The sequence below is a fragment of the Leucoraja erinacea genome, chromosome 30 (assembly GCF_028641065.1).
Source record: "Leucoraja erinacea ecotype New England chromosome 30, Leri_hhj_1, whole genome shotgun sequence".
NCBI lineage: Eukaryota > Metazoa > Chordata > Chondrichthyes > Rajiformes > Rajidae > Leucoraja > Leucoraja erinaceus.
In genome coordinates this window covers 2,032,953-2,105,041 of record NC_073406.1, presented here as the reverse complement: position 1 = coordinate 2,105,041, position 72,089 = coordinate 2,032,953, and the positions used below count along the sequence as shown (strand labels likewise).

At 44.7% G+C, this 72,089-nt stretch overlaps 1 protein-coding gene across 1 annotated transcript; it reads right to left on the bottom strand.

The window, feature by feature from the left end:
- Positions 1-21,990: 21,990 nt before the first annotated feature.
- Positions 21,991-68,594, bottom strand: LOC129711463 (PR domain zinc finger protein 2-like). The gene is made up of 3 exons (XM_055659078.1): positions 68,473-68,594; positions 28,956-32,920; positions 21,991-22,991 (listed from the first exon to the last, which is right to left on the bottom strand). Exons 2-3 carry the CDS (start codon positions 32,808-32,810, stop codon positions 22,965-22,967), a joined length of 3,882 nt encoding a protein of 1,293 aa, XP_055515053.1. The 5' UTR covers positions 32,811-32,920; positions 68,473-68,594; the 3' UTR covers positions 21,991-22,964.
- Positions 68,595-72,089: the final 3,495 nt, after the last annotated feature.

Here is a 72,089-nt window from a genome sequence, read left to right as displayed (position 1 = left end):
GTTTCGGCCCGAAACGTTGCCTATTTCCTTTGGGTTTCGGCCCGAAACGTTGCCTATTTCCTTCGCTCCATAGATGGTGCTGCACCCGCTGAGTTTCTCCAGCACTTTTGTCTAAGGCAAAGTTGGCTACCTGGAATAGAGCAACAGTGAGCAGTAGTGGACACAGCAGGGCGATTATCTATGTGTAAGAAAAGGTAGACAAAAATGCTGGAGAAACTCAGCGGGACAGGCAGCATCTATGGAGCGAAGGAAGGGGTGACGTTTTGGGTCGAGACCCTTCTTCAGACTGATTGATATGTGTAAGAAAGAACTGCAGATGCTGGTTAAAATCGAAGATAGATACAAAATGCTGGAGTAACTCAGCGGGTGAGGCAGCATCTCGGGGGAGAAGGGATGGGTGACGTTTCCAGTCTAATAGGAAAAGGGGAGATGCAGCGAGACCTGGGTGTCATGGTACACCAGTCATTGAAGGTAGGCACGCAGGTGCAGCAGGCAGTAAAGAAAGCGAATGGTATGTTAGCTTTCATAGCAAAAGGATTTGAGTATAGGAGCAGGGAGGTTCTACTGCAGTTGTACAGGGTCTTGGTGAGACCACACCTGGAGTATTGCGTACAGTTTTGGTCTCCAAATCTGAGGAAGGACATTATTGCCATAGAGGGAGTGCAGAGAAGGTTCACCAGACTGATTCCTGGGATGTCAGGACTATCTTATGAAGAAAGACTGGATAGACTTGGTTTATACTCTCTAGAATTTAGGAGATTGAGAGGGGATCTTATAGAAACTTACAAAATTCTTAAGGGGTTGGACAGGCTAGATCCAGGAAGATTGCTCCCGATGTTGGGGAAGTCCAGGACAAGGGGTCACAGCTTAAGGATAAGGGGGAAATCCTTTAAAACCGAGATGAGAAGAACTTTTTTCACACAGAGAGTGGTGAATCTCTGGAACTCTCTGCCGCAGAGGGTAGTTGAGGCCAGTTCATTGGCTATCTTTAAGAGGGAGTTAGATGTTGCCCTTGTGGCTATGGGGATCAGGGGGTATGGAGAGAAGGCAGGTACAGGATACTGGGTTGGATGATCAGCCATGATCATATTGAATGGCGGTGCAGGCTCGAAGGGCCGAATGGCCTCTACTCCTGCACCTAATTTCTATGTTTCTTTGTATCTACCGCATTTATTTACACTGAAGCACAGTTCATGGTATTTTGATCAAATGATTTGATATTGAATTTAGTTTAAACGTTAAACATTTTCCAATAATTCTCACTTTTAATGCGATTACAGGAAGAATAATAGACAATAGACAATAGGTGCAGGCGTAGGCCATTCGGCCCTTCGAGCCAGCACCGCCATTCAATGTGATCATGGCTGATCATCCATGATCATGGAAGAATCTTAGTATGTAATCTGCATCAGAAATCTGAACATATAAACAATTATTTGTAAATTATACTAAATTCTATTAAATTTGGGGAAAAGTTACTGATTTTATTTATTTAAATGTTTTAATGGTTATAAAATGATAAAATAAATTTGCTTGATTTATCAAATAAACATTAAGCGTTTTATAATATGAATATGGATGGATAATTGCACGCTTCAGGCAAAGTTTACTGATGAATTTTTATATGCCTGGCATCAAAGGTCAACTCAAAAGGTTTCAAGAGAGATTTAGCACTCGGGGCTAAGGGAATCAAGAGATATGGAGAGAAATCAGGAATGGGGTACTGATTGTGGATGGTACACAAAATTGCTGGAGAAACTCAGCGGGTGCAGCAGCATCTATGGAGCGAAGGAAATAGGCAACGTTTCGGGCCGAAACCCTTCTTCAGACTGATGGGGGTGGGGGGGGAGAAGGGAGGAAAAGTGGAGGAGGAGGGGCCCGAGGGCGGGCGGATGGGAGGGTGGGAGGAGACAGCTCGAGGGTTAAGGAAGGGGAGGAGACAGCAAGGGCTAGCAAAATTGGGAGAATTCAATGTTAATACCATCCGGACGCAAGCAACCCAGGCGGAATATGAGGTGCTGTTCCTCCAATTTCCGCTGTTGCTCACTCTGGCAATGGAGGAGACCCAGGACAGAGAGGTCGGATTGGGAATGGGAGGGGGAGTTGAAGTGCTGAGCCACCGGGAGGTCAGGTTGGTTATTGCGGACTGAGCGGAGGTGTTCGGCGAAACGATCGCCCAACCTCCGCTTGGTCTCCCCGATGTAGATCAGCTGACATCTAGAGCAGCGGATGCAGTAGATGAGGTTGGAGGAGATGCAGGTGAACCTTTGTCGCACCTGGAACGACTGCTTGGGTCCTTGAATGGAGTCGAGGTGAAGGGACAGGTGTTGCATTTCTTGCGGTTGCGGATGATCAGCCATGATCATATTGAATGGCGGTGCAGGTTTGAAGGGCCGAATGGCCTTCTCCTGCACCTATTTTCTATGTTTCTATTTTCTATGCCCCACAGGTTCCTATTAAACCTATTGGTTCTTGATTCCCCTATCATGGGTAAATGTCTCTGTTCATTTACCGGATCGATCTATTCCTCTCACAGCCTCTATAAAAACACCCCTCATCCTCCTGCACCCTAAAGAATCTTCTTCTCCTTGCGTGTGGCGTGCACAGCCTAAAGTTGTCGGACAACTCGTTCTATTTGATCTTCTTTGATTGTGACTGTAAAGAATAAATAAAGTACTGAGCATATATGTTCCAAAGACGCGCAGGTTTGTAGGTTAATTGGCTTCGGTAAAAATTGTAAATTATCCCAAGTATGCTTGTGTACGTGGATCGCTGGCCGGCGTGGCCACAATGTGCTGGAACGCCTGTTTCCTGTTTATCTCTAAACTAAAAAAAAAGGTCCCGAGAAGATCTGTTGTTTAAAACCAAGGTGTGTGGACAGGAAATGCCGTTCCATCGGCAGGGGTGTCTCGGAGACCGGGGGAGAACGGAATTGGCAGCAGAACCAAGGAGTAAGATTCAGACAAGAGACACAACACAGGAGTAGGTCAGTCTGAAGAAGGATCTCGACCTGAAACGACACCCATTCCTTCAGGCCGGACTGAGGGGGGCATCTTATAGAAACTTACAGAATTCTTAAGGGTACACAAAATTGCTGGAGAAACTCAGCGGGTGCAGCAGCATCTATGGAGCGAAGGAAATAGGCGACGTTTCGGGCCGATACCCAAGTTTTTTGGCCCGAAACATTGCCTATTTCCTTCGCTCCATAGATGCTGCTGCACCCGCTGAGTTTCTCCAGCAATTTTGTGTACCTTGGATCTTCCAGCATCTGCAGTTCCTTCTTGAACAGAATTCTTAAGGGGTTGGATAGGCTAGATGCAGGAAGATTGTTCCCGATGTTGGGGAAGTCCAGAACAAGGGGTCACAGTTTAAGGATAAGGGGGAAATTTTTTAGGACCGAGATGAGAAAAACATTTTTCACACAGAGAGTGGTGAATCTGTGGAATTCTCTGCCACAGAAGGTAGTTGAGGCCAGTTCAGTTCATTGGCTATATTTAAGAGGGAGTTAGATGTGGCCCTTGTGGCTAAGGGGATCAGGGGGTATGGAGAGAAGGCAGGTACAGGATACTGAGTTGGATGATCAGCCATGATCATATTGAATGGCGGTGCAGGCTCGAAGGGCCGAATGGCCTATACTCCTGCACCTAATTTCTATGTTTGTATGTTTCTCTAGAGATGCTCCCTGTCGCACTGAGTTTCTCCAGCATTTTGTGTCTGCCTTCGATTTTTCCAGCATCTGCAGTTTTATCTTAAACATTTCCACATTACGTCATTTGTCCTTGAATTGGCTCATTGAGAGTGCACCGCCATCTTGTGGTAGAGACTTTAGACTTTACTTTGAGAGATACAGAGCAGGAAAAGAGGCCCCTCGGCCCATCTGACCAGCGATCGCCCCGTACACCAGCACCATCAATAGACAACAGACAATAGGTGCAGGAGTAGAGGCCATTTGGCCCTTCGAGCCAGCACCGCCATTCAATGTGATCATGGCTGATCATCCCCAATCAGTACCCCGTTCCTGCCTTCTCCCCATATCCCCTGACTCCGCTATCTTTAAGAGCCCTATCTAGCTCTCTCTTGAAAGCATCCACAGAACTGGCCTCCATCGCCCTCTGAGGCAGAGAATTCCACAGACTCACCACTCTCTGTGAGAAAAAGTGTTTCCTCTTCTCCGTTCTAAATGGCTTACTCCTACACACACACACCAAGGACAATTTACAATTTTACCGAAGCCAATTAACTAAAAAAACCTGATCTTTACTTTGGAGATCAGATCTCTGGAGTTTAGAAGGATGAGAGGGTATCTTATTGAAACATATAAAGTTATTAAGGGTTTGGACACGCTAGAGGCAGGAAACATGTTCCCGATGTTGGGAGAGACCAGAACCAGGGGCCACAGTTTAAGAATAAGGAGTAAGCCATTTAGAAAGGAGATGAGGAAACACTTTTCCTCACAGAGGGTTGTGAGTGTGGAATTCTCTGCCTCAGAGGGCGGTGGAGGCAGGTTCTCTGGATACTTTTAAGAGTGAGCTAGATAGGGCTCTTAAAAATAGCGGAGTCAGGGGATATGGGGAGAAGGCAGGAACGGGGTACTGATTGGGGATTATCAGCCATGATCCCATTGAATGGTGCTGCTGGCTCGAAGGGCTGAATGGCCTACTCCTGCACCTATTTGTCTATTGGCTCAGGTGGGCCCACCTCAGAACCATCACCTGGCCTTTACTGAGGATGTCACCAGGATATTGGACTGGGATATTGAAGGGGACAGGCATGTGTTATCAGCTAAACATGGATGTGAAACTGCGTGCTTTGTCGATTGATTGAAAGATACAGCATGGAAACAGGCCATTCAGCCCACCCTATACTATCCCACTCTCTCAACCATTCCCTACCCACTAGGGCAGGGGTTCAAATTGTAACATACAAGGGATGTTGGGGATATGTCACCATCTGGTGGCTGGAGGCATCGCTGAAACATAATGAGTACTCTATACCTAAAGATCATTGAAGGCCCTTGATCGAGTTTCTTGGCTCGAGACTCAGCTTGTAGACATCACTGGAAACATTTGTCACTCAAATCTAAGTGTCCCCAAACTGAAGAGAGAGAACTGAGTGGGAGAGTCTAGGATTAGAGGTCATAATCTCAGAATTAAAGGACGTTCCTTTGGGAAGGAGATGAGGAGGAATTTCTTCAGCCAGTGAACCTGTGGAATTCACTGCCACAGACGGCGGTGGAGGCCAAGTCAGTGGATATTTTTAAGGCAGAGGTAAATAGATTATTGATTAGGGGTTATGGGGAGAAGGCAGGAGAATGGGGTTAGGAGGGAGAGATAGATCAGCCATGATTGAATGGCAGTGTAGGTGTGATGGGCCGAATGGTCTCATTCCGCTCCTATCACTTAGGAACTATTTATCCCTCATCATCAGTGCAATCTCCATGGAGATAAGGATGGAGTGGATGAGAAAGTGGGACTAGGGTGGACTCGATGGGCCGAAGGGCCTGTTTCCCCGCTGTATCTCTAAAGTCTGAAACTAAAGTCTGAAACCTTTGGTGTGATTCAGTCAAATTCAAGATGAGAAAAGTTTTATTGCCATCATTGGCCAATTGTACGTTCTCCCCGTGACCTGCGTGGGTTTTCTCCGAGATCTTCGGTTTCCTCCCACACTCCAAAGTAAGTTAATTGGCCTTGGTATAAATGTAAATTGTCCTTAATGTGTGTAGAATGGTGTTGATGTACGGGGATCGCTGTTTGGCCAAAGGGCCTGCTTCTGCGCTGTATCTCTAAACTAAATAGCAGCATCTGCAGTTCCTTCCTTCATGAGTATTTGCAGAGTCTTGATTGATCATTGACAATAGACAATAGGTGCAGGAGTAGACCATTCGGCCCATCAAGCCAGCATGACCAGTATCTTGCCTCTCCCAGTTTCCTGAAGGCATTTTCAGGTTTAAGAAAGATTAGCAACAATTTCAGCCAATTTTAGCTCAGTCACATGGGGCATCTCCGTACAAACAGCACTCATATTTAGGATCGAACCTGGGTCTCTGGCGCTGTGAGGCAGCAACTCTACCGCTGTGCTGCCTTTATTGGTCTATAGGAGTCATTAATAGGGGCTCGTCAGCCTGGGAAGGCAGTCCATCTAGGAGAGGGAAAACTCTGATTTAAAACCTCCACTGCCTTGTGGCCGTATCCAGTCATGGAAAAGGCTCCAGGAATAAACCTCAAGAAAACCCGGAGTCGGATCCCCTAAGGCAGTTTGTGGTTGTCTGCAAACTCGCTCTGGCATCTCCTGCAACAGTGCTGTTGCCAAACTGTAACGGCCCTGCTGTTCCTTTGGATCGATCAGCGACGTGGAGAGGGGGGGACGTGGAGAGGCCAAATCTGGAGTATGGTGTACAATTTTGGTCGCCTAATTATAGGAAGGATGTCAACAAAATAGAGAGAGTACAGAGGGGATTTACTAGAATGTTGCGAACAACTTTTTTCAACTAAGTTACAGAGAAAGGTTGAACAAAGTTAGGGCTTTATTCTTTGGAGCGCAGAAGGTTAAGGGGGGACTTGATAGAGGTTTTTAAAATGATGAGAGGGATAGACAGAGTTGACGTGGAAAAGCTTTTCCCACTGAGAGTAGGGAAGATTCAAACAAGGGGACATGACATGAGAATTAAGGGACTGAAGTTTAGGGGTAACATGAGGGGGAACTTCTTTACTCAGAGAGTGGTAGCTGTGTGGAATGAGCTTCCAGTGTGGAGGCAGGTTCGTTTTTATCATTTAAAAATAAATTGGATAGTTATATGGATGGGAAGGGAATGGAGGGTTATGGTCTGAGCGCAGGTATATGGGACTAGGGGAGATTATGTGTTCGGCACAGACTAGAAGGGCCGAGATGGCCTGTTTCCGTGCTGTAATCTATTTTGTATGGTTATATGGTGGAGAGGGGGGGACGTGGAGAGGGGGGGGGGGGGGGGGGGGGGGGGGGCGTGCTGCATGGGCAACAGCCTGTCCTCCATACGACATCGATCGCCCAGGCTTGCATCCGACCAGGTGCATCACCCATGGTCAGTCATGGCCGAGAGGGGTCGACTACTAATGTAACAATAAAGAGTTAGCAACTACTGTGCTGTTACCCAGCCAGCGTTAAACATGCAGGTCACAGTGAGAATGTCTTATTCTTCCCCCAAGGAGCAACAATCCACTACAATTCACGGGAAGAGATGGGAAGCAGATGTTTCCAGTGCAAGTGCCAGACATTACAAGTTCAGTGACCGGAGCAAGAGAGGGTTTCTGCTCAGTCCAATCACCCAGCAACAGAATCAGACCATTCAGCCCAAATGACATCCGACCTAGCCCCCTCCCTTCATCAGGGAGTCAGTCAGGAGTGTTTTATTGTCATGTGCATGACACTGGAACTAGGAAACTCCGAGTTGTAGATGGAGTAACTCAGCGGGACAGGCAGCATTTCTGGAGAGAAGGAATGGGTGACGTTTCGGGCCGAGACCCTTCGTCAGACCCTTAGTTGCAGCAGTGTAACAAGCTGCAAACACAATAACTCATAGATAACATATAACAAACAAAAGTTCAAATTAATAATCAAGACTTCGAGCAGCGGTAGAGTTGCTGCCTGACACCGCCAGAGATCCGGGTTCGATCCTGACTACGGGTGCTGTCTGTATGGAGTTTGCAAGTTCTCCCAGTGACCACATGGGTTGTCCTCTGGTGCTCCGGTTTCCTCCCACATCCCAACAATGTGCAGTTTTTTAGGTTAATTGGCTTGGGTAAAAACTCGTAAATTGTCCCTGGTGTGTAGGATAGTGCTAGTGTACGGGGTGGTCACAAACTTGGTGTGTGGAGGGGCCTAAACTCCACTGAACCAAACATTGTATAGAAGTTACTAAGCCAACTCTAGGTTTAGCTTAGAGATAGAGCATGGAAACAGGCCCTTCGGCCCACCGAGTCCGCACCGACCAACAATCCCCCACATTAATACTATCCTACACACACTAGGGACAATTTTATTTTTTACATTTATACCAAAGCCAATTAACCTACAAACCTGCACGCCTTTGGAGCGTGGGAGGAAACCGAAGATCTCGGAGTAAACCCACGCAGGTCACGGGGAGAACGTGCAAACTCCGTACAGACAGTAGTCAGGATTGAACCCGGGTCTCTGTCGCTGTAAGTGCTGTAAGGCAGCAACTCTACCGCTGCGCCATCGTGCTGCCAATATTATCTCTCCTGGGACTTAATAATTTAAAGATAAGAGTTCAAATCCTACCAAGTCTGCCTCCAGGAATTCAAATCTTACACTTGCATGTAACTAACCATCTACATATAAAGCCCTCAATTAGATTGCAGCCTGGAGCTAACATGTGTAGTGTGTGGGTGCATCAGCTAGCAGTGTTTATAGATTACATTCACTGTCTTCAGGAGAGCGGCTAGGAAGTGGAAAAATTATTCGCAAAGTCCCAGGTGGAATGAAATCCTCTGGTAATCCGGTGCTCAGCTGAACAAGCAACACTTTGCAGACTGTGGCAACAAATGAAATATTAAACCGATTCCTCGCTTGTAGATATCAACTCTCCCGAGCGGTGTTGATGCATGAAGAAACGTGGATGGAGTCACGCAGATCTTTACACAGCTCCACGGTGGTGCAGCGGTAGAGTTGCTGCCTTACAGCACTTGCAGCGACAGAGACCCGGGTTCGATCCTGACTACGGGCGCTGCCTGTACGGAGTTTGTACCTTCTCCCCGTGACCCGCGTGGGTTTTCTCCAAGATCTTCGATCTACGGTTTCCTCCCACACTCTAAAAGACGTGCAAGGTTTGTAGGTTAATTGGCTTGGATCCTCCAGTGCTTCTACGCAGCGGCGGTGGAAAGCATCTTGTCCGGGAACATTACCATCTGGTTTGGGAATTGCTCTGCCAAGGATAAGAAGGCTCTGCAGAGAGTAGTGCGTTCGGCCGAACAAACGCACTATGGGAACTTCACTCGCCCCCCTGCAGGAACTATACAACAGGAGGTGCAACTCCAGAGCCAATAAAATCATGGGAGACCCCTTCCACCCCTGCAACGGACTGTTCCAGCTGCTACGGTCAGGCAAACGCCTCAGTTGCCATGCGGTGAGAACGGAGAGGTTGAGAAGGAGTTTCTTCCCAGAGGCAATTCGGACTGTAAACGCCTATCTCACCAGGGACTAACTCTACTGAACGTTTTTTCCTTCCATTATTTATTATGTAAAAGAATATGTGTGTTATGATTGTGTTTATAATTTGTTTGGTTGTTTTATTGTTTGTCTTTTGCACAAAAGTCCACGAGCATTGCCACTTTCATTTCACTGCACATCTCGTATGTGTATGTGACAAATAAACTTGACTTGACTTGGCGTAAATGTAAATTATCCCTAGTGTGTGCAGGATGGATTTAGTGTGCGGGGATCGCTGGTCGGTGCGGACTCGGTGGGCCGAAGGGCCTATTTCTGTGCTGTATCTCGAAACTAAACTAAACTTCCTTTAATCCGGACAGAATTACGAGAGCACACTTGAAATTGCCCCCACCCCATCCTCGGTAGTTCCACCCCCGACAATGTGGCCCCTGGGCCTGGTGAGGTGGCCGATCTCGACCTCATTGGGACTTCCGTGGCCGATCGGGAGGGTCCAATTTGCCCCTCTGGTAGATCCATTCCCATAGTCAACTTCCTAGGCAATAGACAATAGGCAATAGGTGCAGGAGTAGGCCATTCAGCCCTTCGGCCCTTCGAGCCAGCACCGCCATTCAATGTGATCATGGCTGATCATATTGGGGCCCCTCAGCGGCCTCGGTGGAACGTTCCGGTATTGTTGGACTCCTTGCGGAGGCCGTGACTGTCGGCACGGCAACACGGACAATCCGGCAAGGCTCTGGAACTACCTGTATACAGGTATCCACAGGTAAATATGAAGACAGGTGTTCAGGAGCATCTTGCCTGAGTGAATGATGGAGTCAGGCACTCTCAGCACGATGGGCCACCTGTATCACCATGGCTACCAGCTCGGTACATCTGGTGAATATAACCTATGATGGTGAAGGGAGCTATTCTGCTTGGCAGAGTAGTCTGCAGGGCCAGTTTCTGTGCTATTTGGCTCCAGGAATATTGGAGGATAAATAGACTCTAGACTTTAGAGATACAGTGTGGAAACAGGTACTTGTAACAACTAAATCATTATTGAACCATTTGGCCCACTGTGTCTACTCCGACCAGCGATCTCCCCAAACTCTAGCACTATCCTACACATACTAAGTAAGTAAGTTTATTGGCCAAGTATTCACATACAAGGAATTTGCCTTGGTGCTCCGTCCACAAGTAACAACATGACATACAGTGACCGTTACGAATGACTCAGAAAACACTGAATATTAATAATAATAAAACATTAATGATAAAACACCATTGATCAAGCATGTGAACCGACAAAATACCAGATCAAAGGGAGGCTACAGATTTTTGGCTGTTGAGTAGAGCAACTACTGATGGATAAAAACTGTTTTTATGTCTGACTGTGGCAGCTTTGACAGTCCGGAGTCGCCTTCCAGAGGGAAGTGATTCAAAGAGTGATTCAAAGGGACAATTTACAACTTTTAACAAAGCCAATTAACTTACAAACCTGTACGTGTTTGTAGTGTGGGAGGAAACGAGAAAACCCACACAGGTCAAGGGGAAAATGTACAAACTGCGTACAGACAGCACCCGTAGTCAGGATCGAACCCGGGTCTGTAAGGCAGTAACTTTACCACTGCGCCACTCTAAATATATCCCCCTAGGTTTCGCTCTACTGCAGTTTTTACAGGGTTGCTAATGAGTCTGGTCTCGCTGAAGAGTCAGGAAGAGAGCTGCAACATTTAATCCACAGTGGAGCACGGATCAATGAAGTGGAGCGCTTTCCATCTGACGTCTCATGTGGATGACAAGCCGCTGTGTTTTGTGGAGAAATAAACCAGCTGTGTCCCCGGGAACGGGTGGCGGTAATAAGCTAACGCCCGCTGCAACTCTTGGACAGGAGTCATCAAGAATTTGCTCAAGACAAGGCCTGAGAGACAAGCCAGTCTCTCACTCTAACTCTCACTCTCACCCTCACTCTCATTCCCACTCTCACTCTAACTCTAAACTCTGGAACTTTGGAACAGGAGTGGACAGCTCAGCTTAGTTTATTGTCCCGTGTACCGAGGTACAGTGAAAAGCTTTTGTTGCGTGCTAACCAGTCAGCGGTAAGACAGTACATGATTACAATCGAGCCGTTTACAGTGTACAGATACAGGATAAGGGAATGACGTTTAGTGCAAGGTAAAGTCCCAGAGCAGTATCGTTGCTTAAACCACAACTAAATACAGCTCATCAACACAAAATGCTGGAGCAACTCAGCGGGTCAGGCAGCATCTATGGGATGAAGAGCAACAGGTGACGTTTTGGTGTCTGAAGAAGAATCTCGACCTGAAACATCGCCTGTTCCTTCTCTCCAGAGACGCTGCCTGTCCCGCTGAGTTACTCCAGCATTTTGTGTCTGTCTACAGTTCCTTCCTGCACATAAACACAGGCCAGACAGTTTTTTCCTCTGCATCATTTCTTATAATCCAACAACCAACCACTTAAAAAAAACAAAAAACAAAACTGACTTGAAAGCTCTTTGGTCCGGATGTGATGAAAGATCGACACAGAATGCTGGAGCAACTCAGCGGGACAGGCGGCAGGCAGCATCTCTAATTAAAAACATCCATCGCAATAAAGCTTCAATCCTTTCCTTTGAGCTGCCGATGGCCTTTATTTATGGGCCATCAAAACTTACCAAAGCAACTTGAGGGGCCGACACCAAGAGGTTTTTACAACTAACAGTCTTTTAATTCTCTAACTGTTTTTAGCTGAAGCTCTGAATTGGATTTGATCTTCAAATTGTTCCCTTGTGACCATTGTTGCGAATCGAGACTCTTTTGAGAGATTTTTTCCTTCGGATTTATAAAATCCTTGGCTCATCGTGCTTCGATATGATTTGGGAAGCTGGAAACAGCTGGAAACAGCTGCCCAAATCATTTCCAAGCATGCTGAGCCACTGAGGCCAGATGCACCAATGTTACATGGTGTCAGACAGACACAAAAAGCTGGAGTGACTCAGCGGGACAGGCAGCATCTCTGGAGAGAAGGAATAGGTGACGTTTCGGGTCGAGACCCTTCTTCAGACTGAGAGTCAAGGGGGGGGGAGGGAAAACTAGAGGTTCAGAACAAATCGGAGGCAGTGCCGATGACCATGGAAATGTGGAGCCCACAATGGTCCATTGTTGGCTGTGGAAGAGATGCTAACGAAAGGATACGAACAGTGAAACTAGCAGGATGACTGGGGTGGGGGCGGAGAGAGAGGGGGAATGCAAGGGTTACTTGAAATTAGAAAAATCAATACTCACACCGCAGTCTAGCTGGGTGGGCTTCAGTAAAATACTAAGTGCTGGAAGAACTCAGTGGGTCAGGCAGCATCAGTGGAGGGAATGGACAGGTGACATGTTGGGTCAGAATTGTTGTAACATCCAAGTGGTGGTTAGAATGTAGTTCTACAGCCTGTTCAGGACTTTGTGAAACTCACATGGTAGTTCGATATCATTTCAGCGCCATGCTCCAGCTCCCAACCTAACTTCATCCAAGGATACTCGTGAAACCTAATTACTCCCGACTGGTAAACTGAATCAGAACAGAACAATGAACTGACACAGGTTCCATCTTACAAGACAGGCTGACCAGTTTCTCTCCGGGGATGAGTCAAGTCTCATTGCATCGTATCATAAGATGCTCTGTCATGTTAGAATGGGAGTTAGTGTTAGCTAACAAAAATTAATTAGTATTCACTATCATCTGTTGTCCCTGATGTGCCTTCATTTGCTGTTCACTAGTGAGGTTTCACCACAAACTGGTTCTGAACCAATTGCACAAATCATGGACTTTTTTATTTTAACTTTAAAAAAAAGACATTTAGAGATACAGGCCCTTTGGCCCATCGAGTCCACCCCGTACACTCATACTATCCTACACACTAAGGGCACTTTACAATTTACAGAAGCCAATTAGCCTACAAACCTGTACCGGAGCACCCGGAGAAAACCCACGAAGGTCACGGGGAGAACGTGCAAACTCCACGCAGAAAGCACCTGCGGTCAGGATCGAACCCGGATCTCTGGCGCTGTGAGGCAGCAACTTTGGACTTGGGAATAATTGACAAGTCTTGTTCTTTGGACCTTGTTCATTAGTTAATAACAACAACCTTTGCAGGGATCGCTGTGACATAGAAGCTGGCATTACAGGTTGATTTCACACTCACACTTAAACCCCTGTCCAACTGTACGAGGTAATTCAAGAGTTCTCCCGAGTTTTCCCCAGATTCGAACTCGGAGAATGTCCATAGCGGGTCCGTAGATGTCTCGTAGCGGCTCGTACGAGAAAAAGTAACACTTTATTTCATCACGGGTATTTTTTTTACCAGTGGACATTTTTCACAGTGTTGCAAAAACGTCACGAGTTTACCGGATTTTTACCATTAGCATTACGAGCCGCTACGGGACATCCACGAACTCCTACGGACCCGCTACGGACATTCTCCCGAGTTCGAATCAGGGGAAAACTTGGGAGAACTCTTGAATTACCTCGTACAGTGGGACAGGCCCTTTATTCACCAAAACTTTATTCAACTCCCGTAGCAGTTTTGAGACTATTTGGTCAAGACCCCAGGACAACCCAAACCCTCCCCAAGTGACCCAATATGTCATATTGCTGCCGCTGGGAGTGAACTGGCAGGCACACACACACACACACACACACACACATACATATTGTGTAAATCATGTTCCTGGATGCTGCAACAAACTGGTCTATACTGAGAGTAAATAAACACGGCTGTTTGCAAAGGGAAGGGTTAGAGGAAAGGTCAATAAAACGTTCTCTGGCAAACTACAGCGGCGCCACGGGCATTGTTGGTTTAAAACAAAACAACAGGTCAAACAGAAACAATACACCGTTCAGGGAAGTGTTTTAGTTAAAGATTAGTTTAGAGACACAGCACGGCAACAGGCCCTTCAGCCCACCGAGTCCGCGCCGACCAGCGATCCCCGCACACCAACACTATCCTACACACACAAGGGACAATTTACATTAACATCAAGCCAATTTACCTACAAACCTGCACGTCTTTGGCGTGTCGAAGGAAACCGGAGATCCCGGAGAAAACGCACGCAGGTCGCGGAGAGAACGTACAAACTCCATACAGACAGCGCCCGATGGAACCCGGGTCTCTGGCGTCGTGAGGCAGCAACTCTACCGCTGCGCCACGAGTCTCTGTGTCTATCATTGTTATAAACCAGCATCTGCAGTTCCTTCCTGCCCCTTCATCCACACATTACGGGCTTTGAGAACAGCAGGGCCAGTGTTACAGTGTAGACAGGGCCAGTGTTACAGTGTAGACGGGGCCAGTGTTAGTGTAGATAGGACCAGTGTTACAGTGTAGACAGGGCCAGTGTTACAGTGTAGACGGGGCCAGTGTTACAGTGTAGACAGGGCCAGTGTTAGTGTAGACAGGGCCGGTGTTACAGTGTAGACAGGGCCAGTGTTAGTGTAGACAGGGCCAGTGTTACAGTGTAGACAGGGCCAGTGTTACAGTGTAGACGGGGCCAGTACAGTGTAGACGGGGCCAGTGTTACAGTGTAGACGGGGCCAGTGTTACAGTGTAGACGGGGCCAGTGTTACAGTGTAGACGGGGCCAGTGTTACAGTGTAGACAGTGTAGACGGGACAGGGCCAGTGTTACAGTGTAGACGGGGCCAGTGTTACAGTGTAGACGGGGCCAGTGTTACAGTGTAGACGGGGCCAGTGTTACAGTGTAGACGGGGCCAGAGTTACAGTGTAGACAGGGCCAGTGTCACAGTGTAGAGTGGGATCGAGTTACCCATCACATCAGGAGCGTGTGGGTCTGGGATTATTGGGAGGCAGGAAGAGGCATCGTGTGAAATCGAAGGGCGAGGGTTGGTTGAGAGACAGCTGGCCGTTCCATGACCAGTGACCATCACTTTACGAGACAGAGGAGGCAATTTTAATCTTCCATTACTTGCTGAAAGCTGACAGTCCACCCCCCTCCCACTCCCCTCCTCTCTGGGTGAGAACGCTTTTCCTCATCTCAGTCCTAAATGGCCCACCCCTTATTCTTAAACTGTGTGACCTCTGGTTCTGGACTCCCCCAACATGGGGAACATATTTCCTGCATCTAGCCTGTCCAATCCTATAAGAGTTTTTAGTTTTTATAAGATCCCCTCTCATCCTTCTAAACACCAGTGAATACAAGCCCAGTCAACCTATTCTTTCAGCCATCACATTGAATGGCAGTGCTGGCTCGAAGGGCCGAATGGCCTACTCCTGCACCTATTGTCTATTGTCATTTGCCGGAATACATGGTCAGCATTGTGATTCACGGAGGGAAGATTTTAACTCTGAATCTGTATTGATGAGGAGATGTTGGTCTTGTGATAGAGATGAGATTAAAATATTTCACAGATAATGACTCACTCATGCTTTTTAAATCATCGACTTTGTCAATTTTCAAAAGCTGGTGCTGTCAGTACCATGGACATTTTGGTCTCCTCTCCTTGCATTGCGATAAATGGAGAGGAGACCATGCAGTCTAGCCTTTGGCAATGAGATCGATTGAAAGGAAATTCAACCATGATCATATTGAATGGCGGTGCAGGCTCGAAGGGCCGAATGGCCTACTCCTGCACCTATTTTCTATGTTTTCTATGTTATTTCAATGCGACTTCAATCAGTAATCAGACTCAGGGGTCACTGTGAACAGACCAGTAATATACACGCTCTGGGCCCAACTTGCCCACAATTGGAATGAAGTGTTTGATCTAGGAGGTGATCAAGTGGAAGGGAGTTTTTAATTGATGAAGTGGGTAAAGGTATGTTCTTTAACCACATTTTTTAACCTCTCGCATCATCCAATGTTCTCCCCCCTTTCCCCACTGGAACATTGTGCGTATCAATAAACAAAATAAACAATAAGCCCACTCATCAGGGAGCAGAGGGTGAACCCGAATGTCTGTCTGACCTTCTGCCCTGCTGCAAATCTCTCTGATGCCTTTCTAGTTAGCATGACTTTGTTACTCACTGGGTAACTGCCTGACCCGCCCAGGGCGTTACATCTGAAATGACTTTACTAAAGGTTTATGCACTCTGTGTATTTTTCCATGCAACGTAATCCCTCTCGGGTCAACAGCATGACACAAGGTACGAGGGAGACATCTGCTGCTGAGCAGAGGTACAGCACTGGTTAAAAGATGTGTCTGGGGGTTTCATATTAAGATAGCTTCTTTAAACCGTTTATACTTTGGAAATATTTCTTCCACTTTACTCTCTCTCCTCTGCTCCCGAGGCCACCGACATGGAACAAGGAACACAGAACATAAAATAGCACTGGGCCCCACAATGTTTGAACAGGGACTATTTACATTTATACCACCAACACAATTAACCTACAAACCCGTACATCTTTGGAGTGGGTGAGGAAGAGAAAACCCACGCCGGCGGTCACAGGAAGGGCGCGCAAACTTCCGTACAGGCAGCACCAGGAGGTGGGATTGAAGCTGGGTCTCTGGCGCTGTGAGGCAGCAACTCTACCACTGCGCCACTGTGTTAATGGGTCAAGGTGTTGTACAACCAGTGGATTCAAGCTTAAAGGGACAAACATAATTACATGACGTCTCACAACAATTAAAGAAAGGACTATTTCATTTTCTGCTTTGAGTATTTCTTTAGTGACAGATCTTGGGCTTGTCTTTGTAAAGTTAAATTGTCTGTGTTCAACAGAACATGACGAATAGGCCTCTGAAGAATATCTCACAACCGACAGGAGACAAAGAACACAACACACTGGGAGCAACAAACAGCAGAAGGCTGGGACAGCGGGAAGGGAAATGTGCATTGATGAGTGAATGGCCTCAAAACATTATTTTGAATTCAGTTGACATATTTACACTGACAGAACGGTGCCCATATCCTAGAATCACCTATATTCCATCCTGCACACGAAGGGGCATTTATACAAGCCAATTAAACTTTCAGAAAGCATTTTACCAGGATGCATCACAGCATGGTTTGGGAACAGCTCCATCCAAGACTACAAGAAACTGCACATTGTGGAAACAGCCCAGAACATCACGCAAACCAACCTCCCTTCCATTGAAGAAGGGTCTCACCCGAAACATAGCCTTTTCCTTCTCTCCGTAGATGCTGCCTCACCCGCTGAGTATCTCCGGCATTTTTGTCTACCTTGAATTTTTCCAGCAACTATAGTTTTTCTTAAACCCACCTTTGACTTTTTCTGCAGCAAGGTCAGCAGTAATCAAGGACCACTCCCTTTCTCCCCTCTCCCATCAAAACCCAGATTCAGGGACAGTTTCTTCCCATGTTATCAGGCAACTGACCATCCCATCAACTCTACTACTATCTGCCTCATTGGAGACTCATAGGACCTCTCTGATCAACTTGATGTTGCACTAGCGCTATTCACTTTAACCTATACTGTACATTACTGGCTTTGTACATTATTGCCATAGAGGGAGTGCAGAGAAGGTTCGCCAGACTGATTCCTGGGATGTCAGGCCTGTCTTATGAAGAAAGACTGGATCTTCTTTATACTCTCCAGAATTTAGAAGATACTTATAGAAATACAAAATTCTTAAGGGGTTGAAAGATGCAGGAACCTCCGAGATTCAGGGACAAGGGGTTTAAGGATAAAGGGGAAATCTTTCCCGAGCTGTTTTTTCAGGCAACTAGTGAACCAACTCCTGCAGAGGGTCAGGCCAGTTCATTGGCTATAGAGTGAGTGATGTGGCCTTGTGAGCTACTATCTACCTCTCAGCGGGGTGCAGAGGACTATTGGACTATCTCTGATCAGACGTTATTTTCACCCGAAACGTTAACCTATTTCTGTTTCGGCATTTGAAGCTGTAGGCCAGTTCATTGGCGAGGGAGTTAATGTGGCCCTGTAAGGGGATCAGGGGGTATAGAGAAGGCAGGTACGGGATACTGAGTTGGATAATCAGCCATGATCATATTGAATGGCGGTGCAGGCTCGAAGGGCCGAATGGCCTACTCCTGCACCTAATTTCTATGTTTCTATGTACACTGTAGACGGCCTAATTGTAATCATGTATAGTCTTTCCCTTGACACTGAAACATCTCACTGTACCTTGGGCCACATGACACACAAATTACAAACCTGCATGTCTTTGAGGAAACTAGTGCACCCGGAGAAAACCCACACAGTCACGGGGAGAACCAGCAGCATCCGCTGTCAGGATTGAAACTGGGCCCCGTAGAGTGTAATGTACCAGCTCTACCGCTGCTCCACCATGCCTGCAGTGGGTCCACACACATAAGAGAAAGTGAGATCCAGTGGACAAAAATCAAACGGGGGCACCATTTTGGGTCTGCTGGTTCCTACCGATTCTAACACAAAGCAGGTTGGGGTTTTTTTAAGTAGCAAGAACAAATATGGTGTATGGAACATCATGGTTGTATTGGAAAGAAGTCTGGAAGAAGGGTCTCGATCCAAACCATCACCCAATTCCTTTTCTCCAGAGACGCTGCCTATCCCGCTGAGTTACTCCAGCATTTTGTGTCCATCTTCGGTTTAAACCATCCGCAGTTCCTTCCTACACAATTAATGGAGCACTATAGTCACAAGTTCTGAGGAAAGGGTGAGAAAAGCAAGCCGGCATTATCTATGTGCATCACCAAATGTTTGTAAAACCGCAGACATAGTTACAGTGGCTGTGGGCTAAATTGTACAGTCTCGTGATGTGGAATATCTTAAGTTTACTTGTAAAGTCTAGAAAAGCTGTTTTGTTTAATGCATGCCTGTCCCAGTTGACATGGTTCAATAGGGGTTTACTTGTCACATGTGTAACTGCACAGTGGAATGCTTGTTACATATTTACACACGCGGGCACCGCCATGTTTCGGCAGCTTTTCCAAAGTCCGGTTGGCCTGAACGCTCAGTTTACTGGAGCAGTTCCCGATGTTGGCGACGGTTTAATAAGATCTAATAGAACCCCAGAGGCAATGTTTTCACCCAGATGGCAGTGGGTATGTGGAATAAACTGCCAGAGGTGATAGTGAAGGATGTACCGATACAGCATTTAACAGAAATGGACAGATACACGGATGGGGAAGGTTTAGAAGGATAAGGGCCAACGGAGGGGACATGTGACAAGCGTAGATGGGGCATCTTGGTTGACATGGACATCCCACCCATCACAAAACCATACACAGTGCTTAAACTAAGTGATGTGATGTAAACTTCAAAACAAATCAGTGACCGATCCTGTACTTGGTGAACTAGTGGCCACTGCAACGTGTCAGCTAGATAAAAATTCATCGTCATCTCAGCGTGGCACTTGTAAGGGAGAGAATAGTGAGGGCTAATGACTAGTAAATAGGGACGAAGATTGTGCTAATGTGGTGACAGCGAACCGCAGACAAAGCCTCACAGTAGACATGGAAATGGAAAGCAGCAGAGATGACACCCAAGTTTCAGGAACTTTATTGTTTATGTTATAGCGTGCACCAATCCTTGTAACAGAAAATTGAATCCAATGCCAACTAAGTTAGACTTGTGGATAATCATTTTATTCTGTAATTAAAACCCAGTTTGGTTGCTAGGTCTTACTGTCCCCTCTGTTCTGTCATCGAGACCTGGTTTTACAGTTAACCAGGTTTTTGTACAATCTTGATGTCTGAGAATGTGAAGCCGGGCTCAGGAGATCAGCTTCGACTAGGCACCAGTTTGAATAAATCACACGTTACTTCAAACACCAACTCCACGTGACCTTTCCATTTGGGCCATCAGTGGCCAATAACTCATTCTGTTAGATGCATGGTTACCAAGAGGCATGTTATTATATACTTCCTGTTAAAAGTAAAATCCGTGAAGAGATTGCGTGCAGATCAATGAAACTATTAAATGGTTCTGTCCTGCTTTAATGTCATTGTTTAATCGTGCGTGTTCCTTTGGCTGGTGTGTTAATAACATTTCACTGCACTGCCAATGTTAAATTGAGGGGATTTTTCTTCACATTTCTTACACTGTCAGTATTACTTGTATATTTTAGACTTTCTCAGTGGAAACGTGAAGCCAAAGCAAATTGCATAATTTCCCAACTGGCCTTAAAATGTAAACTTACCTCTACTGCTTCACCACAGTACTCTGTGGGCTCTCCGTCAGATCCTCTGCATATTCCATGGTGGGTCAGTGTCAAATTATACATTTCGCAACTGTGCCACCTATTTCCCATGCCACCAGTTATTTACTGAGATTATGGGAACACTGGATGAAGCACATACAATTTTGTTCAGACTGAAATGTCTGAATGACAATAAAGGATACTTTTTTTCTTTTATTACCCATTTGGGAAAGGCTGCCAGTTATTCTCACTCTCGTGTGCCCCTGCCAAAGGTTGAAGTACCAAGGAAGAGCACTTGGGTTGGTAGAATGATGGAGAGCTGTCCGAAGAAGGTTCTCGACGTGAAATGTCACCCATTCCTTCTATCCAGAGATGCTGCCTGTCCTGCTAAATTTCTTTAGCATTTTGTGTCTACTGCATCTACTGTGGATGGTGTCTGCAGAGCACGGAGGAATGTACCTACTCTTACACTCAGGAAAAGGACAAGTGATTCATTCAATCTCGCAGGCTTAACCTATCTTCCAATTAGACCAAGGCTGATCTGTGTCTCACATACCTACTCCCACTTACCCAACATCAGGTGATTTTTCTAAGCATCCAGTTTTTGTCAGAAGAGCAGGTTCACGACTTCTACTAAACCACATGTTTATTAATCGCATAATTTCATCGACTTCCTTCTCTCCTGTACACAATCTGTCACATCCCAAAGAACAAAACCTCTATTCGGTCTCTTTATTCAGACTAGTTTGAAAGTGAAACAGCTCCTCATATTCCATTTGGGTCGGGTCGGGGGGGGGGGGGGGGGGGGGGGGGGGGGGGGGAGAAATATCCATTTGGGTAGCCTCCAGCCCAATGGTACCAAAAAATGAATGCTCCAATTTCAGGTAACCCACCCTCTGTGGTCTTTTCCAATTTGTTCCTGCACCCGATTCTAGTTTAACACCACTGTTATAACCAGCTCCAAGTTTAATTTAGTTTAGAGATACAGCGCAGAAATACGCCAAGTCCGCGCCGACTAACAATCCCCGCACACTAACACTATCGTACACACTAGGGACAATTCACAATTATACCAAGCCAATTAACCTGTATGTCTTGGGTGTGTGGGAGGAAACCGGAGCGCCTTGGTAAAACCCAAGCGGTCACGTGGAGAACGTACAAACTCTGTAGACAGCACCCGTAGTCAGGATCGAAACTGTGTCTCTAGCGCAGTGAGGCAGCAACTCTACCGCTGTGAGGCTTAAAAATGAAAGTCTTCAGAATTTCAATGGACCTGGCCCCTAGAACCTCTAGTTCCACAACCCATCTCTGAGAGCAAGGACTCAGAACACATTAAGGCAACATAGCAATAATCTGATTACAGAAACGTTCTACACATTTATTCTCACAGCCCAAATGAAAATAAACCAAAAAAATTGAAAATGAACAATGCAATGAAGGAATCACAAACATCAGACACTGCTGCCTGAAAACACAATTTAAATAATTTTAAATATATCCTATGTTATTTAATTACTACACACACTTCATACAATGTTTTATTTCAACAAAGTCCCCACAAACAGAAACATAAAACAGGAATGGTTTAGAGAGCGGGAGAGTTAAAGTGGCGTGGACTTTGCAAAAAGAAGTTGATTACAAATTTCAATTTTAAAGAGGTAGATCAATTTTAAGTTGAGAACAGAAATGGATGCGTGTGTGAAAAATAGTATCTCCCCCCCCCCCCCCCACCGCCCCCCCCACCCCCCCCCGCAACGTTCCAAGTCAAAAATTTTTACCATAAAATTTACAGTAGAAATCGAGAGAGTCTCTCGAGAGGAAGAGGCAAACTTTCTCGGAGGTGAAAGGGAGAAAGAAGTGTGGCCGCGGGGGCGATAATGTCAAACTAAATTCACCATTTAAAGCCCCAAGATTAAAAAGGGGGAACTGCAGCAGTGTTTCTGGGCATGGGACCTGGTGAAGACCATTTTGGTAGCACTCCTGTGCAACACACACACACCCACACACACACCCACCACACCCACACACATTCTTGATAGGCTTACCATTCAAAATTGTATCTGAACAGTTTTACAGTGGGAAAGAGAAGGAAGAATAAGTCGGGTGCACAGAGACAGCCTTGCACGGACATTCTCCCTTCCGACCATAACAGTATAAGTAATAAATCTCTTTTAAAATGGATATTCTCCCCCCCCCCCCCCCACCCCCCCCCCCCCCCAAAAAAAAACCCCCATTAGAAACAACAGACAGGGCCGCACGTCAGGCCGGCCCGGTGACAATAGACAACTGTCTCTGTTATTTCAAAGGATACTTCTTCATGAAGATTCATAGTTCCATTTGTTGCTTAGGTGACCATGCAATGGCCTGTGGCCTGGTAGTTTGTAATAATACAAAAAAAAATCTCAGATTCACAAAGTGCATGCCAAATATGGTCTCTTTTTTTCTTCCAGTCTTGTCCAATAGGCTGCACGTTCACAAAAGGTCCGGTGCTCCAACTTACAGTTGAAGCACCTTTTTCATTTAAATACAATGCGCCGTGCCTGCAGAGTATAGCGTCAGCTGACTGGAAGCCGGGCTGAAACAAACGCGACAGATACGCACACATTTCTGGGGCGACCTCTGACCCGGCTCAACCCAATTTCTTGGACCCAGTTGAGCGGCAAAAGCTGGGTTCAAAGTCTGAGCTTCAGGTCAGTCGAGGAAAGACAGGGTAACGAGGATGTTACCTCACCAGCTTCAACGAAGAAACCTAAAAATTGAAAACAAAAATAAAAAATAATACATAAACGGAGATGCTGGAATTTTGAACAAGACACAAAGCACTGGAGGAACTCAGCGTGTCAGGCAGCATCTATGGAGGGAATGGACAGAGATGTTTCCGTTTCAGGTAGGGATCCTTCTTCAGTCTGAAGAGTCCTGACCTAAAATGTCACCTGTCCATTCCCTCCTCATGTGCTGCCCGCCCGCCCGACCTGTTGAGTTCCCATAGCTCTGTATTTGGTGTAAAAAACTTTTTATAGATTTAACTGCTGTAGCAATGATCATAGATGTGGGGACATTGTCAATCTTTTAACAGTCTCCCCTAATTGTCCATTCTGTCCAAGTCAGATGCTGCCTGTTCCACAGAGTTCCTCCAACACTGTGTCAATACATTCATGCCAAGTTTTCACATTCTTGCCAAATATTCCTTCTTTCTACCTGGATCATTTATGAAAGCCTTTTTTTTAATTTTTTTTTTTAAGTTAAAAGCCTTGTAATTTATAGCGTAATTATTATTCTATGGTCTCGGTGCTCCATTGAGAGCATACTAACATACTGTGTATGCGTGTGGTACACCAGCTGCACAGCGGCTCAGACGAAAGCGCTCCAGAGGGCCATTGACAACGCCCAGAGGATTGTCGGCTGCCCTCTCCTTACCTTGGAGGACTTACACAGTTCCCGCTGCATCAAAAAATCCCAGAGTATCATAAAGGACATTTCCCACCCCGGAGACTCCCTGTTTGAACTGTTGCCGTCAGGCAGACGGTACAGATCTACAAGGACAAGGACGAACAGACTAAAAAACAGTTTTTACCCCACTGCTATAAAAGCACTAAATGTAGCCGCCAAGGAACGCAGGGACGATACAGACTAAGGGACTGTGGTACACTGTGAAATCCACAGAAGGATGGAGAGTTAGGTGTTTATGCGTGGGTGCTATTTTCATGATATTTATTTTAGTTGTTTATCTTTTAATATTTTATCTTGTATGTATCGTTAGCTTTTAGAAATGTTTGAATGGTGCACTGACTGGCTGACATTTTAAAATTTCGTTGTACATGGTTCATGTTACAATGACAATAAAGAAACTATTCTATTCTATTCTATGGGTTGAACTTCGCTCAAGAACAGATTCAGTTGTGAACACTAGATGGCCTAGTTTCACAGAAAGACTAAAGTCCCGTTCAGTTTATTGTCACGTGTATCGAGGTACAGTGGAAAGCGTGCCAAGTCTTGCGTGCTAAAACATAACATTTATTGCAAGATAAAGTCCAGTAATGTCCAATTAAAGATAGTTAAATTAAATTTAAAAATGGGAATTAAAGATCGCTCTAGGGAAGTAACACATGTGCCAGACCCTCTGATTAAAAGCAGACATCTCTGCCTGGAGCTATCAGAATTTACTTGCCTGACTGGACACAAGAACAAACGACGAAGGCCTGAAATTCAAGCAGACTCCATCGCTGGGCCTGTATTCCCTGGGGCCATGGAATGCTGATATCAGGCAAGTGAACCATCCCTACCACGACTAAACAGCAGTGTTAAACTGCTACTATCTCAATGGTGACCCTCGGACAACCCGCTGACAAGGGAGGTGCCGTGGTAGTCTGGCGCGCCGATCTCTACAAAGCTGAGGCCACGCGCCAACTATCGGACACCTCCTCCTACTTACCCCTGGACCATGACCCCACTGACGAGCACCAGGCCACCATCTCCAGCACCATCACCAACTTCATCCACTCCAATGCCCTACCCGACCGAGCCTCCAACCTCATCGTTCCCCAGCCCCGCACAGCCCGATTTTACCTTCTCCCTAAAATCCACAAACCTGATTGTCCCGGAAGACCCATTGTCTCCGCCTGTTCGTGCCCCACCGAACTCATTTCCAAATACCTTGACTCCATCCTATCACCCTTGGTTAAATCCCTCCCTACCTATGTCCAAGACACCTCAGACACTCTCCGTCGTCTCCGCGCATTCAATTCTCTAGGCCCTCACCCCCTCATCTTCACCATGGACGTCCAATCACTATACACCTCCATCCCCCACCACGATGGTCTCACAGCCCTCCGGTTCTTCCTCGACCAGAGAAGCAACCCATACCCAGCCACTGACACTCTCCTCCGCCTAGTGGAGCTGGTCCTTACCCTCAATAACTTCGAGTTCGACTCCTCCCACTTCCTCCAAATACAAGGCGTAGCTATGGGCACACGCATGGGCCCCAGCTATGCCTGCCTATTTGTAGGTTACGTCGAGCAATCCTTGTTCAATACATACCAGGGCCCCATCCCCAACCTCTACCTCCGCTACATCGACGACTGCTTTGGTGCCACCTCCTGCACCCGCACACAACTGACTGACTTCATCCACTTCACCACTAATTTCCACCCGGCACTGAAATACACCTGGACCATCTCCGACACTTCCCTACCATTCCTTGACCTCACTATCTCCATTGCAGGTGATAGACTTATAACCGACATACACTATAAACCCACTGACTCCCATGGCTATCTGGACTACACTTCTTCCCACCCTGCTTCCTGTAAGGACTCCATCCCCTACTCCCAATTCCTCCGTCTACGCCGCATCTGCTCCACGGATGAGGCGTTCCACACCAGGACATCTGAAATGTCCTCACTATTCAGGGAACGGGGGTTCCCCTCCTCCACCATAAATGAGGCTCGCACCAGGGTCTCTTCCATACCCCGCAACACTGCTCTCTCTCCCCATCCCCGCACTCGCAACAAGGGCCGAGTCCCCCTAGGCCTCACCTTTCACCCCACCAGCCACCACATACAAAAATAATCCTCCGTCAGTTTCGCCACCTCCAACGTGACCCCACCACTCGCCACATCTTCCCATCTCCCCCCATATCTGCCTTCCGCAAAGAACGCTCCCTCCATAACTCCCTTGTCAATTCTTCCCTTCCCTCTCGGTCCACCCCCTCCCCGGGCACTTTCCCTTGCGGCCGCAGGAGATGCAACACTTGTCCCTTTACCTCCCCCCTCAACTCCGTTCAGGGACCCAAGCAATCGTTCCAGGTGCGACAGAGGTTTACCTGCATCTCTTCCAACCTCATCTATTGCGTCCGCTGCTCTAGATGTCAGCAGATCTATATCGGTGAGACCAAGCGGAGGTTGGGCGATCGTTTCGCCGAACACCTCCGCTCGGTCCGCAATAACCTAGCTGACCTCCCGGTGGCTCAGCACTTCAACTCCCCCTCCCACTCCGCCTCCGACCTCTCTGTCCTGGGTCTCCTCCATGGCCACAGCGAGCAGCACCGGAAATTGGAGGAACAGCACCTCATATTCCGTTTGGGGAGTCTGCACCCCGGGGGCATGAACATCGACTTCTCCCAATTCTGTTAGTCCTTGCTGTCTCCTCCCCTTCCTCAGCTCCCCTGCTGTCTCCTCCCACCCTCCAGCCTTCCGGCTACTCCTCCTTTTCCCTTTCTTGTCCCCACCCACCCCCACCCCTGATCAGTCTGAAGAAGGGTTTCGGCCCGAAACGTTGCCTATTTCCTTCGCTCCATAGATGCTGCTGCACCCGCTGAGTTTCTCCAGCTTTTCTGTGTAACCTTGATCATACCTTGCTGGCTTTAACCTTGCACTAAAACGTTATACCCTCATCATGTATCTATACACTGTCAATGGCTCGATTGTGATCATGTATTGTCGTTCTGATGACTGGTTAGCGCACAACAAAAGCTTTTCAATGTATCTCGGTACACGTGACAAGAAACTAAACTGAACTAATGCCCGATTTCCCCATCAACAACACACTGATCTGTAAAAGGTTCTATTCTCAATTGTTCAAGAAGGAACTGCAGGTGCTGGAAAATCGAAGGTAGACAAACTTGCTGGAGAAACTCAGCGGGTACGGCAGCATCAATGAAGCGAAGGATCTAGGCAACTTATCGGGCCGAAACGTTGCCTATTTCCTTCGCTCCATAGATGCTGCCGTCCTTGTCTACCTTCCATTCTCAATTGGATGAAACTGCTGTTACCAGAAGCACAGGCAATTTTCTTTTTTTCTCCCCTCCCCCTCAACCGAGTTGATTTAAACATATATAAGTTTTCTAGTATTTTATCAGCTGTAGGGGTACCTTTTAAGTATACTTTGACTGTTCGATACAATCTTTTGGACAGTTGACATGCCTGGGAAGTGGTTTTAACCCTTTCTTAAGGTTCTTCTGGGGCAGGACCGGTCAGTTTTGATTGTAATGCCTCATGCATGGGTTTATAAATCAATTGGGAGCCAGCTTCCCGATGCAAGATTGTTGCCAGAACCCTGCTCGGGTAACATCGGTCATTTTGGCCAGAGAGCTCTTAAAATCACAACTAGTCTCTGAATCATGATTTATCAGTTTTCTCTCCTGAAGACAATGCCACTGTTAACAACGCAAACCTCTGAACAACAAGTATGACTGATGATATATTGAGTAATGTGCTTCATTGCTTCATTTGTAGTCCATACCAGGAAGAGAGTAATGTGTAGGAAGGAACTGCAAGTTGCTGGTTTAAACCGAAGATAGACACAAAATGCCGGAGTAACTCGGCGGGTGAGGCAGCATCTATGGTGGGAAGGAATGGGCGATGTTTTGGGTCGAGACCCTTCTTCAGTCTGAAAAGTTATTTTCTCCGCAGATGCTGTCTGACCCACTGAGTTACTTCAGCATTTTGTGTCTAACTTCCACTGAAAGAGAACATGGCTTTATAGCCTCATGACCACAAGGATATCTCAGACTCAATTATTCACAAAGTGGTTAAGAATGAAGGCATTCTTCCCGCCCCCCCCTCCCCACTCTCGCATCAGTCTGAAGAAGGGTCTCGACCCATCGCCTATTTCCTTCGCTCCATAGATGCTGCCTCACCCGTTGAGTTTCTCCAGCATTTTTGTCTACCTTCGATTTTCCAGCATCTGCAGTTCCTTCTTAAACAAAATTCCTTACTTAGTATTATTAGAGTTGGAAGCATGATTACATTTGAAAAGAAGAATTGGGATATTGTGAAGAGTTGGGAAGGTAAACATTCTAATTATTTCGAGTTTTTTGTGTTTAAAATACCTGAATAGAAACCAGGCTGCATTAAGATTTTTTATCAACTTTGTTATATCTCATTACTCTGATCTTTAGAACTTAATCCATTGCTTACTTCTGTTGTTCAGTATTAAATCTAATCATATTAATGCCTTTTAATAACCCTCTTTTTCAAGCAATTACTTTTGTTTTGGAGAAACTTATGAAATCTGCTTCAGGAATCCTTAGTGATAATGTCATGCCCTGAACAATGCAGAGGAAACATCCATCCCCCATTCTTCCCTTTAACTATTAGTACAATCATAACATTAGTCCTTCTTGTTACCGCCTCATTGACCTGTTGAATTAAAAAAAAACCTGAGGTTGATAAAACATTCCTCAACCCCCATGCAACTTATTAATCAGCCATGATCATATTGAATGGCGGTGCAGGCTCGAAGGGCCTAATGGCCTACTCCTGCACCTATTTTCTATGTTTCTATGTAAAAATAATGCTAACTTTTCAAACCACCAGTAGGGGGCGACATGGTGGGGCAGCGTAACAGCGCCAGAGACCCAGGTTCGATCCTGACCACAGGTGCTGCCTGTATGGAGTTTGCACGTCCCCCCCCGTGACTTGCGTGGGTTTCCTCCCGGTGCCGGGTGCTCCCATTCACACTCCAAAGATGTACAGGTTTGTAGGTAAATGGCTTTGTTGTAAATTATCTCTAGTGTAGGACAGTGCTAGTGAGTGGGGACTCGGTGGGCCGAGAGGCTGTTCCCACAATGTATCTCTAAACTAAACTGAACTAGCATCCAAGTGAATCCATTATACGTCTATTCCACCTCTATCTCCACCCCAAGGGATATAAAACAGCTAAGTACATTGCAGCTTGTTGGCTAATGACTGGCCTTGTTTGTTGCGTTAGTTACCTGGACACCTTCTGCCGATGATCCCTGGTTTTCCTGGTCATCTTCCATGTCACTCTCGTTGCTATCAGTGACCACCGGCGCCCCACTTCGTGTCACGGCACCAGCTCGCGTTTCCTTGGCCTTGCCCACGTATCTCTCCGACCGTGTCTGCTTGATCACATTTGCTTTCCTCTGCCAAACCACTTTCTTGTTCTTCATTCGGAGGTAAAGTCGCGGTGAATTCATGCCGCCGGTGGCTAAAGGCCGCTGTCTGGGCTTGGACTTCAACCTCTTCCCCTCCGCTGGCGATCCTTTAGCCGACCTTACTGGACTTGCAGTCCTGGAGGCAATGGGCGACGTGTTGGGCTTCTTTGATTTTACCAAAGGTATGGACTTCATGCGGTGCTGTAACTTTGGTGCAGAAGAAACAGACTCGGTTTGCAAAGGACCCAACATCCTCCCTCTCCTTTTGCCCAAGAGAACCGGTGTACTTTGCAACTTGATCTCAGTATCTGCAGTTCTCCTGCGCTGCCCACTTCCCTTGTCACTGCTGGCCGGGGAGTGGGAGCTAGACCCTTTGGCGGGAGGAGAGGCTGGCTTCTTGGGACAGCTATAGGTTACGTGTTTGTTCAGGCTTCCCAAGTAAGTGAACTCCTTCTCACAATAAGGGCAATTATGGCTTTCCGAGCTCCTGCTTTTCAACATGGCCTTCACTTTGGCGGTCGACCTGTTCTTCTGCGAGATCGCCTTCTGCACCAACTGGTTCCTTTTGTTTTTCAGAACATTCATTTTGATTTTGTTCATGGTGATTTTTGGCTTTGTGTCCGTTTCAAAGTTAAGACGTTTTGGCTGGCCCATTCTCCGGATGGTGTTCTGCTTGACCGGCTCGGTGGCCATTTCCCCATTCTTCCTCCAGATTTTCCTTTTCAGCGGGATCGCATTCTTCTTTGGGGTGTAGCGTTTCTTGTCGCTGGCGGACGCACAGGCCAGGATGTGTTTGTGAAGAGCGGGCATGTTGTCGAAGCTCTTGCCGCACTTTGTGCAGTGGATGGCCGTGCTGAAGGTCTGGGGGATGTTGTGTGCGGTAAAATTCACAGCCGACGACACTGCGCTGTTTGAACTGCGGTTGTGATATTGAAACGGAGGGGGCTTGAAGCTAGGGTAACGTTGATTGAGACCCATACGGACATCAGGGCTCTTTGGTTTTATCCCGGATGCCATCACCTTTATTGTTGTATACAGCTCCTCTGTCAAGTCGCTGGAGTCCTCATCATCTTCCTCGCCCTCTCGTTGCTGAGGCTCCTGTAGCTGCACGCTACCCTCGCCGATGGACTGGCTGAGGCAGCTGGTGGCCTTGTCCGGGTCGGTGAAGTTCTGGGGCCTCAGCATTCCATTCTCTAGCTCGATGTGCGTGCACTGCTGGTCCGGATGCAGGTCGCTTTGATGCTGCTGCAAGTTGCAAAGGAATGCAAACTCCTTCTTGCAGGCGGAGCACACGAAGATCTTGCCGACCCCGTGCAAAGACGAACGGTGCTCGGACAAAGCCTCCGCCTCTTTGAACAGCTGCACACAAAACTCACATTTGAACGGCCATTCTTCGGCATGAACCAACAAGTGCTGGCCGAGATCCTTGATGGAAAGGAATGGAGTTTCACAAACATTGCACTGGAAACTTTTGGTGAACGTAGGCTCAGGTTTTTCCTCTTGTTCAGTGGGCTGACAGCTTTCTGCATCCTCCTGGTCCTCAGTGCAGTTTTTAATGAGCATTTCTGGAGGGGATTCTGGTTCGATGGTGGGCGGGTGGTTATTGCTCATTTCCTGTTCACTGTCCGAGTCTGGGTAGCCTTCATCTTTAACTTCTTCCTTGATGTTTATGCTGACCGGTGACAAAGCCGGAGTTATTGACTGTAGAACCTGGGTTACCGACTCTGGAAGGGGTGATGGTACAGAGAGCACTGGAGGAGGAGGAGAAGGAGCAGGTGTTGTTACAGGAGTTGGAGTTGCAATCGATGTTGGGGTTGAACCAGGATTAGATGATACCTCTGCCTCCAGGCATGGCTCAGGACTGTCCTCAGAGTCCTCTTTCATTGTGCCATTATACTCATTCAGAAGCACCTTTTCCAACACCGAGGTCGTTGGTTTCTTCTTCTTACTGCTGCATGAAACTTGAGCACCAACAACCCCCATTTCCTCCTTAACTTCATTTTCGCTGCACAACTTTTTATGCAGACTCAGATCTAAGATGGCTACGCCTGGCCCTTCCACTTCTGTTTTTACATCAGACTGCAGCTTAAAGCCACTGGACAGATCCAGAGGCTGGTGAGTGCAGAGATTAGCCAGAGGACGGTTCCCTGCAAATTCCTTAGAGGTGGTTATTTTGCACATTTCAAGACTCATTGGACTGAGAGTTTCATCTCGGCTGGAGAGGCTCCAGGCAGGTGAGCTACTCTGGCTTTCGATTTTTGATGCTTTCAGGCCAGGTACACTTTCATTCCATATGCGTATAAAGTCAGAATCCTTCCCCGTGCTGCTCAGTACAGGACTATGCTGTGGGGAATTTGGAGGTGAACTTGTTCTCCTCTTGAATCGGCCAAATCCCATTGGTGCTGCTGTTGATGTTGAAGGGCCAACTGACCCATCTGGAAACAGGCCTGATCTGGGCGAGTTATTTTCTTGGATCTGGAGGAGCTGCTTCAGCTTGGAGGACAGGCTACATTTCTCCTGATGCCCGCTCAAGCTGCCAGTGGTCTGACCCATGACAGGCTGGCCACCAAACGGCGTGACCGCTGGCGATATGGTCTCGACGCCAAGCTCAGTTTTCATCTTTGGGAAGGGAGGAGGGCTGCTGGTCCGCCTTCTTTTTGGACCTTTCAAATCGCCCTCTTTCACTTCATTCAGAAGAGAATGGGTGGCTGGAAGTTGTGCTGTGGTCTTAAGATTCTGAGGCAATTCATCGGTCACGGGATACAGCGCAGAAGGCAGGCCGAATGGATTTGTGCAAGCAGTATCCACCTCTATCACCTCACAGTTGCTGGTACTGCTGTTTGACTCAATCTTTCCATCAATATAGTAGTTGAGGTTCTCAGAGATGTTACTGGAGACGTCCATAATGTACGCTTGGCACTCGTCCGTCTCCTCTTCCTCCTCGTCTTCCTCGTCATCTTCAGTTTCTGTGCTGGTAACATGGTGCCCGCCAGCAGCCCTCGTTTGCTCGGACGTTGGATCCTGGTCTTCTGCAGAAACCTTCCGTCTCATCCTGATGCCCTTGGCCAGGAGGTGGCGCTCATGGATCCGGCGCTGATGCCGGCGTAAGTTGGTGTAAGAACCAAAGGTCTTCTTGCACAGTTTGCACGGGTGTTGGATTTTTGGTTCACAACTCGTTAAGACAGAAGGGTCCACATTTTGGACTGACGTCTCAGAATCGGTTTTCTTATAATTTTCCAGAGCCGTTGGGCTTTCCAGTCGACTGGATGGATCGGAACTAATGTCAATTGCCGTCTTGTCAAAATCAAAATCATCCTTCAGGCGCTGATCGGACATGATCACTTTGAAGGTGGGTTTCCTCTTGGGCCCAGCTTCGTGACGCCTCTCGTGCCGTCTCATGTTGATGTGAGTGCCAAATGCTTTACCGCAATACCTGCACCTGAACGTGAAGCCTTCTGTGGATACATGGATGTGCTGGTGACGCTCCAGACCTTGCTTCGTGGTAAATCTGCGCTCACAATTTTTGCAGGGAAACATGTGGGTCTCTTCAACATCCTGCATCCCGTTCTGATCGCCTTTTGGTTTCTGCTTCAGAGATTTGATTGAAATTTTCTTTCTTGGGAGATTTTCAATGGTATTTTCTTCCGACATTGTCTCTGCCTCAAGGGACATCTGGAAGTCCTTTGGTTGAGGCAGAACCTTCTGTGAAACAATTCTGTGAACTTCTATTCTCTGCTCTGTTGAATTGGCTTCTGCGACGCAAGGTTCATGCTTCTGAAAACCTGATTAAAAAAAGTACAATTACTACAGGCAAACATAACATTGTTACACTAGCATTAATCAACTTCTCATCTATCTCAACAGTTGCATTCCCACTAGGACCCGGATCTGGTTCAACAACAGCAGAACTCAGACAGCTCCGCCAGTCTAAAGATGAGGACTACAGGAGCGGGGATGCAGATCTCTACTGGAAGGCCAATTACAATCTGAGAAGAGGAATCAGAGCAGCCAAGGAAAGGTACTCTGAGAAGTTGAGGAGCAGGTTCTCTTCTTCAGTTTGGAAGGGCTGGCAAGAAATCACCAGCTACAAGAGGACAATCCCACGCTCCTTGGACAATCGTCAGCTGACCAACGACCTGAACGAGTACTACTGCAGGTTCGATAAATAGAAACTTGACCCAGGTATCCCCTTCCTCTCCCTCTCCCCCCCTCCCCCCCATCCCAACCAATACTTCACACCTACTCACAAGCCTGACTCCTCTACTCTCTCTACACCAACCACTGCATCTCCACAGACTCCTCTGTGAAGCTTCTCAAGTTTGCGGACGACACAACCCCGATTGGACTGATCCAGGATGGGGAGGAATCTGCCTACAGACAGGAAGTGTCACAGCTGGCGTCCTGGTGCCTTCGTAACAACCTGGAGCTCAATGCTCTTAAGACAGTGGAATTGATAGACTTTAGGAGAGCTCCCCCTCCCCATCAAGAACACCACAGTCACATCTGTGGAGTCTTTTAAGTTCCTTGGAACCATAATCTCCAAGGACTCCAAGTGGGGGGCCACCATCAACTCCACAGTCAAAAATGCCCAACAGAGGATGTACTTCCTGCGGCAGCTGAGGAAACACAATCTGCCACGGGCAATGATGGTCCAATTCTACACGGCCATCGTAGAGTCTGTCCTCACCTTCTCCATCATGGTCTGGATTGGCTCAGCCACCAAGCACGACATCCGGAGGCTGCAGCGAATCATCAGATCAGCTGAGAAAGTTATTGGCTGCAACCTTCCCACCCCCCATCGACGAACTGTACACTGCAAGGGCCAGGAAGCGAGCGGGTAAGATCATCTCTGACCCCTCTCACCCTGGCCACAAACTCTTTCAATCACTTCCCTTTGGAAGGCGACTCCGTACTGTCAAAGCTGTCACAGCCAGACATAAACACAGCTTTTTCCCTTGAGGAGTAGCTCTGCTCAATAACCTAAAGGCTGTAGCCTCCTTTTGCTCTGGTATTATTAGTTTACTGTTTTATGTGTCATTCTTAATTGTCACTCTATGTCGTGATGTTACTTGCGAGCAGAGCACCAAGGTAAATTCATTGTATGTGTACATACTTGGCCGATAAACTTATTAATTAATTAATTAATTAATTAATTCCTTTATTAAAACCAGAATATGAGCAACACATAAATCCTTTCTTCAAAGTAATTTAGCTTGCTTCTATTCATAGGCAATTTGGAAAATCAAACCATTAACTGAATGGTTAAACTTAGCAACATTATTAGGAAGCATGTGCACACTAGTTAAAGGCATGATGCTTATTTCCCAATGCAGCAACTGCGTATGATCAATTTGAGATGATGGTCAAGGGTCAAGATACAAAGATAAAGTGCATTCCAGAGATGCTGCCTGACCCGCTGAGTTACACCGGCACCATGTGTCATTTTAAAGGACAATCACTTGTTATTTGTCTAATGTAGACCACCTGGCTTTCAACGCATAGTTTAGTTTAGAGATACACCTCCAGTGCTTCTACTCTGGGGCTGTAGAAACATCACAATCTGGTTTGGGAGCTGCTCTGCCCAAGACAAGAAGGCTCTGCAGAGAGTAGTGCGTTCAGCCAAACGCACTATGGGAACTAAGTTTGCCCCCCCCCCCCCCCCCCTGCAGAAACTATACATCAGAAGGTGTAGATCAGAGCCAGCAACATTATAGGGGACCCCTAACACCCCAGCAACAGACTGTTCCAGCTGCTACAGTCAGGTAAACGCCTCCGCTGTCATGCTGTGAAAACAGAGAGGATGAGACAGAGTTTCTTCCCACAGGCCATTAGGACTGTAAACTCTTGTCTCACCAGGGACTAATTTACTGTTGTGTTGGGTCTTTTTTAAATTAATGTTTTTTTCCCCTCTAATATGTAAATACTGATTCTGTTCTATTCTGTTCTGTAGTTTTTGCACAATCCGCAGGCGTTGCCACTTTCATTTCACTGCACATCTTGTATGTGTATGTGACAAATAAACTTGACTTGACAGCATGGAAACAGGCCCTTCGGCCCATTGAGTCTGCACCGACCTGTGATACCCGCACACTATCCTACATACACACACCAGGGGAAATGTACATTGATACCAAGCCAATTAACTTACAAATCTGTACGTCTTTGACGTGTGGGACGAAACCGAAGATCTCGGAGACGGGGAAAACGCACAAACTCCATAAAGACATTAGCACCCGTTGTCAGGATCGAACCCGGGTCTCTGGTGGCATACGGCAGATGCTCTATCTCTACGCCACCATGCAGCCAGTTCTGAATGCAAAAGCATTTAATTTGGCAAGCAAAATACTTTTGAAGTGGCACTGCTAAACACTGATCATTATGTCTCGTAAATATTCAGCCTTGCACATGTAGTCCCAGCTACTGCTGCTGGCTCCACTTTGCTTGCTCGATTTACATATTGTGAAATGATGGAATCCTTCAAGTATTACTTGTGTGCAGTGCCAGAAGACCGCAGGTAAAATAACTTTTGAGAGCAGAACTTTGCAACCTCTATAATTGAGGCAGCCATTTTGTTGGCATTGACAAAGTCCAAAAACAAAATGAATGTGTGTGTGTGTGGATAATTATAGGTAACAAGGAGGCACAAAACATCAACCTGAAAGGTATCATTAAGATCGACACAAAATGCTGGAGTAACTCAGCGGGTCAGGTTGCTGGAGTAACCAGAAGTCATTAAGATTTCAGTACATTCAAATTAATGTGGTACCCTATATGAACTATAATTTTAGTGAAGCAATCTTTCCAACTTGGGGATGTTTAAGGGTCAACATTTGGAACTAATGCCACTTTCATTGGCAGTCTGATGAAAGGTCTCGACCCGAAACGTCACCCATTCCTTTACTCCAGCCGAGTTGCTCCAGCTTTTTTTTGCCTATCTTTGGTCAAGATTCAAGAGAGTTTATTGTTATGTGACCCAGATAGGACAAAGACATTCTTGCTTTGCTTCAGCACAACAGAATTATAGAAGACATGAATACAGTCAAGTTAGGTTTGTCGCCGGTGAGAACAGTTGAAGCAATCTAAAGATGAAGCATTTCGGGGCAACATTTGGGCACAGTGTTAAGAACAATTTTCCCATCTGCAATGCTGAATCAATAAACTAACATGCATCGCTGACAATATTGGTTAGTTGACAATATCCAGCATGAAGTTTGCTAAATAAACTTAACTAGAGCTGCTGCCTTACAGCAACCGAGACCCTGGTTCGATCCTGACGACAGGTGCTTAAGAAAGAACTGCAGATGCAGGAAAAATCAAAGCTAGACAAAAATAGTGGAGAAACTCAGCGGGTGAGGCAGCATCTATGGAGAGAAGGAATAGGCGACGTTTCGGGCCGAGACCCGAAAGGGTCTCGGCCCGAAACGTCACCTATTCCTTCGAAGAAGGGTCTCGACCCGAAACAAGGGTTGAGACCATTCTTCAGACTACAGGTGCTATCTGTGTGGAGCTTGCTATGACCGTGTGGGTTTCCTCTGGGTGCTACCGTTTCCTCCCAAATGCCAAAGACGAGCAGGTTTGTAGGTTAATTGGTCTCTACATATTGACCCTTGTATGTAGGATATAACTAGGGTACGAGTGATCGCTGGTCAGCCCAGACTTGGCGGGCCGAAGGGCCTGTTTCCACGCCGTCTCTCCAACCTAAACTAGATTCAAGAGAGTTTATTGTCATGTGTCCCTGATAGGACAATGAAATTCTTGCTTAGCTTCAGCACAACAGAACATAGTAGGCACTGACTACTAGGCATAGTAGGCAAATAAAGTTACATAGAAATTAGGTGCAGGAGTAGGCCATTCGGCCCTTCGAGCCTGCACCGCCATTCAATATGATCATGGCTGATCATCCAACTCAGTATCCCGTACCTGCCTTCTCTCCATGTTGTGTTATAGAACAGTCATTCTGCACGTAATAGCGAATCTCAACCGTCAATTGCAAATGTGATCAATACTGTACTATTAAATATCCAGTGGATGAAAGAAATGTATTTAAAATTCGCAGAACAAACTTCTTTGTTTGAACGAGCCAGATTGGTTCCGCTTACAACACTGTGTTTATGCAGCATTTCAGGCACAAAGACTCTCTTTCTAACGTTACAAGTTAATCAGCTGCTTCAGATTGTAACCAGGAAGTAACCCCGATAGGAAAATAGATATTAGTTCATGACGCAATTGTCAAAAGAAGTGACAAATAAATATGCAAAGTCTTAGCCTTTCTCTTCACAAAACTGCAATACATTTTGAAACTGTGGCTGGTGGCCAGCAGGGTGTAGACTGTGCATGGATAACACTGGTGCCAACAAATGAAAGGCCATCTCCTCATGTCCATCCCTATGTTCTCTCCTGACTGAGGGTTGATGCATGAACTGGGTGATGCTGGACAAGTCGTGACGAGCACTTACTCCGCGGGACAGGAAGGACTCAAACATTCCATTCTGGTACTTGCTATTTTTTTCTGTGTAGGAAACAACTGCAGATGCTGGTTTAAATCGATGGAAGACACAAAATGCTGGAGTAACTCAGCGGGACAGGCAGCATCTCTGGAGAGAAGGAATGGGTGACGTTTCAAGTTGAGATTCAGATATGATGCTCCATAGATGCTGCCTCATTCGCTGAGTTACTCTAGCATTTTGTGCCTACCTGCTAATCTTTTCTATCCAGTTACAGTGAATAAAACACATTTGGAACTTTGGGGCAGCACGGTGGCACAGCGATAACCTGCTGCCTTACAGCGCCAGAGACCCAGGTTTGATCCTGACTACCAATGTTGTCTGTACGGAGTTTGTATGTTCTCCTCGTGACCTGCGTGGGTTTTCTCCGGGTGCTCCGGTTTCCTCCCACACGCCAAAGACGTGCAGGTAAATTGGTTTCTGTAAAGTTGTAATTTGTCCCTAGAGTGTCGGAGAGTGCTAGTATCATCAACTCCTGCACAGTTCTGTCACAGGGTCAAAGGAAATGGTTCAATGGCTGTATCAAGGACCACCTCCAGCATGCAGGCCTAGCCCCAAACGGACTGGAGACCCGTGCCAGGCCAGGCGTACAACCACTAGGAAGGCGGTCAGCAGTTTAAGATAACCGCCAAAATTTAGTGCCAGAGGCAGGAGAAAGGCTGCAGCCCTAAATACCCCCCCCCCCCACCCCCCCACGGCCTTGATGTTACCCCCACGGCTCCCTCCAGCGTGTGGCTCGCGTATCGGACTCATGACCGCACTCCATCCCACAAGACACAACCATGCTATCCTCGTCTACGACGAGTCACCACCGTGGGCGATCGCTGGTCGGCGCGGACTCGGTGGGCCAAAGGGCCGTTGCCCGCGCTGCATCTCTACACTAAACTAAAAAACAAAAATAGCACGAGTAGACCTAGAGCGAACACTGGGTCAATCTGGTAAAAAAGTGTTGCCGCATGTGGCAAGCACATGCTGTCCAAGCCTCTACATTGAACATCCATTAAATTAAGCTCCAGATACAGTTCATTAGAAACAGTTCCCTATCAATACAGCAGTTAAAACTAAATGCCTCAGGAAAGGGAAGCGGGGGAGAAAAATAAATGTTTACCATCGTGCAATGCCCGCCAATTAATACTGGGTGGAAAATAATGGACACTTTATGGTACTTCCCGTTCTTAGCTGCTACCATGCAATGTCATTTCTCTAAACAGTAACTGATTGCAGGCACACCCATTCTCAAAGACCATTGTAGCCGGTGTTACTCAATTCTCTGCATTTTCCAATAACTGCGGCGCTGAGACTGTAAAAGGAAATGACAGTGCAGCAATTGGACACCTAGTTCTTGCAAAACAAAGGCACTTTTCAGATGCCTGTAACTGAAAAAGCAATTCATCTAACAGTTTACCTTTGACCATTTGAACCAATAAGTGAACCAATAACCAATCCAGATTAGTTAGCGATCTTAACTACAGAGGCAAAGGTCACTTTGATGCCATTACCCTACAGGTTAATACTCCACACCACCACACACACACACACACATGCACACACTTCAAAGCATGTTAGGATTTGCACGTGGTAAATGAGAAAGAAGTTAATGAAAGACATTAGAAGGTGGACAAAAAATGTTGGAGAAACTCAGCGGGTGAGGCAGCATCTGTGGAGCGCAGGGTCTCGAACCAAGGCCAAAAAGATTATTAATTAAAGCTTTATTTCAGACACAGGTCCATATACACAACAAACAGTACAAAGAATTACAAAGATACATTAAAAAATTGGATATTAGCCTAAAATATATATAAGCTATTGCACCAATGCCGTCTTAGACTTTAGAAGCCTAAGTAGACAAAAATGCCAGAGAAACTCAGCGGGTGAGGCAGCATCTATGGAGCGAAGGAAATAAGCGATGCCTATTTCCTTCGCTCCATAGATGCTGCCTCACCCGCTGAGTTTCCCCAGCATTTTTGTCTACCTTCAATTTTCCAGCATCTGCAGTTCCTTCTTCAACAACATTGGAATCTAGTAATCAACTTTGTACGTGGCAATGCAATTGCCTATTCCAAATCCTTCTTTGTAATTGTTTGTCCATTTAATGTTACATTAATTTTACAACATCTTTCCCAAAGGCTCCTGGCAAGGAAGGATTTTGTATTTCAATAACTCTCTGATATCTCCCCCACCCTTTCCTCTCTGCAGCGGCCACCATCTCAGTGTTTTTTACCCCTTCAATTATCTTTTCACAATTCACTTTCTAAATTGCTGCCATAACTCGCTGTGGTCAGAAAACATACCTACACTAACTAGCTGTTAAGTGACTACTTGCATGAACTAACTACTTGCATGAAGAAAGGCCACAAGGGCAGGGCACCATTTGGACATTGGTACAACGATATCTCTTGCACTAAAAGTTGTACCTAGAGCCGTGCACTGTGGATGGCGTGATTGTATTCATGACTTTTCTCTGACTGGATACCACACAAACAAAAGCTTTTCACTGTACCTCGGTACACATGGAAATAATAAACTAAACTATATAATTGGCACCTGTACAGCATGTCCAAATAATAATAATGAATAAAAGGAAGATGGTCGAAAATTAAGGAACACATACATTTCACACATTCAATTCACTCACTCCCTCAACCATGATAGAACAATATTAGCAGCAACTTTGGATTTACCTTGCTTAAGTCCTTCCTCAATTTCTAATTTCCGACGTCGTAATTTCTTCCTCCCTGAAAGTACAATTAATAAAATCAGGAAATAAATCAAGAGATTACCACCCACTGGTTCATACCGACATTCTAACGTAGAGTTCATCCGCTAGTGCCGGCACCTCCCTAGCTGATGACCTGAACTCCTTTTACGCTTGTTTCGAGATGGGCAACACCACCCCAGGTTTGCCGACTATCGACAATACCGCCAGCGGGCTGGCTACCGAAGCTGAAGGGGGAATGCGTCCGAGCTCGACGTGAGGAGGGCTCTGACACGGGTGAACACGAGGAAAGCTGCAGGCCCTGATGGCATCTCGGGGCGAGTACTCAAGTCCTGTGCTACGCAGCTAGCTCCAGTGCTCACTACATTATTCAACCTCTCCCTGGACAAGTCCGTGGTCCCTGCCTGCTTCAAAAAATCCATCATTGTACCGGTACCAAAAAATGCCTCCCCAGCCTGTCTGAATGACTACCGTCCGGTGGCCCTTACCTCGGTAGTCATGAAATGCTTTGAGAGGCTGGTGAAGAAACACATCTGCGCCTTCCTCCCTCGCAACATGGACCCGTTGCAGTTCGCATACCGTCCGAACAGATCCACGGACGATGCGGTCTCCCAGGTCTTGCACACCGCTCTCTCTCATCTTGACAGCCAGAAGGGGGGCTACGTGAGGATGCTGTTCATAGACTTCAGTTCAGCCTTCAACACGATAGTCCCCACCAGACTGGCCGGGAAGCTACTGGAATTGGGGCTCAACACCTCCCTGTGTGCCTGGGCCCTGGACTTTCTCACCGCCAGGCCCCAGGTAGTCAAGATGGGAGGGAATACATCGAAGTCCCTCACCCTGAGCACAGGATCGCCCCAGGGTTGCGTCCTCAGCCCCCTATTGTACTCCCTGTACACACATGACTGTGTGGCTAGGTTCAGCTCCAACTCAATAATTAAGTTTGCTGATGACACTGTGGTGGTGGGCCTGATCTCAGACAACGACGAGAAGGCCTACCGGGAGGAGGTGGCTGATCTGGCACTGGTGCCAGGACAACAGCCTCCTCTTGAACATCAAAAAAACTAAGGAGCTGATCATGGACTTTAGGAGGGCACATCATCCGAGGACGTACACTCCACTGAGGGTAAATGGGGATCCTGTGGATAGGGTGAGCCGTTTTAAATATCTGGGAGTCCACATCTCTGAGGAAATGACATCGACATCACACGCCTCAGCACTCGTGAGTAAGGCAAGGCAGCGCCTTTACCACCTCAGGCAAATGAGGAAATTCAGAGTGTCTCCGAGGATCCTCCAGTGCTTCTACGCAGCGGCTGTGGAAAGCATCTTGTCCGGGAATATTACCATCTGGTTTGGGAATTGATCTGCCCAGGACAAGAAGGCTCTGCAGAGAGTAGTGCGTTCGGCCGAACGCACTATGGGAATTTCACTCGCCCCCCCCCTGCAGGAACTATACAACAGGAGATGCAACTCCAGAGCCAATAAAATCATGGGAGACCCCTTCCACCCCTGCAACGGACTGTTCCAGCTGCTACGGTCAGGCAAATGCCTCCGTTGCCATGCTGTGAGAACGGAGAGGTTGAGAAGGAGTTTCTTCCCAGAGGCCATTCGGACTGTAAACTCCTATCTCACCGGGGACTAACTTTACTGAACGTTTTTCCTTCCAATATTTAATATGTAAAATAATATGTGTGTTTATGATTGTGTTTATAATTTGTTTGGTTGTTTGTTTGTTTGTCTGTTTGCACAAAGTCCGCGAGCATTGCCACTTTCATTTCACTGCACATCTCGTATGTGTATGTGACGAATAAACTTGACTTGACTTAAAAGGGATAGTGGATAGTGCAGTTGACTCCAGAGGGAAAAAACCTTGTTATCTTAACCTGTACCCTTGGTATTCCTTATTTTGATCTTAGTTTAGTTTAGAGATACAGTGCGGAAAACAGGCCCTTCGGCCCACCTTTCGGGCTCCTTCCTGCTGCACACCGACCCCCACACATTAACACTATCCTACACACACTAGGAACAATTTACACATACACCAAGCCAATTGACCTACACACCTAGGTACGTCTTTGGACAGGTCCTTCACTCTAATGTGGAGCAGGCAAGATTGGAAAAGATTGTAATCATCTGGAAAGTGGCGATGCCCTCTTTGCTTATCACCATCCATCAGGGTCTTTCTCCTGACAAAATGTTTGGAGCACAGTCTCGTATAACCTCAATCTGTTTCATCAAAGAGACATAAGCATCCCCCATTACAGCACTCAGGACCCAGACACTGGCAACTATTACAGCAAGTGGGTTAAGGTTCAGGAGAGATTGATCAAACTGGAGGTGTTTTCTCAGGAGTATCAGAGACTAAGGACAGACCTAATCGAAGTTCTAAGCCATGCAAAGAATTAGTTCAAACCTCTCTAGTCACATAATAGGAACACTGATTTTTTTTTTTAACTCTTAAGAAATACTAATTTTAATTAATATCGCAACGTTCAAGAAACATTAAGACAGGTACATGGATAGGATTAGAGGGACATAGGCCAAATGCAGGCTGGTGGACTACAGTAGATTGGACATGTTGGTCGGTGTGGGCAAGTCGGGCCAAAGGGCCGGTTGGCACTGTATGACTGTGACTAATAACAAGAGACTATTCTATTATTCTGTCAATCACTACCATTTTCTTTTTCATTTAAGGACACCACTTCCATTCTCATTATTTTATATTCATCATCCTCATGTGGGTGGATTAATATAATTTGCTTTCCCGCAAGCTAGCACCTACAAAAGCTGTTCCAAATGGTGCCTTTCATATACAGCTGTCAAAATGTGTCTGTTGCAGTTTGAACTAATTTTAAATTTGCAACTAATTTCACTTTCAATATAACTGCACTGATATTTCAAAATTATAGCATTTTCATTATACAATATCAGTGCAGTTATATTGAAAGTGAAATTAGTTGCAAATTTAAAATTAGTACATCGGAGCACAGTACAATGGAACATGATTAATAAAAGTCATCGGATGTTACCGAAGTGTAATGGCTGACATTTGAAGCATGATTAAATCCTACTGCTTTGACAGCAAACTGCACTCAAAAAATCTAGGAGCATGCCCAGCTTCACAAGGAGTGCCACGATGTTAGCACGACACCCTTTGGAGTTGATGTAAAAACCAGGACTGCCTGCACTCAGAAAGAATAAAACATTAAATGGAAGATAGACAAAAATGCTGGAGAAACTCAGCGGGTGAGGCAGCATCTATGGAGCAAAGGAAATAGGCGAAGTTTCGGGTAGAGACCCTTCGAAGGAAATAGGCAACGTTTCGGGTCTCGACCCTTGTTCGAAGGGTCTCGACCTGAAATGTCACCTAATTCCTTCGCTCCATAGATGCTGCCCCACTCGCTGATTTTCTCCAGCATTTTTGCCTACCTTCGATTTTTCCAGCATCTGCAGTTCTTTCTTAAAAATTCAATGGAGATATCCATTAGAGAAGATTGTTTTATGACATTTCACCACTTTTTCAGTGGTGTAATATCATGTCATGTGCAATGACATTTTCAAAAATCAGACTATTTTAGAGTTTAAAATATCAAAACAGAAAATGGTGTCAACGTTCAGAGGTATCTCGCTAGTACAACACTATGATAACCGGATTGGTGGTTGTAAGATTGAACAGCTTTAGGTTATTAATTAGATACATCATACAAGAAGCTTGTTAATTGGGAACAGAGAAACATAAATGGTGCAGATGCTGGAATCTGGAGCAACAAGCAATCGGCTGAAGAAACTCAGTGAGGAGGGCAGCATCTGAGCTGATGCAGGATTTTCACTGTAACAATTCCCAAGTTAGCAATGCGCACAGAAGGTAATCTCCATCTTTGCAGTTACAACATTCATCTATGACGCAGGACATTAACGTAATTGATAAATTGTCTGTAGCAAATGTTGACTGTAAAGTAGCAAATTCCCTTGCCAAGTTTCTATCAAGTTTCATAAATTTATTCAAAATGGAAATGTCAAAATAGGTCCATAAATTAAAAAATATCTAAAAATGTATCTTGCCAGTAAAACTTAACACAATATTATGCTAACATGGCTAAAAGCTATATCGAGTTTTGGACTGGGTGTACACTTCTAGCTGGTGCATTGCAAATGTATTTTCATAAACCCATACTTTGTTGCTACAAATCAAATAAAAATGTTATGGTGGAATGTTTATGTAAAATATAAATCACAGTTTAACCTACAAATGCAAAGTGATACAAAGATACAGCTGGCATTGAAAGAGCCATTCACACTAATCCTAAGGCTATAATGGCTGACATTTGAAGCACGACTAAACCGTACTGCTTCTCCATATTATTCTGGATTATTCTGCCCATATTTCTATCTCTTCCAATGGAAATGTAACCAACTTATTTGATGTCTTTATAACCAGTTCATGGATAGAAAAGCTTTGAAAGGGTATGGGCCAAATGCAGGTAGATGGGACCAGTAGAGATGGGACATATTGGTTACCATGGGCAAGTTGGGCCGAAGGGCCAGCTTCCATGCTGTATGGTTTTAAATAATGGATAAACTGCTGTAAAAGAAATTGACAATGGTGAAAGCTTCAAAATGTTTCTGTAAAATATGGTGCACTCTGATCTCACAAAATGATCCGTTTTGCAAGAGAAACCAAAATAATTTGTTGAATTAATTTACTAAATCAATAAAAAATACCCCAGATAGACACCTGGATGTCACACAGCAAACAGTCAAGCGATCTATAGTATCTAGTTTTGCTTAAATGTCGGCTCTTTATGAAATTGCTCATCTATTTTAGCCGTTGGCAAAGTGATGTCCCAGCTGTTCACAATGCGGGTTTACAAACCATACATCGGTGAACTTGGTTTTAGGAAGTAGAACAAGTACATGGCTTCCTTCAATCTGTAAAAACTAATTATATCAGATAACAGCTGTGAAGCAATTATACTGCGTGATTGCAGGGGTTCTATGCAATATCTTTCATTTTTTAACATCTAGTTATTTCTGGTTAATCGTACAGGTAGTCCTTTGCACAAGCGAGGACACAGTAAGGAGGTAAATATGGAGAAAAGGAATAGGTGATGTTTCGAGTCGAGACCGTTTTGGGTCAAGACCCTTTTTCAGAGGCAGGGGACAGGTGAACGAGAGATAAGGGCGGTACTTGGGACAAATGAAGTGAAGATATGTAAAAAGCAACAATAACCAAGGAAAGGTAGAGCCCACAATGGTCCATTGCTGGCTGTGGGGTAGGTGATAACGAGTTATACAGAGTGGAACTCAACAGAATGTCAGTAAAACTAGTACCTAGACAAGGGTGGGGGAGGGACAGGAAGAGAGGGGTTATTTGAAGTTAGAGAAATCAATATTCATATCGCTGGGTGTTGTATAAGTACGGACGGCAAGAATTTATTTAAGTACAACCAAGAGAAAATTAAACTTGACATGGGTTCAGTAAATGGAATCACACAGTGGGAACTATTTTGTAATACAGTGCTTCTTTAGTTGACATCAGCTGGGCAGTCACAGAATGCAGCATTTTTTTTAAAAAAAAGCAAGATACTGCTGATGGAAAATATGATGTTAACATTTTAGGTCAACGACCTTTTACTTGAAATGTTAACCTTTTATTTTCTCTCCACATAACCGGTCAGGCAGCACGAGTACTTGTAGGTGGACAAAAAAGCTGGAGAAACTCAGCGGGTGAGGCAGCATCTATGGAGCGAAGGAAATAGGCAACGTTTTGGGTCGAAACCCTGAAGGAAATAGGCAACGTTTCGGCCCGAAACATTGCCTATTTCCTTCGCTCCATAGAAACATAGAAAATAGGTGCAGGAGTAGGCCATTCGGCCCTTCGAGCCTGCACCGCCATTCAACATGAATATTCAATAGGAAATAGGGCCGAAACCCAAAGGAAATAGGCAACGTTTTGGGTCGAAACCCAAAGGGTTTCGGCCCGAAACGTTGCCTATTTCCTTCGCTCCTTAGATGCTGCCTTACCCGCTGAGTTTCTCCAGCATTTTTGTCTCCCCTCAATTTTCCAGCATCTGCAGTTCCTTCTTAAACATGAGTATTTGTAGACTTTTCTGTTTCAGATTATTAATTAGCAACTGTCTTTGAGTTCTTGGTTCTTGGGTCCTCCAAAATATTCCAACTGGAATTTAAACTGGAGTTGAAGTTAATCAGAGGTTCAACAGGCAAAAGGCAATTTATTCAGAAAATCATCTTAACGAACAGATGAAACAGACATCAAATCAACTTCTTCCAAAGGAGGTAGTCTCATTACTCGGAGTCCCGCCGATAGACTTCTCCAGTCTCTCCGTCCACATTGTTCGATTATTGTTTGATTATTCTGTATTTTTATTTCTATATTGCACTATACTACGGACTGACGCTAAACTGCATTTCGTTGTACCCATACTCGTATTTGTGCAATGACATTAAAGTTGAATTGAATTGAATTGAATACTCCAATACAAAGAGATCAGTTACCCATCAATGTGATCAATTAAAAATTAGTTGCTTCCAGCAGTGTCATCAAAGCTTGATTGATTTGGCAATTCCCCCCATCACCTCTATAATGACTGTTAGCGAGTCAGAATAGCCAGAATGTAAAGCTAGCCATCATTTTTATTTACAAATTTGCTGTTTAATTACCTTGGTATAAAAAGACCAGGAGGTAGACAGGGTCTTAAGTCCACGGCACAATCCAGAAACGTTGGGAGCGAGCAAGAACTCACCAAGACTCATCAGGCAACTGCTACACATTGTCTACGCGTGGGCAACAGGAGTGCCCATTTATGGCTATAGGGTGTGAAAATGTTGCTTGTTACAGAAATGATAGCATGATAATAAAACTCAATGAATTTCTGTGGCGTTTCCAAGGTTCAGACGTAAATGAGTATTACCTTCTGTTTCACTGCCAGTAACTGATGAATAGAATCCAAATAGGACGAATAAAACATTCTGTTTCAATTTGGAATCGCAAAAACATTGCATCCATTGTGATTCAGTTTATGTATACAAAATGACAAAAAAAAAAGCGAACTTTCCTCAAAGAACAATATAACACGCTATTCCATGTGTGCTATGTGGGGTGGAAGAGGTGGGGAGCTGTTTGAACACAATAGAGTGAAACCTTCTAGAACACAAACCACACCATAAAACACTTACCTACATCTCCTTGCTGCAACATTTCACTGGCAGTTTTGGCCTGGTGTGTGTGTGTGTGCCTTGCAAGAATGGTCTCAGGCTAATTGCAGCACAAAGTTGCAATCATTGAAAAAATGAAGTTTGTGATAGAGATCAAACTCTTAAAAAAGTTAAAACGATACTGGATAGCTACTATTCAGAAATATAATGTGACCCAAACTAGTATTTAAATTGTTCACCAATGCACTGGGCAGACCTGCCTAAAGTCAGACATTGAGTGCACTTTATGACAAGCCCTGGCCAGAGATTGAAAGGATCAACTCACGCAACAATATGTCCGTATCTGGAACAATTGTGATTGGGGCCAGGACGCCTGTTCCACCCAGAGTCAGTATTTCAATCACATAAAACAAGAACCATTTAGACAGATACATGGATAGGACAGGTTGAGGGGCGTGGGTCAAAAGCAGGCAGGTGGGACTAGTGTAGAGTGGACATGTTGGCCAGTGTGGGCAGGTTGGGCCGAAGGGCCTGTTTCCACACTGTAGGACTATATACATTTCTCAATGAACTTGAAGACTCATCCTAAACACAACAATGCTTGGGTTGCAAAAAATAATAATATCGATAAAGCACATTAAGGATTCAGCACAGAGTACAACTCCACGGAGAGAATACTTTGAATTATTTCTGCCCAAAAGAGACTGATAATACAATAGTACTGCATATGGTGTCATTCATTTGATGCCCATTTATACAAGTATTTTCATTCATGTTGAATCACAAGCACTGGCCCATTGGTCAAATCCTAAAACACAACGCCATGGTGCTGAGTTCACGGCAGGATCCCCGTGTTTCAATTGGTGTTGAGATGGTGTGGGTTAGTCAGGACAACGGGAGATCTTGTAGGAAGGAACTGTAAATGCTGGTTTACACCATAGACACAAAGTACTGGAATAACTCAGCAGGTCAGGCAGCATCTCTGGAGAAAAGGAATAGGTGACGTTTTGGAGTGGGACCCTTCTTCACACTGAGGAATGGAGAGATGTCAAAAAGTATATAGAGCAAATTAATGAAAGATATTCAAAATGACAAATCAAAGCCAGCAAAGATGATTAAGGAAAGGTGGAGTCCACAATGGTCCATTGGTGGCTGTGGGGGATGGTGATAACAAACAATAAAACAGTGAAACTCAGCAGGACGATAGTGAAACTAATACAACGACTATGGTGGGGAAGGATGGAGAGAGAGGGAAAGCAAGGGTTAGGAAGTTAGAGAAGTCAATATCATAGCCCTGGGCTGTAAGCTGCCTAAGCGAAATACAGTGCTGTTCCTCCAATTGCATTTGGCCTCACTGACAGTGGAGGAGGCTCAGGAGAGAAAGGTCAGTACAGGAAAATAAAGTGTTTGGTCATATGTGATAGGAGCAGAATTAGGCCACTCGGCCCATCAAGTCTACTCCGCCATTCAATCATGGCTGATCTATCTCTCCCTCCTAACCCCATACACCTGCCTTCACCTCAGAACTCCTGACACCATACTAATCAAGAATCTATCCATCTCTGCCTTAAAAATATCCATAGACTTGGCAACCGGGAAATTGTGTAGACCAAGGCGGACTCAGCGAAGGTGTCCAGCGAAACGATCACCCAGTCTGCGCTTGGTCTTGCCGATTTATAGGAGTCCACACCTGGATCGGCGAATACAGCAGATGAGGTTGGAGGAGGTGCACATGATCCTCTACCTTGCCTGAAAGGACTCTCGGGGTCCTTTCACAGAATCGAGGGAGGTGGTATAGGGACAAGCATTGCTTCTCCTACGGTTTCAAGGCGATTCTGACTTGCGTAAAAATCTGATTGGTGTAAGAGACTGAGGGACATAACCCTGTCGTGGCGAGGTGCGTCTGTATCTCTTTAAAAATCACATACTTAAACCATATTTTTTTAAATGTTAAATCGAGTTTAACTTGTGCATTTAACAACAGCAGTTGTGGTTTGTGGACAATTCTCCGAGCATCTGTCGTGCTTGGGCAGATAGCAGGCAACAGCCTGTCACAAGTTGTAGACAGGACTTCATGGCCACCAGAGATAATTTAGTCATATCGATGCTTGCATGTATAATCAAATCAAATGACCGTGGGTTAATGCTATCAGTTAGCTTACTCATGCTGTAATACACTGATGTAAAGTCATTTTCAAGCTTGCCCTTGATATAATTTACAGCCAGAAATTGATTCAACCACTATGGTTGCTGGACCCACATCATCTGATTTAGTAAGATTACTAGCCTGACACTAAATCGGGGTGTTATTGGCCAAGTCCTTGCGGCAATTAGTTCTCAAGCTGAGTTCACTCAATACCCTGACAGCCACGGAATACTTTCAGCACATTCCCAAAACATTATTGAGATTTATTAATTTTGTTGGTGATCTTGGAAAATAGGAATGCACAACGTGCGGTGAACAACAGTCTGAAAAATGCATAGTTTCTTACACACCACACTAACTAGAGACAAACGACACCCATTAAAACACTGTGTTTAAGGAGGAACTGCAGATGCTGGAAAAATCGAAGGTAGGTAAAAATGCTGGAGAAACTCAGCGGGTGAGACAGCATCTATGGAGCGAAGGAATAGGGGTGACGTTTCAAGGGTCCCGACCCGAAAAGTCACCTGTTTCTTTCGCTCCCTAGTTGTTGCCTCACCCGCTGTTTCTCCAGCATTTTTGTCTACCTGCAAGGCTGGTATGGTATGTTTGTTATGTGACAAGGCTTTCTATGGCCAGGGACTATCATGGTAAATACACTATGCCAATAATCCAGGACTTCAAGTCCGAAAGTTAGCAAATTGTAGAATTCATGATCTGGTCTTATGGATGGCATCAGTAAACAGTTAAAATCATTTAATAATTTATGATATATATGGATGGCATCAGTAAACAGTCAAAATCATTTAACAAAGAAATTCTTACAGCAATGTCATCTGGAGTAGAAAACAAAGCAGCCAACTCATGCTTGCCTCTCAAGTGACCAACCAACCACCTTCCCCACACAGTCTAGCCGACACGTACATGCACCTTGCTATGCAGCAACAGCTGTAACAAACACAGCAAAACCGACCATCAGCTTCTCGTGCCAAGTAAATACTGAAAATAAAAGCAACTAGGTGACATGAAACGATATAACATTATTCATTCAAGTTGGTCTGCCAACAGTCACAACACACAAGGTACATGAAAGCTTGAAATTAAAAGTGAAAACAAAAAGAAAAAGACAAGCAACTGTTGTCGGCTGTTCCATCACCGGAACAAATGAACAAACATACACAGATATATCGCCTGGGCAGAGGATTCTAATACTAGAGTGCCCCCCCCCCCCCTTGTTCTCCCATCGTCCCTCACGGCAGTCCCCCAACACCAGGCCATTGTTCTTCACCGCAGCCCCCCCCCACATTCACAAAACCAAAGGGAGACTGGCACTCAGAGTAGCTGGATTAGTGATGCAGGAGCCAGGCCTCATCAATTCAAGCTGTCAAGTTCCAAAATGCTCTTCCCAAACCTCATCAGTGCTCTGCTTCTCTTTCTTCCTTTAAAGTGGGCCTTCAGCAGCTTTTGTATTAACTATGGTTGAATTTGAGTGTGCAGTCTCTGTGTTAGGAGCTTAGAGCTCCAGTTGTATTCCAGAAAGCTGAGCACAATTTTGAGGCTTATATTTCAGTGTGCATCAAAGTAGTTCTGCACTGCTGGAGGCAAGACATTAAAGCAAGGCCCTCAAGGCACAAGAGATTGCCTTGAACTATTATGATGAGTGGCAGCAGAGATATTCCATCATGTGTTGGCCAAAATGTATCCCTTCATCAACATTTAGCGGATGATCGGACCATTATGTCCTTGCTAATTATGGAAACGTATAGAAGGCGAGTTGCTGCTGCACTGATTGTGTTGCAGCAGTGATTTGGACAGCTAGTGTGAGATGTGTTAAATCCATTCTTTTAGAGTTTTAATTATTTTAAAATTACATCTTGATCACTTGCATAATATTTTGTTGTAGAAACAAGGAACTGCAGATGCTGGTTTACCGAGGAAAGACAAAATGCTGGAATAACTCAGCAGATCAGGCAGCATCCCTGAAGAACATGGATGGGTCGATTTTTTCTTGGACGGTTTGGCAGCAAACTTTGCTTCACAATGATAACAGACCAATGTGAAATTTCATTCTATTAGTTACCATGTAATTGCAAGCTGATGACACCCATTTTGTGGAAAGCTGCATCAAATCCTAAATTATTATAGGCTATTAAAAACTAATTTAAAATCTCTTAAATAGTCATACATATAAAAAATATGCATTGAACAAGAGCAAGAAAATAGGAGCTGGAATTTTTTTAAACACAGAAAATGCAGGAATTAGTCAGTTCAAAGACTTGTCACCAGCAAGCTGTGATGCCAGATCGATTCGAATGTAAACCTGCTCCTTTTCCAATTTCAGGTACCCCCCCCCAGGTTCCTACCCCAGTTTCACAACAGTCCACCCAGGTTCTCTCTCCCTGTATATTCCTCCCCATCACCCAGTTAACTAAACTCCAACCCTACACTGCTTGGTTCCATCTGCCCATTATCTCTCCCTTACCCGTATACTATTGCCACGTATACCGAAATAAACTGAAAACTGCTCATTATACCCGATTTAGAAACAAGCCGTTACACAAGTACACAGGGAGTGCAAGAAATACCAGAATGCAGAATATAGCATTGCAATGTTATCGTGCTATAGTTACAAAGCGCAGGTGAAAGAAACTGCAGGGGCCACAATGCACAGGTTGGGACATCCCGTACCCGTACCCGTACTATACCCGTAGTTTATGAAATCTGTCAGGCCTTTCAGGAACAAATCAGTTCCTGAATCTGAATCAAAGTTTTGTATTTTTGTCCAAAAGGAGATGAGAAGAGGGAATGACTGGGATGTGAGCAGTCCTTGTTTTTGCAATGTGGTATAGATGGAGTGGATGGGGTGGGGGATGAAGGGAGGGGGGAAGGAGGCTGGTTTGCACAATGGATGGGGCGTATTCACGACCCCCTGCAATTTCTCACTGTCTTGGGCAGAGCAGTTGCCAAATGAAGCTGGAAAAGAAGCTTTCTATAATTCACAGGCAAGAGTCTTTGAAGATATTGGAGACATAATTATAAGTACTGCGAGGCGCATGCACTACGCAAATATAGAGGCAAACAATATAACAATAAAGATGCTATTCCAATGTTAGAAACCATCAGTTAGACAGGGTGAACAACAGAGATTATGGGTACTTTTGAGGAATAAGGAACTCTGATGGGAGTTGTCTGAAACCCGACACTGCTAGTTCAACACCGTAGTTCGACAAGCAGCCAAATATCCTGACAGGTCTACCCCGCCCTCTCCTTCCACCACAACAGGTAGCAGATGTGACTTTCTAGCAGGAAGCTGTCTCCCAGCTGACAGTGACTCAGGGCAGTGCAAGTGCCTATGGAAAGCCCCTTCCACAGAGATTGCTTTGACAACCAGTTCCTAGTTTCACTGATTTCATCCTGCAGGTCTGTCAGCACCTAGAGGGAAATTAACAGATGATGTTTTGACGAACTAAACGCAAATCTGCAGGTCAGTCAGCTTCTATGGAGGGAAATGGAACAGATGTTTAGTCAGACTAAAAACAGGTAACATTTCAATTAACTGTGCCAGGATTCCTGCTGAAAATCGCAGGGAGAACTGGTTTAAAAACCATATTGATATTCAGTGTATTAGTTAAAACCTCAACGGTTACGAAGGCAGCAGAAGGTTTTAGCTGGTTACTGTCCTACAGGAAGTGGCAGCAGGAAAATAAATTGGGGACAGAGAATTAAAAAAAAAGAGCAGATCAATCTATGCATGCAATCTACTGGATAATGTGAAGTTTTAGAAAGTTCCAATTGGTAAAATGCAACTTTATAACATGGTAAACAGTATTTGATTGTTCTAATATAATCGGGAAGAACAAGTCCTAGTGTGATGGAGAAGTGTTCGTTCCATCTCCGAAAAATACAACAGTGGCCAACTTCTAGACTGCTACTTAGAGCCAGATTCAGCTGTCATCAGCAAAACCATATGAACCACTGTTGACTTTCAAGTTAACTCCCCTTCAGTGAGAAGTTCCTCATTTCAGATAACTGCTGCTGTGAGACTCCAGTTTAAACATTATATAGCATGCCAATGAAAAAAAGACATTTAATGTTAACATTATAGAGACTGACACAAAAATGAAAATTAATAGCCATAACGGTTTAAAATACATTATGAAATGGAATTATAATACACAAAATTAGTTTACAAAGCAGTCAGTATGGATTAGTACATTATTAAAATGAGAATTTCACAGCACAGATTTTTCAGTATATTTTTACAGGTCGCTAAGAACATTAATAGAAAAACAAGCGCTGAAAATCAAAAAGAAACAAAAGACGTAACAAAAGTATTGAAAATTGCAAAGTCAGGCAGCGACTTGTGGGGAGAAACAGTTAATAATTCAGGTCCCTGAACTCTTGAAAAGGTTCTGATCAAAGGTCACTGATTTGAAATGCTATTGCCGTCATTAGTGGTGATGTTTAACTTTAGTATTTATAGCATATTGTGTTTTTTGTTCTGAATTTACCAGATCATGCAATTTCCTTTTATTCTTTGAGAAAGAATTAACAATACAGCCTGCAGCGGACAAGTGAATCACTGCCTTTAGATTTATGGGCTGTGTCTGATTCAGTAAACTAAGTATGTCAACCTATTAGTGAGTATTGACGTTGGGAGGTCATGTTGCAGTTATACAATACATTGTTGAAGCTACATTTAGAGCATTGTGTTCAGTTTTGGTCACCATGTTATAGGAAAGATGTTGTCGTCAAGCTGGTACGGGTGCAGAGAAGATTAATGAGGATGTTGCCAGGGCTCGAGGGCCTGAGCTTCAGGGAGTGGTTGAGCAGGCTAGGACTTTATTCCTAGGTGCACAGGAAGATGAGGGGTGATCTTATAGAGGTGTACAAGATCCCAAGAGGAATAAATCGTGTAAACGCACAGTCCTTTGCCCCCAAATAAGGGGAATCGAGAACCAGAGGTTGTGAGGGGGGGGGGGGGGAAGATTTAATGTCCCTTTAAAATTTTTCTCATCTTACCCTAAATCTATGCCCTCTAGTTTTAGATTCCCCTACCGAAAGAAAAAGATGGCAGCCATCATCTTTATCCGTGTCCCTCATGATACATCACTCTCACCTGACCATGCTCCAAGAAGGAAAGTCCCTGTCTATCCAGCATCTCTTATAACTCAAGCCCTCCAGTTCTGGCAACTTCATCATGAATCCTTTCTACACCCTTTTCCAATTTAATGACTTATTTCTTATAACCGGGGAACCAGAACAACACCCAACAATTCTCTCTGTGGTCTCACCAACAACTTTTGTTATTTGCAACATAAAGTTGCGACTCCTGTACTGTGACCTGACTGATGAAAGCCAGCGTGCTCGGCAACTTCTTCACCATTCTGACCACCTGGATTGCCAATTTTAGGAAACAAAATACCCGTAACCTTCAGATCTCTCTGCTCTACAACACACTCCAGGTCTCCCTGTTCTACTACAGTCTCCAGGCTATTTATTGTGTAAGTCATCTTGTTACCAAAAGCAGCAAAGGCTACAATATGGACGACAGACAAGAGTGCCAATGGTGTCAAAGGCTTGAAACTTTGAATATTCACGTTGAAAAATAAAGCTGAACCACATCCAAATATGTTACATATTCCACAATATATGAGCATTTAGTACTTTAGATTGAGAATCTTAATTAATTGTATACTACTGCTGTTTTGAAAATGAGACCAACTAATTTTATATTTCTACAGGCTACAAGACATAACTGTGGACTTGGCAAAACAGGAGGCAGATTTTAAATGTTACTGCTTGTGAGTAGTCGGGAGTGAAAAACTGTTGTTCCAAAACACACAGGTGCTTCATCATTGTCCAAGCAATGATGAAAATCTACTTTATGGGGTTCTATAAAGAAATTAAGTAGGGCCATAAGTTTGATGCATGGAAAATACAAATTACTCGTTTTTTTCACATGCATTAAATAACTGTTCAACTGCAGTGATCACAACTGATATAGTGACACTGATCCTCAAAAGGTCAGCATGACCTCAGTTGACTTTCATTCTCCAACTGGTTAAAAATTCATGGCTGATGGTGGAATTAATTAGGCAACTAATTAATAGAAAGATGCATGTGCCAACCAGAAGCAAGGTTAGAGCAAATGTTCCCAGGTCACATACCTGGCAGAAATAGATTTAATTAGTGAAAGCACGCAGACCCTTAGTTATAAAGCATGGAAACAGGCCCTTCAGCCCAACTCGCCCATGCCAACCAAATGCCTGGGAGCTAATTTTCCTACGTTTGACCAATATCCCTTAAAAACTTGTTTAAGAAGGAACTGCAGATGCTGGAGAATCGAAGAGAATCGAAGGTCTGAAGAAGGGTTTTGGCCCGAAACGTTGCCTATTTCCTTTGCTCCATAGATGCTGCTGCACCCACTGAGTTTCTCCAGTTTTTTTGTGTCCCTTAAAACCTTGCCTATCCATGTCTTTTTTGATTTTCTTGTGTTTGCCTTGACCACTTCATCTGGCAGCTCATTGCATTGACCCATCTTCCTCTGTGTGAGATCTGTCTCTCCTTACATCTATGCCCTCAAGTTCTTTATTTGCCTTGCCTGGGGAAAAAGTGATTCATCCCATCTATGTCCTTTGTAATTTTTCAATAGCAGGGTGACCAAAACTGAATACGGTACTCCATGTACTACTAGTTGTACAAGGCATTTGCTTCACTGACATTTATCGGTAAGGACATTGAGCTTAGAATCTGAGATGTTATGTTGGAGCTGCAGTTGCTCTGAAGAGGGTTGTCGAACTGAAAGACCTGGGAGTACAGGTACACAGCACCTGGAAAGTGGCGATACAGCTAGACAGGGGATGTGACAAGCTTGCTTCGTCAGCAAGGTTATGGAGTACAGGAGTTGGAAGCTCATGCTACAGTTGGACAAGGTATTCGTGAAAGTATATTTGGACCACTGTGCATGATTCTGGTCACTTAGCCATAGGACAGATGTCATTAAGGTGCAGAGAATATTCATCAGGACAAGGTCTTGAGTTATAAGGAGACACTGGGACATTTTCCCCCTGGTGCACAGAAGGCTCAGGGGCGACCTTAACTGCCGAAAGTATTCTGCTAGGTACAGGTTCCACATTTACATCACTGAGTAAAGACATTTTCTCTTGCATTTTATGGTGTCAATAACTTGGTCTCGGATTACCAAAGTGAAGATATATTTTTTTACATTCGAGTGGAACAAGAATATCGCATCTGAAAAACCAGCTGAACAATATAAAGGAGAGAACAATACCTTTGCTTCTCCTTTTTACTAAAAATAAAAACTGGTCCTTTTGATAAACTGGCCCTTTTAAAAAATACTTGGATACATATCTCCCCACATGTGAGCTTGAAGTTTCTTTTAAAACCCCCCCAGCAGTAATCTCTCTTTTTTTCTCCACTACCCATCCCCCCACCATCTGATTTGGTTCAGAAACGTTCCCTGGGTTCCCTCTTTCATTTCAATTCTTTAAAACTATGACTTACATAAACAAAGCTCCACTCTTTAAGACTACTTTATTCCACTCTAACACTTTCCAAATTCGTTTCAATGTATGCATTCATACCCTCGAGCCAGACAGGGATATACAGACGCACCATTATAGCATTCGGTTGTTTAAAAATTGTTAAGTACTTTGCTGGGTGTGCCAAGGATTACACACTACTGTCAATATGAAGCACATTTACAGCAACATGGCTCCAAATCTCTATTGTGTAACGTGTGTAGACTTTACTGACTCTGCTACACACCTTATAACAACATTGAAAAGACATTTGGACTGGTACATGGACAGGAAAGGTTTAGATGCTCGCAGGTAGGATTAGTGTTGGTGAGGCATCTTGGTCGGCGTGGGCAAGTTATGCTGAAGGGGCCTGTTTCCATGCTGTATGACTATGGTCTATTTCTAGTCAATTACTTTTATGCTCATAGAATTACACAGGAAACTGGCCCTTCAGCCACCACATCCATGCCCATCATCGCTGGGTCAAATAATTTCTGCTTTTCTACGTCTTATGGTCATAAAACAAATTTGATTATTCTTCACAGTCCCGTCAACTCCACCTGCATTCTCTTGCCACCGGCACTGTTCTCCCCCCTCTCGGCCTACCTCATCCATGTCACCCACCTATACTATTTCTATTTACCCACATTAAATCCAGTCTTCTGTGCCTTGAAACTAAGCAAAATGCATCAAAGATCTTCTTCAACTGGTTCTATCCTGTGCTCCTAAATTTCATAACATTGTGTGAAATGTTTGTTCTGCTTTCACTTTCACTGGATTCACCAAACTCCAAGTTCACATCTCCTTATACCAGATGGCATGCATTCAACCAGTAACCCAGGGAACTACCAAGACACTGTTCTCTTCTTTGTCCCTCTTCACCGCCCATCCATGTGCACGTCTTCATATTGGCAAGGGGATGAGATTGTGCAAAAAATCTTGAGACAAAGCCACCTTCTCGCACAGCATTGAAGAATAATGTTGGCAGATTCAACCAGCATTTTCTGCTATTCCAAATTTCCAAAATGACAAATCATTTGTTATAAACATGAACTGAAAGACAGACAGGAAAAGGTCCCATTAAAACTTTGACTGTATTTTTTTTTGTTGAAAAAAGTTCTAAATCAGAGGTTTCTGCTTCCATTCTAATTATCTTAAGTTTAATATGATTCACATGTCATTAGACACTGGTGCTTTGAGTAGCTGCAGGAGGACTGAAGAATTGTCCTGGCAAACACATTGATCAGTACCAGTACACCAACTGAAATTAACACTGCTCTTCTCAATGTTGCTGTAAAATACATGATATAAGAAAATATATCTGTATAAATTTTATTTAGTTGCAAAATGGGTTTTCACACAATGGTTGAGGTACTAGGCTGAGGCACGTTGAATCAGTGCATTTGATCAAAAAGCAATATATTCTGTACATGGTGATTTGACTTCAACCAGTGTCTCCAGACGGCTGTTTCCATGTCCAGGACAGAGATCCAATACCTTCTCACAGTGGCTGTAAATTTATTTTATTTGGAGTAACCCTGTCCCACTTAGGAAACCTGAACGGAAACCTCTGGAGACTTTGTGCCCTACCCAAGGTTTCCGTGCGGTTCCCGGAGGTTGCAGGTGGTTGCCAGAGGTTGCTGGTAGTGGAAGCAGGTAGGGAGACTGACAAAAACCTCCGGGAACCGCACAGAAACCTTGGGTAGGGCACAAAGTCTCCAGAGGTTTCCGTTCAGGTTTCCTAAGTGGGACAGGGGCATTAAGGTAGGCTTTCCTTGGTGATGAAGCATGGATGTGCTTCCAACAGCCAAGCCATTTCATTTATTAAATAGACACAAAATGCTGGAGTAACTTAGCGGGACAGGCAGCATCTCTGGAGAGAAGGAATGGGTGACGTTTCGGGTCGAGATCCTTAAGTCTGAAGAAGGGTCTCGAACCGAAACATCACCCATTCCTGCTCTCCAGAGATTATGCCTGCCCCGCCGAGTTACTCCAGCATTTTGTGTCTGTCTTCGATTTAAACCAGCATCTGCAGTTCTTTCCTACACTTTTCACATATATTGTACAAAATTAAAAAAAAACTTTTATTTCTTGCATTCTTGATAAGAAAGTTGCTCTACTTCAACTATGTTTATTAAATCCAGACTGGGGTGCGTTCATCCAACTTTCTACTGAGCCCTACAGCTAAACCCTATCAAAAACAGCTGCACTTTCCCTCCCTGCCAATAGCAAGTTTCACAGTAAAATTTGTATAAATGGCTTGTTAAGTCTTTCCAAGGATGTTGACTGGGCCCTGCTAACCAACAGGTCTTATTAAAAAAGTATATATAAATCCACACCAGTTTAACGCCTTTAATTGTTTAAGAAGGAACTGCAGATGCTGGAAAATCGAAGGTACACAAAAAGCTGGAGACACTCAGCGGGTGCAGCAGCATCTATGGAGCGAAGAAGATAGGCAACGTTTCGGCCCGAAACGTTACCTATTTCCTATAGTGGAGATTGTTCAACTCTTTGCATGGGGCGAAGGAAACGTTGCCTATTTCCTTCGCTCCATATAGATGCTGCTGCACCCGCTGAGTTTCTCCAGCACTTTTGTCTACCTTCGATGCAGCATCTATGGAGCAAAGGAGATAGGCAACGTTTCGGGCCGAAACCCTAGGGTTTCGGCCCAAAACCTAACGCCTTTAATTGTTTGCCAGAAACAAAAGTTCCCAAGAAACTCACCTTTCAACTTTGCATGCATACTCTCCAATTACAGTAAAAGTCGGGTCCACCAGCTGACCCAGTTTCCTAGCTTCATACCTTGAGCTCAGTGTCTCCCCTTCTATGTCAGCCTTGCTATCTGGCCAGATGTTGTACTTTAGTTGCCAACACACTATACGACATAAAAGGAAATGAAATATTTGAAGGTAGACTCAGACTTGGGGCTTGTTGGTCTGCTGATTTTATGACCTCCAAGCCAAATGCCAAGATCACCCTGGAGCAGGCTGATAAATGTTGCTCAGGAAATCAGAAAGGCTGTGCATGTGTAAAGTCACCCTCTGCGAGATGGCAGCAACATTTCTCAAAACTTTTTAACTACTGTCATATTAAAAGTATGGTCCATGCATCCTGTGACAATTAATTGATAACACCCATATTCTAACAAGAACAATTGGAACTTACATGGCAGTTTTAATAGAGGGATATCATTGAACAAAAATGGGAGCTAACGAAGGAGAGATAGCCATTTATTCGAGAAGATGGCGAGCCAGAGGAAGGGGAATTTGAGCCAAGAACCAAGGCAACTGAAGGCATGGACCCAATGGTGGGCACAAGAAAATGGATACACAATTACCCTTGTTTGGGAGGGGTCTTGCAATGAGAGGAATTTGAGCTCAAGCACCGTACAAGGCACTGGTGACCAAAAATGCAATGACCAACGGTGAAATTTGTAACAATGGAAAAATCCGATGGTGCAGTTTATGGTTTGAGCAGCAGATGCGTGTATGGGTTTTGCAGAGTTTAAGATGGGAGGTCAGGAGAAAACAATAATAAATGCACAATACCACAAAAGATCTGCTGCTATGTAATAATTTTGTAGAAGGCAACTAATGTGTTGATTTCAAGACAATTATCTTAATTTTGGAAAATTAAGCCAACATACTCAAGCTTCAAACAAAGCCATAAAAAGTGCTGGGTCGGGCATCATCTCTGGAGAACGTTTAGGTGCTGTTTTGGCTCAGGGCCCTCTTCACACAGATTTTTGGTGGGGGGGTGGGGGGGGGGGGGGGGCCCCCAGCACGTAATCTTTTTGTGAATGAGTGTATTCAAGATTTATGCATATATACAATTAATTTTGTATTCGTGAAGTATATTGTTTTACTAGGTGTTGGGACTCTATTAAAATTCAGACAACCAAGCAAATTTGAACATTCAAATTTTGTGAAGATAATTTACAATTGTAATTTGCAATAAGCAACGTATTCTACGAGGACAACGGTAAGATTTTCACGAAACTTACTCTCCCCTTCATCAATATTTAACAAATACAACATTTTGAGAAATGTCCTTGCCCCTCTCCCACATCCGCAAATTCACAACCAAAATGTGTTCCATACTGACTGTTAAAAAAAAAAAAAACTTTTGCCAGCTTATATGTAACTCTGGGCTCGGCAAAATCAATAATTGACCAACTACGCGTGTTATTGAACGAGCTACCAGCATATCAGCCTCTGAGAAGTAAGACTAACAATAAACAATCTGTTGAAAGAACACAGCAGGTCAAGCAGCATCTGTGGAAGGAAATAGATATTCAGGAAAATAGATCAGTCGGAGGAAGGGTCTCGACCCGAAACGTCACCCATTCCTTCTCTCCAGAGATGCTGCCTGTTCCGCTAAGTTACTCCAGCATTTTGGGTTTGTCAACGTTTCAGGTCAGGGCTGGAACACTTGACTCATCTCTTTCTACCAGCCATTGCCCCAATACTTCATTAGCCTGAGGAAGGGTCCCAGCTTGAAACATCAACTGTCCATTTTGCTCTACAGATGCTGCTCAACCTGCTGAGTTCCTTTAGTCGATTCCAGCATCTCCATTTCCTTTGTTGATCGTTTTGGATAGAGGGTGGGCAAGGAGAATGAAAAGTTCTTAAGACAACATCCTAACATTTTGATCAGCATTGACCAATTCCTCAGAGTAGGACAACTAACTGTACAACAGGTAGTAATGGTACCAAGTTACAAATCACAACAGACAACGGAATATATCACTATACTGCTCTAATTTTTTTTTTAAACAAAGCTATTTTATTAACCTTTACATAAAAACTCAATTCAATTACCACTTAGGGATCGGATAATTATTTATTGATACAACTCCCGCCTGCCTAATCAGCTGTAATTTTGTTATCACAGCTTTGACCGTCTGAATCATTGACTTGCAAACTTTGTGGAATTTGCCCACGCAAAATCAGTGCAGTATTTAAAAAGTAACAATCTACTGTTCAATACATTAGCTATTACTTCATTGAACACACTGTGCTGCACATCATCTCCATGGCAATGTTTACAGAATTTAAGGAATACAAAAGCCAGAAATTAGGTGTCCTTGGCAGTTTGGCCGGCTATGTATCAGCAGTTACTGAAAAACGCTCACCAACGTCCTTTGATGCGGAACCTTTTAACACAGCAAAGCATTCCAATCCTTACTTCAGAGTGTCATCAAAACAAAATGTTCACCAACTTTTTCATTTTTTTTTTTTTGCTCAAGTGCCAGGTCAGCTTAGATGAAAAGGTAACTTTCAAAATAGCATAAAATAGCAACATCAGAGGAACAGGTGAAAATAAACTTCTTTAATCGGACTTTGTCTTGCACTAAACATTATTCCCTTATAGTGTATCTGTACACTATGGACGGCACGATTGTAATCACATATAGTCTTTCTGCTGACTGGTTAGCACGCAACAAAAATCTTTTCACTGTACCTCAGTTCACATGATGAGAAACGATACGGAACTGGGGAGGGGGAGTGGGGATTCCAGAGTCAAGGGTCTTGGCAGCTTAAGACTAAAAACATAAAAGAACAGAAAAAAATTGAAGGTATTACTTAACCAGTCAGTCGGCAAGCAATAAGTGTAAATGTAACTTGGCATAAATTAGGGCAGTCAACATCATTCTGTAATAATAAGTGTACAAGATTGAAAATTATTCAGAAATGCTGGTAGGACAGAACAATAGAAAGAGAACTAATAACCCATCAGTTGGCCTTTATAACAAGAGGAGTCGAGTATAGGAGCAAAGAGGTCCTTCTGCAGTTGTACAGAGCCATAGTGAGACCACACCTGGAGTATTGTGTGCAGTTTTGGTCCCCTAATTTGAGGAAGGACATTATTGCTATTGAGGGAGTGCAGCGTAGGTTTACAAGGTTAATTCCTGAGATGGTGGGACTGTCATACGCTGAGAGAATGGAGCGGCTGGGCTTGTACACTCTGGAGTTTAGAAGGATGAGAGGGGATCTTATTGAAACATATAAGATCGTTAAGGGTTTGGACTCGCTAGAGGCAGGAAACATGTTCCTGATGTTGGGAGAGTCCTGAACCAGGGGCCACAGTTTAAGAATAAGGGGTAAGTCATTTAGAACGGAGACGAGGAAACACTTTTTCTCACAGTGAGTTGTGAGTCTGTGGAATTCTTTGCCTCAGAGAGCGGTGGAGGCCGGATCTCTGGATACTTTTAAGAGTGAGCTAGATAGGGCTCTTAAAGATAGCGGAGTCAGAGGATATGGGGAGAAGGCAGGAACGGGGTACTGATTGGGGATGATCAGCCATGATCACATTATATGGCGGTGCTGGCTCGAAGAGCCGAATGGCCTACACCTGCACCTATTGTCTATTATCAGTTAAATAGGCTGATGGACCCATGACAACATTTTGGTTTCATGTTTTAAAAGGACAAAATTAAAAATGAGAATTTCCAGATGTGAAACAAAATATTCCGTTTAATTTGAGATTGTAGAGGGAGGGGAAAAAAGAATCTGCCAGCAGGAAATTCAGAAGGTATTTTAAAATGTGTATGAAATTTCAAATCTGCAATTCAACACATTTCCCCAACTTTATGGAACTTCCTAGTACAATCCCAAATAAAACACAACTGGTGATAATCTACCGACCAATAATTTTCAATGTCAATAATTTTCAACCAATAACCCAATAGAACCAAGGAACTGCAGATGCTGGTTTACAAAAAGAGACACAAAGTGCTGGAGTAAATCAGTGGGCCAGGCAGCATCTCTGGTGATGTTTTGGGTTAGGACCCTTCTTCAGACTGATATTGTTCATCCCTCCAGTCCAATTTCTATTGCTCCTGCAGAAGCACATATGCTTTATTGTCTCCGATGTGGAATATCAACCTTGGCTTCAGGGCAAGCACACTAGAGTCTGTTGGTATGGAGGATAAATGTTGAGGCCTGCTCGTGTTCCTATGCACATCGTGGTCATTTGAGTCAGAATGTTGCAGAATCAAGCCAAAACAAACAATTTGAACACAACCCAGCCTGACACTTCAGAGCAGTATTGTTAGTGGTACAGCATGGTTGACTAAGTGTTAAATTTAAACTGTCTGCCAGATCAGGTGTTACAACTGCTCATTCCACTAAACTGTCAAGGAGTTAACCCTATATTTTTCCCACTTCTTCCCTTTCAACTGTACCAAAAATAGCCTAATTGTCATCATTATCGTGGTGCTGCTTGAGGGCCTTTCTATATATAATACGGGCCACCATGTTTGTCCAACTAACAGTGATAACACTTCAAATATGATCAAATGTTAAGTACGTTCAGGTTTCCCAAAGATTTGAAAAGGTACCAGGCCCATGGAGTTCCTGGGGAACCTCACTGATGTGGTGTTCTGGAACTTATTCAAAATTGGCTACTGCCATTATTCCATGCTTCAGATCCATGTCCCAGCAACAATGAACAATGTGAGCATTTTGCACGTCCAATGGGGGGAAAACACTAATTGTCAACAAGATACTAATTATGATATAGTCACTTGGTGCGGCACGGTGGTGCAGTGGTAGAGTTGCTGCCTGACAGCACCAGAGACCCGGGTTCCATCCCGACTACTGGTGCTGTCTGTACGACGTTTGTGCGTTCTCCCAGTGACCTGCATGGGGGCTTCCGGTCACCTCCCACATTCCAAAGGTGTACAGGTTTGTAGGCTAATTGGCTTGGTATCATTGTAAATTGTCCCCGGTCTAGAATAGTGCTAGTGTGTGGGGATCATTGGTCGGCGTGGACTCGGTGGGGCGAAAAGCCTGTTTCTACGTTGTATCTCTAAACCAAACTAAAACTAAACTAAAAGCTTTGAGCAACTCAGGACTTGAACACACATTCGCAGCTAGCCCACCAATGCCACAGTGAGCAGGTGTTGACCTGCGGAGAGATTCCAGGTGGAGCTTAATTGCTTCTCAATGCACATTAAAAGACCCCCACGCCATGATTTAAACTCCAGAAAGTTCACCAATATTTAACAATCTGCTTAGTTTTCAAGAATAGTGACTGGGCAGTTGCCTCAGTCTATTTGCTCTGTTTTGCGGAGTGCACAAATCTCGGCTACAAATGTGTAAATAACTTGCTCACCTTAACACTTTGTTGGACCCAAAGGACTTGGGATGGCCTTGTGACCACAATCAACTATTAACTCACCGCTTGTCGCAAAATGACAAATTGATATCAACAATTTCAAATCTCAGGATTACAAATGCAGTCACCCGAGTTCAGAGGGTAAAAGATTTGAATTTGATTCACTAAAATTCTATTTTCACAAAACATTTAATGTGTTCCATTTAGGAACCACATTCTATTCATTTTTTTGTGGCATGGTGCTGCTTTAAAAAAAAAAAAAAACAAATCTATACCATTTTGACAGGAAAATCAGTACGTCAGGTACACTACCTGTAAAACTCAGGAGCAGCATCAAGGATCTAGAATTCTGCACGGTTGAACGATATTAGCTGCAGTAGTAGTTCCACAAATGGCCTCTTTCCCCTTAGGCTAGGGAGGAGAAATGTTAGCAAGAATCCTTGCTCACTTATATTGACATACTTGTTTAAGAAGGAACTGCAGATGCTGGAAAATCAAAAGTGGACAAAAATGCTGGAGAAACTCAGCAACTGAGGCAGCATCTATGGAGCGAAGGAAATAGGTGACGTTTCGGGTCAAGACCCTTCTTCAGACTGATCTGGCGGTGGGGGCAAGAAGAAGCATCTCCCCCCACCCCACCCACTTCCACATCAGTCTGAAGAAGCTTCCCGGCCCCACCACTACCACATCAGTCTGAAGAAGAGTCTTGACCCGAAAACGTCACCTATTTCCTTCGCTCCATAGATACTGCCTCACTCGCTGAGTTTCTCCAGCATTTTTGTCTGTACTGAAATACTTATCATCAGGAGTGGGAATGTGGGGAGGAGGGCATCAAATGGGGGTCAGTAGGAGCTCAAGAATTCTACTCCAGCATCGAGATCTAAACATACCGAGAAATGTTGCACGCAATTCCTGTATGTGAAAAGCGGCAAATATTCCTTATCAGCTAGCACATTAAAACATATTTGAAAAGAATCCCGATTTGTAGAGCAGCTTTAATTTACTGCACACTCAATGAGTGACAGAAATGGCCTTGGTATTTATTACAAGCTGATGCTTTTTATATAGGCCATCTACAGAAATGCAGATCTCAGCACAATAGTCCTTGGCAAACCAGTTAAGCATTTATCAAGAATTACTTAGAACTGGAATCTCTATGCAGCCATTTTTCTTTGTACAAGTCTTACTTCCTGGTGAAGAACACACACAGCAAATCCATAGTCTGTCAGGTGCAAATTTTAAACTTAAGTGACATTACAATTTATTTTACCATTGCTTAAATGATTTTCCAAATGTCTGGTGACAAAACCCGTACTTCGAAACAAAACCCTCCCGTAACAACTCCTTCGTAGGCCAGAAGCCCGATTTGATTTGCATTCTCGGCTATTCATTATAGTTAAAGAAGATTTGGTAGCCAAGTATATTACCATGAAATGCCATAAAATGTTAAAGTGTTCAGTATGGAAGTGTAATTTATACAAGGATAGAGTTACATTGTAACATACTACAAATGCATCTCACAGAAGTTTTAACAAATCTTGAAATTTATTCATGGAAATTCATTTTATATTCTGGTCAACTCCTAGTAGAGCACAACATGTTTTTTATCTCTTCCCATCGCAAAATTTAAATCTTATTTTTGGCTTTATTTATTTTGTCGAAGTCAACAATTTAATCTGAAAAGCAGTTACTGAGAGTAAGCTAGCAAACATTTAGGTAATGAGTGTTAAAATAGTTTTAAAAGTAACTTAAGGTAGTTTTCTGTCAAACGCTTCCCAAGACACCCAACGTGGAAATCATTCACTGAAGGGGCACGATTTAGTGGAAACATATAAAGTACAGTATTAAGAGGAAGAATAAAAGCCATTTTGTTCAGGACAGTTGTACATTTATTAAATCTTTTCAAAGAACACTTCACGTGCTCTTACTCCTGCAGAGTGTTTTACAAATCTGAGATTAAAACAAAAGACGAAGTAACATTCGACTCGGGTGTAAAATAATCGGAACAATCAACTCAATCATTGAATTATGATGCAGCTGCATCCATTTTGCGGGGCCCTCTGACATCAGTAACTTCTTGCACAACATGAGTTTCCAAACACAATTCTACACTTTCAGCGTCCCCCTACGCAGAAAAGAGCCATCTTCGCAGAAGGAAACATTTACTTCACAGTCCGAATCAGGAAAGGAAAAACGTATTTAGCTCGCAAGCTGCCTCGAAAAGGCCACGTCTGTTTTTTTTTCTTTCCCTCTGTCTCCCCACCCCTCCACCTACTGCAGCTTTAAATGAAAGATGTCTAGGACATTTTTTTTTTAATGCTCCTCCACCACACCGCTGTGTTGTGGAAGGTCACCCAAGTGTATTCCTCCAGCTGACATTCCAGTGGGTCTTTGCAAGCAGTCCTGCAGCACACTTTGGCAACTCAAACACGGATGGAAATACACACACTAAATGCTGGAGTAACTCAGCGGGACGGGCGGCATCTCTGGGGGGGAAGAAGGAATGGGTGTTGTGTTTTAAGAAGGAACTGCAGATGCTGGAAAATCGAAGGTAGACAAAAATGCTGGAGAATCTCAGCGGGTGCAGCAGCATTTATGGAGCGAAGGAAATAGGCAACGTTTCGGGCCGAAACCCTTCGGGTTTCGGCCCGAAACGTTGCCTATTTCCTATAGTGGAGATTGTTCAACCCTTTGCATGGAGTGAAGGAAATAGGCAAAAGTTAGCCATTTCCTTCGCTCCATAGATGCTGCTGCACCCGCTGAGTTTCTCCAACACTTTTGTCTACTTAGGAATGGGTGTTGTTTCGGGTCCAGACCCTAATATATAAGTATATATCATGTATTAATGAATCCAGGAGTTGCCCCCCCTCCCCCCCCCCCTGCCCTCTCCCTCTCTCTGTGGAGGAGTGAGTGGAGAGAATTAATGACTCCAGGAGTTGCCCTGCCCCCCCTGTCTGTGGAGGACCCTGAGTGGAGGGGAGTGGGAGACCACCGTGCCCCCCCCGCCCTGTCCCACTCTACGTCCCCCGCACCCTGTCCCACCCTACGTCCCCAGCCCTGTCCCACCCTACGTCCCCCACCCTGTCCCACTCTACGTCCCCCACCCGTCCCTCCCGTCTCTCCCTCTTACCTCTGGGGCCTCTGGCCGAGCTCCTTCGGCGCGGACGGCGGCTCCTCTCCTCCTCTAGAGCGGCTGTGATGTCGGCGTCCTGCTGCCCATTGTACCACACCAGCAACTCCTGGCCCGGCTCGATCGGCTGCGGGGAGGGAGGGAGGGAGGAGGGGGGGGGGGGAAGGAGGAAGAGGAAAGGGAGGAGTGGAGGAGAGGGGGGGTTAGAGGGGGGAAGATTATGGAGGGGGGGGGGGGGGGTGAGAGCCGGGCCGGGCAGGAGGGCAGGAGAGGGCGGGCAGGGAGACTACGCGAGGCCGGGGCTTGGTGCTGGGCCTCGGGGCCTGCGGCTGTGGCTCGGCGCTCGCTCTCTCTCCCCTCCCCCTGCTGGCTGTCGGGCTCCCTCCCTGTCTCTCCCTCTCCCCCGCGGGCGGGCAGCGCTGCGGCCTCGACACCGGCACCGGCACCAACAGCGGCCGGACTCGGACACTCGGACAAAAGCGGCGGCGGCGCTGACAGGCGGGGAGCGGACGGACGGCAGCGACACCGGCGGCGGCGGCAGCAGCGCCCCCTAGCGGCCGGAGGAGCGGCCCCGCACCCACACACACAGTCACACAGCATCATCGCTTAGCTCACTACTTTAGTTGGATAGTTTAGTCGCTTAGTTTTGTTTAGTTTAGTAGTTTAGTTTAGTAGTTTAGTTTAATTGTTTAGTTTAATAGTTTAGTTTAGTAGTTTAGTTTAGTAGTTTAGTTTAGTTTAATTGTTTAGTTTAGTAGTTTAGTTTAATAGTTTAGTTTAGTTTAATAGTTTAGTTTAATAGTTCCACCACAGTAGTTTAGTTTAGGTAGTTTCACTTTGATAGAGTTTAGTTTAGTTTTCAAGTTTCGTTTAGTTTAGATAGATTAGATTAGTTCCAACGAAATTTCGTTTAGTAGCCATACAAATAGTAATAAACAAGTTTAGTTTAATAGACACAAATTTACATCCACCACAGTGAGTTCACCAGGCATCTCCTCACTGTGATAGAGGCGAAAGTCTTCAAGTTACTGTTTAGTTTAGTAGTTTAGTTTAGTTTAGTAGTTTAGTTTAGTTTAGTTTAGTTTAGTTTAGTTTAGTTTTTAGTTTAGTTTAGTAGTTTAGTTTAGTTTAGTTTAGTTTAGTTTAGTTTAGTTTAGTTTAGTTTAGTAGTTTAGTTTAGTTTAGTTTAGTAATAGTTTAGTTTAGTAGTTTAGTTTAGTAGTTTAGTTTAGTAGTTTAGTTTAGTTTAATAGTTTAGTTTAGTAGTTTAGTTTAATAGTTTAGTTTAGTAGTTTAGTTTAGTTTAGTAGTTTAGTTTAGTTTAATAGTTTAGTTTAGTTTAGTTTAGTTTAGTTTAGTAGTTTAGTTTAGTTTAGTTTAGTTTAGTAGTTTAGTTTAGTTTAGTTTAGTTTTATAGTTTAGTTTAGTAGTTTAGTTTAGTTTAATAGTTTAGTAGTTTAGTTTAGTAGTTTTGTTTAGTAGTTTAGTTTAGTAGATTAGTTTAGTAGTTTAGTTTAGTAGTTTAGTTTAGTAGTTTAGTTTAGTTTAGTAGTTTTGTTTACTAATGTTTTGTTTCAATTTTGTTTTGTACTTTAGTTATTTTGTTTTTGAAGTTTTGCTTAGTTATTTCGTTTAGATTAGAGATACAGCGCGGAAACAGGCCCTTCAGCCCACCGAGTCATAACGTCATAAAGTGCTAGGAGTATAATTAGGCCATTCAGCCCATCAAGCCTACTCTGCCATTCAATCATGTCTGATCTGTCCCTCCCTCCTAACCCCGTTCCCCTGCCTTCTCCCCATAACCTCTGACACCTGTACTAATCATAATTGACAGTACTGATGTACTAATCTAAACGGAAGAAAACTCTCATGAGAAAAACTCATACGGATCACGGGGAGAACGTACAAACGCCGTACAGACAGCACCTGTAGTCAGGATCGAACCCGGGTCTTGAGCACTGTAAGGCAGCAACTCTACTGCTGCGCCACCGGGCCGCCCCATAACATAAGACGTTAGCAAACATATGAACCACGAACAGAGTAAAGCACTCAATTCCGACACCCTGCCCGGACATCTCCATTCATGCAATTGTACGGTACGGAAACAGGCCCTATCCTGTCCATGGCGACTTAAGTTGGCTGGTTCTATTTGCCTGCATTTGATGCATAGCCCTCTAACCTCCCTCCCCCCAATTCCATTTATCTGTCCAAATGTCTCCAAAGTTGTAATTGTATCTGCTTCAATAGCTTTTACATTTAATCAGGTTGCGGCTGGTGTGATGAATCAGATTGTCTCCACAGAAATTAATGATTAATTACTGACAATTCTCCACTTCAAATTGAATTTCTTGTCAGTATATGATGTGCTAAAATTAATTAACGTGAGGAACAACATGTTATTGTTCTTCGTTTTATTGAATTAGACTTTACTTTTGGACTTTAGAGATGCAGCCTTTGGCCCACAGAGTCCGCGCGGCCAGCAGTCACCCCGTACACTAGCACTATCCCACACACACTTGGGACAATTTACTATTCTTACGGAAGCCAATTAACTCGCAAACTTGGAGTCTGGGAGGAAACCGGAGCACCCGCAGTAAACCCACGCGGTCACGGGGAGAACATGCAAACTCCGTACAGACAGCACCCATAGCCAGGATCGAACCCGGGTCACTGGCGCAGTGAGGCAGCAACTCTACCGTATGTAATGCACAGAGGTACAGACTGGGTGTTTTAATAATAATAATAATAATAATAATAATAATGTTTATTTATATAGCACTTTTCAACAAAACCAGTATTTGAACCAAAGTGCTTTACAGAGATTGATGAAATTAATTGAAGCCCCCGTCCCACTTAGGAAACCGGAACGGAAACTTCTGGAGACTTTGCGCCCCACCCAAGGTTTCCGTGCGGTTTCCGGAGGTTTTTGTCAGCCTCCCTACCTGCTTCCACTACCTGCAACCTCCGGCAACCACCTGCAACCTCCGGGGACCGCACGGAAACCTTGGGTGGGGCGCAAAGTCTCCAGAGGTTTCCGTTCAGGTTTCCTAAGTGGGACAGGGGCATTAATAGCCGAAGTACAAAGGGATTATTATTTCATTGTAAATTGCAAGTTCCAAAACTGGCCACGTTCAACACTTGTGATGGCTTTCGTTGGAACGAGGGATTATTCATAAGGGACCACGCTCCTCTGCAGCCCTTCTAGACGCCACCGGCTGCAGCACCAGGGAGAAGGTGCAAACTCCACCGCTATGCCGTCCTACTGGAGTGTAAAATTCAGAATAGACGAACTAAATGACTGGGTAATCGTCTCAAAGGGGCGGTGGGGATCTGCACTGTGCCACCCCATACACAAGGTAGACAAAAGTGCTGGAGAAACTCAGCGGGTGCAGCAGCATCTATGGAGCGAAGGAAATAGGCAACGTTTCTGTTAGCTTTCATTGCAAAAGGATTTGAGTATAGGAGCAGAGAGGTTCTAATGCAGTTGTACAGGGTCTTGGTGAGACCACATCTGGAGTATTGCGTACAGTTTTGGTCTCCAAATCTGAGGAAGGACATTATTGCCATAGAGGGAGTGCAGAGACGGTTCACCAGACTGATTCCTGGGATGTCAGGAC

Excerpts from the sequence above, each read along its gene's own strand:
- LOC129711463 (XM_055659078.1), bottom strand. The coding sequence starts at position 32,810 with ATGTCCCTTGAGGCAGAGACAATGTCGGAAGAAAATACCATTGAAAAT. Across the intron at positions 22,992-28,955 it reads CATCGGCAGAAGGTGTCCAG|GTTTCTTCGTTGAAGCTGGT; the intron begins GTAACTAACGCA and ends TTCAATTTTTAG.